We start from the raw sequence: 72,089 nt of genomic DNA, 5'->3' as shown, positions 1-72,089 counted from the left end.
ACCTCGAGCGGTTGTCCACCCCTACTAGCTGGTGTAGACTATAACACAAGATAGTTTGATATCATGTGTTAATCAAAGAATATACTTGCAGTCATTGACATATGAAGTCATCTAGAATGAATCTTGAGATGTAAATATTTTATGCTGCAATAATATCAACAAGTCATGCACTATCACATATATGTTACCAAATAATCTTTGGTTTTAACATTTTAGTTAAACCTGGTGATTCTTGCACTGTAAATCATATTACGCTTCAATGATAATAAGAAGCCGTAGCATATTTTACAAAACAGCCTTTACTTTTTAACTAACCGATGAATCATCATAAATCATGACTGTTTCACTTTTTCATAATAGTAAAGACTCCAATGAAACAGAGATCTTTTGATGAAATGAAAAGTTCGTCACCCTTGCTTCTCAACGACCTTAACATTCTATTTCACATTGTGAAAGTACAAGACCTGTTTTTTTGGGCAACAAAACATCAATTCGCACCCAAGTGAATTAATATAGTACAAATACTCTTATTTGTTTCTTATTTATAAATTTTAAAATTTTAATTTGAAAAGTTGATCAATGATATATATATTCAAATTTTTGAATATTGACGAAAACAGAGAGTTATTGACAAAATATTGAATATTAACAGAAACACGAAGTTACTGATAAATTTTTGAATATTAACAGAAACATTAAGTTTCTGATAATTTTTTTGAATATTAACCGAAACGAATTCAGAATATTAACGGGAACACGAACTTATTGATCAAAATAATGAATATTAACGGGAACACAAAGTTACTGATCAAAATAATGAATATTAACAAGAACATGAAGTTACTGATCAAAATATTAAAAATTAACAGGAATAAATTTGAAATATTAACGGGAATACGAACTTACTTATCAAAATAATGAATATTAGCGGGAACATGAAGTTACTGGTCAAAGTATTTTTCTATTAATTATGTATTTTAAATGAATCATTATTATAAATGGAGTTTGTAGTGGTTTCTCATTGGCCTACAAGAGAGCTGATAGTTCGTAGTTACAATTGAGCCAAAATAATTAATTTTCTCCTTAGCTAGCAAAAAGTAATCGATTCTCCTTAGCTGATAGTTTGAGATTGGGCTAATAGTTTGTAGCTTAATCAATTATATTAAATAGTTATCACTAATTGAATTTTATAATTTGATTGAATATTTCTTGGTTATAATTTGTGAATTTGCGATTTTAGAACTTTTCCTTCATTATAATTTGTCAAATAAAATATTATTATTTTTAGAACTTTTCAATTTTACCCCAAACTTAGTCTTTTAGTGATATCTTTTATTTTTTTCAATCACAATGCGCGAAAACGACGGGTACCCGTGCGAACGCACGGGTAAGACACTAGTTAAATCATAACATAACATAAAGGTGTTACAATTTGCATTAATATTATATTTAAAACATTAATGTAAAGTCAACCTGATTTTGAGTTTTTTAATGGAGCACGGATGAAGTGCTCAAGTAGTCAAGTTGCTTATTGAAAAGCAAAACCAAATTGTGAAATTTTTTATTTAACACTTGATTTAGATTTACATGTCTTGTTGGCAAGGATAAAGACAACGCAGCTTTCAAAATGAGAATATTATATAGGACAAGATTGAACTATAATATTTATGTCTAACCAAATATCGAATTTAAATGTTAATGGTTGGGCTTAATTACATTTGAATCCCTTAACTTTTTTTAGATTATTAAATTATACTTTTGAATTTTTTATTTATTTTAATTCGGTCTAACTTCTTGTGTTATGTTTCTTTAATATATATATATATATATATATATATATATATATATATATATATATATATATATATATATATATATATATATATATATATATATATATATATATATATATATATATCAGAAAATTTAACAGGTCCTTTAAAAAAAATAGAAATTGAAGAGATAACAAGAGAACAATAAAAAAAAGGTACTCAACAAAAGAAATTAAACTCTCCTAGACAATTAGTGATTCAAGAACAATGTTAAATTTGTCATTCACTATAAGAAAATGCAGGAAACAAATGTATTTTTTAACAAGTCAAGATTTTCTCCATTTTATTCCTTTTTCATTTTGTCCATTAACAAAACTTTAAAAATATAAATGTAATAATGTGACATTTGATTAATTAATTTATTTTTTTATATACTTCAAATATCTTTAAAACTATAATAATGAAGAGGAAAAACAGAGAAGAAAAATAGAGAGGATCTTGACTCCTTTTTAATGTACCATTTCCACAACTATAAAATAACTTTGTCTGGTCGTTCTTCTTTGATAAATGTCAAACTTGAAAAGAATAACTTATTTCAAGACTTCTAATGGGCCTGCACTACAAAATGGCATATCAAAGTTAATACATGTCTAACTCTCGACTTGTTCTCAAGAGACCACACTATTTCTAAAAGTAGTTCTAGATTTCCAAACAAAATTACTTTCAACCAAACAACATAAATAAACTATACCAAATAAAAATTGTGACATCATAAGAGACAAAAAGATGGATAACAAACTCGGAATTATCTTGACATATCGCACAAGAAATTTCATTAGGGTCTAAGATGACCCAACTGTCGCGGGCGAAAAATCGTTTTGTTCCTCTTTTTTGTGGGATGAGACACCTGATGCCTTCTTTGGGCTCGAGTGCTCATAAAAATGATTTTTCTTTGTTTCGACCAAACTTTTTATTATTTCCAAAGGAGGAAAAGGAAAAAAGCTGCAATAACCTAAAAGTGGGGGGAGATCTTGGGTAAGAGGATTGGTTATACGAAGGGAAGGTATTAGCACCCAACGTATCTGTAGTACTCTACAGGGTTCTTTATTGTTTTTTTATTCTATGCTATGGTGAAGGTTCTGTTGTGAAATAGGTGGGACCTAAGGTGTTTGTTTGATTATGCTCGCAAAGATCATCGCGATCCTCTGCATACATATCCCTTAAAGGGAATCAGAGCATCTGTAGCTCGGGGTCTACGGGTGCTAAGGTTTGAATGGTTTTTTTTTTTTTTTTTTTTGCTCGCCAAGGATCGACCTTGTGCCTACGTATTCTCAAAGGGATGTTGAGAAAGTCAGAGCAATCGTAGTTCCCACTTATGCTAGTGGAAGCAAAGGAAAATAGACAAATGTCGTCTAAATGCTAGATGTATCTAATCTATATCATCACATACATCTGTTTGATTTTTGTTTGTTTAACCAGCCTTGTGGCAAAAACTTTCAATGAAGTCAGCCTTGTGACAAAAAAGTTTTGATTAATCAGCCAGCCTCGTGGCAAAAGTTTCAATAAAGTCAGCCTTGTGACAAAAACTTTGATTAATCAGCCAGTACGGTGGCAAAACGGTTTGATTGATTAGCCAGCCTTGTGGCAAAAAGAAGTTTGATTGATTAGCCAGCCTTGTGGCAAAAAAGTTTGATTTTGATTGATTGATTGTTTGTGATGATATAGAAGAGATACTCCTAGCATAGAGATGATGAATGTCTAATCTCCTAGGGTATTTGATTTGGATATTGGGGATGCTTATAAGAAGCCCGTGGGTCCTTGTACGAAGCCCAAGAGGAGGCTATCCGAGGGTCCTTGCATTGTAAGCCCAAGAGGAGGCTATGGGAGGGACAATCCAGGGTCCTTGCATTGTAAGCCCAAGAGGAGGCTATGGGAGGGTCACTCGTTTGTACAAAGCCCAAGGGGAGGCATGGTATAGTTGGTTTGAGCTCTTAGAGCGATTTCACCGGGAAACCATACTCTATGTCCTAACCTAAACTAGTGGAGATTCTTTGCACGAAGCCCAATAGGAGGCTATGGGGAACCTAGTGTTGTACTAAGTTGAACAAGCATACATATCACACATATGAACAAACATGAACAAGTATGAACAAACATGAACAAATATGAACAGTTATATATAAGCACATATATATGACAAGGTGTGTGTATATAATGGAGTTTATGAAGGAAATATACCTGTAAGCATGATCCATTTGTATACACAGGGGTTCGGGACTTATACTCGAGGAAAGGTCCACTTGAATTTATTCGAAGCTATGTAAACAGGTATTTACAAAGGGCTTGGGACTTATACCTACATGGAGGCCCATGGTATATTTTTGGGAAGATTTAAAGAAACCTTCATTTTTGATTTGTTATTCAAAGTTAAAAAACAAACCGATCGAGGTATGTAAAAAAAAGTGTATGTACAAAAAAGCGTACAATGAAATACCTAATTTCATGTACTGGAATGGGTATGGACAAAAGGGCTTGGGACTTATACCTACATGGAGGCCCATGGTATATTTACAAAAACATGGTTGATTGTTTATTTACAGACGCGTTGTTTGAAAAACTGTTTGAAAGTTTTTTTTGTTTTGAAAGAGTTTTCTGTACAAAGAAAAACTGTATAAAAGAAAAAAGAGTGGGTCTTATACTCTCTAATATTCGAGAGGCCCCACTGTTTTGAAAATTAATTGATTAGTCAAAAGAATTTAATCAAAAAGAAGTGGTTTATCGTTTGAAAAAGAATCGCGATCGCTTGTTTTAAAACGATTTGAATTTGACAAAAGTCAACTTAATTAAGTTAAAACAAGTTTTAATACTTAATTAAGACCTAAGTGATTAGGGTTTGATCACAAAAAATATTTACAAGTGATTAGGTTAACAAATAATGAAAAAAAACAATATTTAAAGTATTTAAAAATACTTAAAAACATGTCATCTTAAACCTAATTAAAACATATTAAATAAATCTTTTTTTTGTGATTTTTTTTAATGTTGTCAAAATAGGTATATTAAATAAGAAGTGTGTAAAAAATGAATAAAAAATGAGTTAATTTGATTGGTTAAATAACTAGATAAAGTTTGTTAAAAAATGAAGAAAAAAGGTGATAAAAAAATTGGTTTTGTCTCCCAAAGGGTTTGAACCCACGCCCTAGTGCTTACCAACCAAAACACTAACCAGCTGAGCTGCGTGTGCAGCTTGTTTATGATACGCTTTCAACTCATTATATTTTAAAACAAATATTTGAATTCTTTGAACGAAAATCTGGCGCCAAGAACACACCATAACTGAAATTCAAAAATCTTCAAAACTGTGTTGTTTGGATCGATCAAAGGGTCTATCTCACTCGGTTTTTCACAAGGAACATGATGGTGATCTCAGAATTCATTTATTTTCACTCTAAGGGGGTCAATTTTGTGATGAACACGAAGAACCCTAAAACTGAAATTCAATGTGAAATCGTGTATGATCATGATATGATGCAATTGATTGAGGGTTAATGATCAGTGATAGTGCAGAAACAAGATGGTAAACCAGTTTTTCATTTATGATGCATGTATGTTAGAGTTTGAAGTTCATGTTACTTACCTTCAAAAACGGCCAATCTGGAAATTGATTTCTGCAAAAGAGAAGTTCCAGTTGTTGTTTGATGATCTGAACAGCTTCAGTGGACCTTATGGAACATGTTTGAATGCTTGGAATGGATTGAATTCACCTGAGTATATCCATGGAACCCGATCTGCAGTTACTTTGAAGTGAGGATCGATTTTGATGATGGAGGTGTTTCAGGTCATGGATGATGATTGGTATAGCTCATATATGATATATGGAATGTGTTTGGATGATTAACTTGGACAGATATGGGCTGGTGTGAATTTTGGCATGATAAGGCTCTCTTTATGCAAACATGGTGGTTGAAGAGTGATTCTGAGATTTAGGTGTTTTTGGGGTGTGTGGATGGATCAAACACATCACATTTGATGTTTATGAGATGTTAGAACCCTCACTTTGGTCAGAACTTCAAAGGTTTAGAGGTTGAGAATTTCACCTCTTTGAAACTTAAGAAACTTGCATTCTAAGAAAGAAGAGAGAAAACCTATAATTGTGAGGTTTTGGTGTGAATTGAAGAGTGATTTGAACCTCTATTTATAGGCCAAAGTTTCTGAATACAAAGCTCTTGCAAGTTGATCAAGAATGATGACTTGGCTTAAGAGATAAAATGGCATCTTTTGCATTTAATGCATATGGTTAAAAGTAACTAAACCATGGTTAATTTCCAAGCTTCCTATCCTCTTCCATTCTGATCTTCAAATCAGAAAATATCATTCAATCATTGCTTCTATGCATCATTGCTTGGATTATAGGTCATGTAGTCTTGAAACTTAGTGAAAAATGGTGAAAATTCAAGTGAAAAAGTTCACTAATGTCAAAATTCAAAACCATGGCTACACTCCATATTTTTTCATGCTCTTGGACATTTTGGAAAGCTCATATTGCACACTTCAAAACCCTAGTTGAAAGTTTCTTCAAGACCTTTAAGGAAATGGGTGAAAAAGATCCATGAACTTTGAGAAAAATGAAGTTTTAAGTGAAGTTTTCAAAAAGTACCAACTTTGAAGCACCATATCTCTTAAATGGTTGATCTTATGGAAAAAATTTATATGTGTCAAAGTTGTTTATTGGATCAAAATCTACAACTTTCATGTTGGAAGTTTTTTTCAGTTTGTAGGTGAAATTTTGAGAAATTTCCTTCCAAAGTTTGGAAAAAACCATTGAAAAACACTTAGAAAATTTTCTAAGTATGGAAAGTCAAACTTTGACTTTTTGATTCTTGATTGATTTTCTTGATTTTTCTTGATCAAATGACTTCATATATCATATATTGATGATCTAAAACTTCAAAAGTCATGGTTGACCAAAATTCCCCAAAAGTCAATGGTGATCTTGTACAGTTGACTTTTTTCAGACGAATCGCGTTTCTGGAGATTTCAAATGAAACAGGCTATCCTCACCAAATGAATGGTATGAATGGATCACATTGAGGCATTAGAGGATATTGAGCCATGGTTTGAGTTGTGGCACCATGTTCTGATAAAAAGGCAGTTGTTCAGTGAATTAGGTCAAAAAAACCCTAATTGTCGATCTGATGAAATTGATGACTGTGGATCTTGAATTGAGACACAATTTCCATTGGATGTTGTCATAGGGATTATTGGAAGATGATTGAAACCTTTGATTGACTCCCTGGGGATTTTTAGGGTTTCCCAAATGTGATCCCTGATTTCAGTCCCTGATAGTTCAAAACCTTAATCTGATGATTTGAAATTTCACTGTTGATCAATCCTTGTGTAGGAGATGTTATGAGCCAATGGATTAAATCAAAATGATGTACTTGGGATCTTGAGGTCATGTCCCAATTCACTAGGTCAAATCCTGAGCAAAAGTCAAGAGTATGCTGTCTTCAGTCAAAACCCTAATTCAGTCAATCCAAAGCTGCTGAGCTTGTTGACATGAATCTCTGAGGACCAACTATTGATTGTAGATGAATATGATTCTTTGAGATGAAGGGAGAACAAAACCCTAATTGACTGTTATTTGCACTGATGAGTGATTTCCTGATTAAATCCTGCTAAGTCACAAGTAGCAAACACAAGCTATGCAATTTGTTAGAGATGCAGATGATGCATATGCAATGATATGAGGTGGTATCTTAGGTCAAAAATTGGGGTATGACACCAACGCCTAAAAAGATTATTTCTAGTAGAAATTCAATCTCTATGCAGTTGCTAGAAAAAGACAAGTACCTTAGTCGGCTTCTAACTCTTCTAAACAAGAGGTATAACCTACCAATATTGGAAGGATCAATTTTGAGGTATAAAGAAAGGTCAAAAGGAAATTTATAGGCTACTTTAACAGTATAGAGTCAAAACTTGTCATGCGACCAACATCATCTTGTTAGAACAAGATTTGTTCTGATCAATATTCTTAGTTTTGATGATAACAAGGATATGAATTTTGTGTGAGATAATGTGGTACTCTAATACATTGCAATTTCCATTTCAGGAAATATATAAAGAGTATGCACAAATCAGCGCTCAGAAGCTTTGTCTCAGAAGGTTCAGCATGCAACATCAGAACATGGTCTGGCAAGACATCAGAAGATGGTTAAGGCAGAATCAGAACATGGGTCTATGGAAGCATCAGAAGAACTTGAGATCAGAAGCAGTAGCACTGAAGTCCTGATGGTATCACGCTCAGAAGCACTTCAAGGTCAGAAGACAAGAAGATGCTTTGCACCAAGCTGTTTGACTCTGATGATTTTCAAACGTTGTATTCTCAAACATCAGATCGGAAGAAAGTACAAGTGGCAGGCTACGCTGACTGACAAAAGGAACGTTGGAAGCTATTAAAGGCAACGTCAGTAGACACAGCGTGAACAAGGCTCGAGGTAGTTGACAAAAGCGTGAAACATTAAATGCAATGTTGTACGGAATACGCAAAGCATTAAATGCGCCCAACGGTCATCTTCTCAAACGCCTATAAATATGAAGTTCTGATGAGAAGCAAAAACAACAACTCTGAACCAATTCTGAACGAAATAATTCTGAAAGACTTGCTGAAACGCTGTTCAAATTCAAAGCTCAGAAACTTCGTCTTCATCAAAGCTCACTACATTGCTGCTGTAATATATTAGTGAGATTAAGCTTAAACTTTAAGAGAAATATCACTGTTGTGATTATAGCTTTTCAGAAGCATTTGTAATACTCTTAGAATTGATTACATTAATTTGTAAGTAACTAGAGTGATCAAGTGTTGATCAGAATACTCTAGGAAGTCTTAGCTTGTGTCTAAGCAGTTGTATTTAGAGTGATCACGTGGTGGTCAGGATACTCTAAGAAAGTCTTAGCTTGTGTCTAAGCATTTGTTCCTGGAGTGATCAGGTTGTGATCAGGATACTCTAGAAGACTTAGTCGCGGACTAAGTGGAAAACCATTGTAATCTGTTATGATTAGTGGATTAAATCCTCAGGTGAGGTAAATCACTCCGCGGGGGTGGACTGGAGTAGTTTAGTTAACAACGAACCAGGATAAAAATAACTGTGCAATTTATTTTCATCGTTCAAGTTTTTAAGACTACACTTATTCAAACCCCCCCTTTCTAAGTGTTTTTCTATCCTTCAATTGGCATCAGAGCGCCGGTTCTAAGGTGCAAGCACTTAACCGTGTTTAGAAAAGATTCAGGAAGAGAAAAACGATTCAGTAAAAGATGGCTGGTGAAACTCAAACATCTACATCTGGCTCAGCTGAGCAATACTACAATGGTAATGGTAACAATGGTTACACCAGACCACCAATATTCGATGGTGAAAACTTTGAGTATTGGAAAGATAAATTAGAAAGTTACTTTCTTGGTCTGGATGCTGATCTATGGGATCTTCTGTTGGATGGTTACAAACATCCTGTTAAAGCTACTGGTGTAAGGCTCACGAGAAGCGAAATGAATGATGATCAAAAGAAAGATTTCAAGAATCATCACAAATGCAGGACTGTTTTGCTGAATGCTATCTCTCATGCTGAGTATGAGAAGATATCTAACCGAGAAACGGCCCATGACATATATGAGTCCTTGAAGATGACTCATGAAGGAAATGCTCAAGTCAAGGAGACCAAAGCTCTTGCACTAATCCAGAAGTATGAAGCCTTCAAGATGGAGGATGATGAAGACATTGAAAAGATGTTTTCAAGATTTCAAACTCTGACTGCTGGATTGAGAGTTCTCGACAAAGGCTACACCAAGGCTGATCATGTAAAGAAGATCATCAGAAGTTTGCCCAGAAGATGGGGCCCAATGGTGACTGCATTAAAGATTGCGAAGAATCTGAATGAAGTTTCTTTGGAAGAGCTGATCAGTGCCCTGAGGAGTCATGAGATTGAACTTGACGCTAATGAACCTCAGAAGAAAGGTAAGTCTATTGCTTTAAAATCTAATGTTAAAAAATGCACTAACGCTTTTCAGGCTAGAGAAGAAAATCCTGAAGAATCAGAATCTGAAGAAGAAGATGAACTGTCCATGATCTCCAGAAGGGTAAACCAACTCTGGAAGAGCAAGCAAAGGAAGTTCAGAGGCTTCAGAAGTTCAAAGAAATTTGAACGAGGAGAATCTTCTGGTGACAGAAGATCTGACAAGAAGAAGGCTGTCTGCTATGAGTGCAATGAGCCTGGACATTACAAGAATGAGTGTCCGAAACTTCAGAAGGAGAATCCCAAGAAGAAGTTTCATAAGAAGAAAGGTCTTATGGCAACATGGGATGATTCTGAATCAGAATCAGGATCAGACTCTGAAGGAGAGCAGGCAAACTTTGCGCTGATGGCGACAGAAGATGATGGATCAGAATCTACATCAGAATCAGATTCTGAAGAGGTATTTTCTGAACTATCTAGAGAAGAGTTAGTTTCCAGTCTAACAGAGCTTCTTGAATTAAAAGCTCATCTTAGTATCAAATACAAAAAGCTGAAAAAGCAATTTGAATTTGAAACTAAGAAGCTTGAGTTGGAAAATTCTGAATTAAAAGAAAAAGTTTTAAAATTATCCAATAATGTTGGATCTCCTTCTGATTCAGAAAAATCCACTCCCAGTCTGAATCATATTCTGAAAGAATATGATTTAAGTTTCAGGAAGTTCTTATCTAGAAGTATTGGCAGAAGTCAGCTAGCTTCTATGATATATGCTGTGTCTGGGAACAAGAGAGTTGGCATTGGTTATGAGGGTGAAATTCCATACAAGCTTGAATCTGTGGATGATATGAAAATATCATACAAGCCTCTGTATAACCAATTTAAATTTGGCCACTCCCATGATATTAAGCACACATCACATGCACAAAGTTTTCACATAACACACACCAAGAAGCATGTGACACAACCTAAGAAATATCATGGAACTAAGAATAAGAAGTATCATACTGTTCCTCCTGCTAAATATTTTGCTAAACCCAAGTTCAATCAGAACTTGAGGAGAACTAACAAGAAAGGACCCAAGAAAATGTGGGTACCTAAGGAAAAGATTATTCCTATTGCAGATATCCTTGGCTGCAAAGAAGGAAAAGCACAACATGTCATGGTACCTGGACTCTGGATGCTCGCGACACATGACAGGAAGAAGGTCTATGTTCCAAGACCTGGTGCTTAAATATGCTGGAGAAGTGAAATTCGGAGGAGATCAGAAGGGAAAAATTATTGGCTCAGGAACTATAAAGTCTGGTAACTCTCCTTCTATTTCTAATGTTCTTCTAGTAGATGGATTAGCTCATAACTTATTGTCCATAAGTCAATTAAGTGACAATGGTTATGACATAATCTTTAATCAAAAGTCTTGCAAGGCTGTAAGTCAGAAGGATGGCTCAATCCTATTTACAGGCAAGAGAAAGAACAACATTTATAAGACAGATCTTCAGGATCTTAAGAATCAGAAGGTGACTTGTCTTATGTCTGTTTCTGAAGAGCAATGGGTCTGGCACAGAAGATTAGGACATGCTAGTTTGAGAAAGATTTCTCATATTAACAAACTAAATCTGGTCAGAGGACTCCCCAATCTGAAATTCAAATCAGATGCTCTTTGTGAAGCATGTCAGAAGGGCAAGTTCTCCAGACCTGCATTCAAGTCTAAGAATGTTGTTTCTTCCTCAAGGCCGTTAGAACTCTTACACATTGATCTGTTTGGCCCAGTCAAAACAGCATCTGTCAGAGGGAAGAAATATGGATTAGTCATCGTTGATGATTATAGCCGCTGGACGTGGGTAAAGTTCTTGAAACACAAGGATGAGTCTCATTCAGTGTTCTTTGAATTCTGCACTCAGATTCAATCTGAGAAAGAGTGTAAAATCATAAAGGTCAGAAGTGATCATGGTGGCGAATTTGAGAACAGATTCTTTGAGGAGTTCTTCAAAGAAAATGGTATTGCCCATGATTTCTCTTGCCCCAGAACTCCACAGCAAAATGGAGTTGTAGAGCGAAAGAATAGGACTCTACAAGAAATGGCCAGAACCATGATCAATGAAACCAATATGGCTAAGCATTTCTGGGCAGAAGCAATTAACACTGCATGCTATATTCAGAACAGAATCTCTATCAGACCTATTCTAAATAAGACTCCTTATGAATTGTGGAAGAATAGAAAGCCCAACATTTCATATTTCCATCCTTTTGGATGTGTATGTTTTATTCTGAATACTAAGAATCATCTTGGTAAGTTTGATTCCAAAGCACAAAAATGTTTCCTTCTTGGATATTCTGAACGCTCTAAAGGCTACAGAGTATACAATACTGAAACATTGTTTGTAGAAGAATCAATCAATATCAGGTTTGATGATAAGCTTGGTCTTGAAAAACCAAAGCAGTTTGAGAATTTTGCAGATTTTGATATTGATATATCAGAAGTTGAAGAATCAAGAAGCAAAGCTGCAGAAGCTGGCAGTCTCAGAAGCAATGGATCAGAAGATCAAGTTGCTGCATCTTTAGAGAATCTTAGGATTTCTGAAGAACCAACTATCAGAAGATCACCTAGACTTGCCTCAGCTCATTCAGAAGATGTGATCCTTGGAAAGAAAGATGATCCCATCAGAACAAGGACATTCCTTAAGAACAATGCAGAATGTCAATTATGTCTTGTTTCTTTGATCGAGCCAACTTCTGTTGATCAAGCTCTAGAAGATCCAGACTGGATAATTGCCATGCAAGAAGAACTAAATCAGTTTACAAGGAATGATGTATGGGACTTGGTTCCTAGACCAAAAGGATTTAACATCATCGGTACTAAGTGGGTTTTCAGAAACAAGCTAAGTGAGAAAGGTGAAGTGGTAAGAAACAAAGCCAGACTGGTTGCTCAGGGTTATGTTGAAAGAGTATTGTGGTGTACTTTTCGTTATTATCGTATCCACAGGGATTATTGCGATATCACCGCCGTTCTATAGCCTATTTTGTCTTGAGTTAATGTTACTTTAGTTTTAGGTTTGCAAAAGATCATTCAATTCTTTTAGTAGCAAAGAGTAAATTAATGAGAGTTCTAAGTTAAAGAAAATGTATCAAGATTCGATTTCATCGACCTAAATTTGTATGTCTCCTTATAAATATACGTATATGAACATGGTAACGATCAACATAATTACGTATCGACGCCTATATCGTCCGTGTCCGCAACGATATAGTTAGATTTACCGTATTGTTTAACCGACGATTTCTCCACCGTTTAAACAATACAAATAACGTTTTAAAACCGATACTAAGTAAACATCAAACGCTAAATCCATGTCTGCAATTTATAGTTTGATAGATGATAAAGTTAGATCTAGATACAAATATTGATGTCTCAAACACTTATACCAAAGAAAAAGCTTTAATAAACAAACTAAACCATCTATATTGATCATCACTTGTTCATACATAATATATTCACAAGAAAAACATACAAAAAGCTAGGAAGATTACATCTTATCTTGATACAAAAGGGGTTTAGCTATCCATGAAAATGGTAGCTTGCTCAAGAAGTAAAGGATGAAGATCAACAAGCATCAAAGGCGAATAATCGACGATCAAGGCTTCCAATCTTCAATTCTTAGTTTGCTACAGTGATTGGGGTTTTTTTAGCTCTTAAGAAAAAGGTCCACACCCAAAAAATCAGAATTACTCTTTATATAGAAAAAACATTTTCTGTCCAGGGCGCGTCGCGCCCTCCAGCGCGCTTCGCGCCAATACACTTAAGAAATTTAAACCGCCCATGCGCGTGACGCGCGCAACTCTCTGCTTTGAAGCTCCAAAATATCTTGCCCAGGGCGCGACGCGCCCACATCTCCGCGCGACGCGCGCTTACTTCTGCCAGGCACTCTCTTGCAAAGCTCAAAACAAGCTCCAAACTTCCCCAAAATTGGCTAAAACCTACAAAATCATAACTAAAACACATATTAACATAAAATGAAAGCTTAATATTATAAACTATAAATAATTATCTAAAACTTCAGGGAATTGTACGAATATCCGATAAAAACGGTCGAAAGGTGCCATTAATTAAACTAAATATAAACACAATTTGGCACCTAACAACTCTCCCCAACTTAAACTCTTGTTTGTCCTCAAACAAAACAATGATAAATTACCGGGAACACAAAATATCACAAATGAAACAACAAGGTAGAAACAAGAACAATTGAATGGTTCAAATTCCAAAAGTACACAAAGATCAATCCTTACCAGTTTTCATCAAAGTACCATGATAACAATGCTAATCCTATATACAAATTCTATGTCAGAAATTCCACAAAGCAAAAGAAGTTCAAGAATGAATCACACCTACGTATTTCTCTACTGAGAGAACAAAAATGGAGGATCCTAACACTCACCAGACAATGACGCAAACATACCGAATTAATTATAAACTCATCTAAGCATAAGACATATAAAAAGTGTATAAGCATGAATCACTAAGGACTTTCGGGTTGTAGCTTGGCTTGGTTAACAAGGAAGTGTCATATCTCACGGCCATTGAAACGAAAGTGTCAAAACCTAAGAGAGCATTCAAATTCAATTATCACAGCCTAAACAACCAAGTTCACCACATTCTTCATTACTTGCTCAAGGGTCACAGAATTCTTTTCTTTCTTTTTTTTTTTTTTATATAATTATTATTTTTTTTTTATTATATACATAAATATATATACCCCTTGAGCACTATCTTTTGATTTATCCTCACCAATGTACACCTTTATTTTATTCTCCCCAACTTGTATATTACCAAGACATTACTAAGAATGCTCCCTATTCTAAGGCAAAAAGGAATCAATCCTTATCATATCAAATGGAAACAGTTCTAGGTAGAAAGAAAAGAAAGTCATCAAGATTCTATCAAAAATCGGTATAGAGATCTATATACAACATAAGCTTAACCGATAAGAATCTTGGCAAACGGCTCAAAGTGGTTAGCAAAAACTCACACACTCACCGGGTAGGTTACATTTGGATTGGAAGTTTTTCTCATAGTGCAGAACAAAACGCCTTGATCACTTTCATGCTTAACACAATTTAATAATAATGCAAGATTAATCATAATAAAAACGAGTTAAAACGCACATTGCTGGTATCCAGCACAATTTATATATATACACAATGGAAAGTCTCCTCACAACTACAGCTAGGCTAAAGTGATTCACAATTGAACTAATTTTATCCACAGAAATTAATGACAACTAATTTGTACAATTAAAAGCATCAGAATCAAAGGTACTTGATAAATAAAATGATAAAGGATGTACCTTGCGCGTACAGTTTTCAACTTATATCATCACCACTCAAATTGTGTTGCATCATCCAAATTCATCGTGGCAACAAAAATTCGTGTTCCAGCTAATTAATCATCAGGACAACTTATCAAACCATTATTTCTAAAATATAAACACTAAACTAAAATAAACTACTTAAAAATAAATAAATGCAAAAATAAAATAAACTGAACTTATATAAAATAAAAACCACACCAAACAGGTGTTAACTATCCAAAGGCGTAAACTTAGCCTTTCAAAGTACCTCATCCAAAAGGATGGAACAAAACTATAAACATTAAAAACAAAGTAACTAAAAATTGTTCTAACATAAAACTAAAAACAATAAAAATAAAACAGTAAAACAAAACTACTCCTCATCAGAAGTATCCTCATCAGCATCAGCCATCCCCTCCTCAGGATCTGGCCTGCCCTCAGGCCATGAAGCATAAGCAGATAGATCATCCCTGGTACCAACAGGCTGCTGCAGAGAAAGCTGCCGGATAGAATCCTGCAAAAACATAAACGCTCTCTGATGCGCCATATGCATCTGATAGTTCCAATCACTTGCATCACCATACTGTGGACCAGCAGGCGGTGCAGCAGCAACCGGAACAGCTTGAGAAGCATCGGGAAGGTCAGATGCACCAACAGCAACACCAAAAGGACGACCTCCAGGCAAACAGTACCTGTTAGCAAAAATATCATCTATAACACCATCCATGGGAATCCTACCACCAGGTGGAAACCGGACATCAGCCTTCCTGCACAAACCCATTATTAAACCAGGAAAAATCAACCTACATTTCACCCCATCTCCATGAAGAGTCCCATTCAGGGCGACTCTTTTCAGCTCGTTCGCCACAATCCTGGACACATCAATGTTATCACCATTCAAAATACCCTGAACCAAACCTGCCGTATCAATGGTGAGGGAGGAAGTGTGACTCCGTGGCCTAATGTTGTAAAGGACCACCGAAGTCACCAACTGAGCCTCCTCCGTCAACTGACTACGAGTAAAAGTCTTTGGCAGCCCAGCTTTAGTCAGAGTATAGGTGAAACCAGTCCTGCAAATCCTCTCCCTAATACTCTCCACGTCCCAGTTTCCTCTGTTCAACCTGGGATGGTACTGGCATTCTTCTACCAAAGTAAGAGGGTTATCCAGAAAATCAAAAATAGCCTCTTTGCTAAAATCAATGGCCTTACCTCTCACCCATGTTTTAAACGGGTAAGCTTCAGTACCTGACCAACCGCTCGGAGGCAAGGCGTTTGCGTAGAATTCTCTGACAATTTCCACCTGATAGAATTTTGGTGGAGTGAACAACTTATCCCAGCATGTTTCAGACAAAGCAGTCCACGCCCTTTGGAAGAGGCCGTGGTCAATAGGAACCACAGTTCGTTCACTCCACACAACGCGGCTTTCAAGCTCATGGTACCTCGCCTCTTGCTCCGGACCTAGAAACTTCGTCCGATCAAACCTGCCAGCTTGTGAGGAAGATCCCTCACCAGAACCAGTCTTCTTTCTCTTTAAAAAGGGTGCCATTCCTGCACAAATTAAATCAAACAAAACACACAAATTGAAACAAAGTTAGCATAACCTCTATTTTAATAGCCTATATCAATCCACAGTCATCATCAATCACAAAACAGACCCTATCTACACCCTAAACAACATAAAAAAAAAATTTCAAAGATGAACCCAGGGCGCGACGCGCGCTGAACAGGGCGCGACGCGCGCTGAACAGGGCGCGACGCGCGCTCTGCGAAACCCAGAAAAATTCTTCAGAAATCTGCAAAACAGAAGAGGAGACAAGCTTCTCCTCCCTTCCAAAGGTTCCAGAAAGCATAAGATACAGCAAACGATTGTTTTCTACCCTAGTTTTTCAAAATTATTCAAAATATTCCTAAATCTAAAAACCTAACAACTAAAACTTAAATTAATGGAAATAGAGAAGAAGATAGACAAACCTTTGATGATTGATGACAGTGGAGTGACGAAATTAGTGAGGAAATGCAACAAGTGTGTGTTGTGTTTCTTTCTTTTCTTGGAACAAAGAGGAGAAAGGGTGGAATGGAGGCAAAGACCTCCAAAACCCTAGCTAACACACTCTGCCCACGAAACCGGGTCGGGCCCAGCATGAGTGGGCCCAAATCAAAATTATTATTTTTTTCAAAAATATGTACAGCGCGCGACACGCGCAGACTCGGCGCGACGCGCCCGCATCTCTGCCTGGAAGGGGTCCTTGAGTTCACATAGCGCGCGACGCGCGCATATGGGTGCGACGCGCGCTACACCAGAAACAGCAGAAAAACTGCATTGTTTCAGCACGCCCAAAAATACCGGTAGATCGTTTCTGGCTCGACGACAACTCAAAAATCCCACCTGCAAAAAGAACACAAATACAAGTGAATATATACAACTTGGGGTGCCTCCCAAGAGCGCTTTGTTTAACGTCGGTCAGCTCGACGGTCAAAGGCAATCAAGGATCGCCAAACGATAAAACGCAAGTTTCACGATTAAAATCGCTTCCTCGATACACCTTCAACCTCTGACCATTTACTACCCACTCTTGGTTTGATTTTTGGTCCTCTATCACAATAGCCCCTTGGCTTCTCACTTCTTTGACCAAAAACGGTCCGGACCATTTAGACTTCAACTTTCCCGGGAAAAGTCTTAACCGGGAATTGAAGAGTAAAACTAATTGCCCTACCTTAAAGTCCTTCATTCTAACCTTACTATCATGATAGAATTTGGTCTTTTCCTTGTAAATCGAATTGGACTTATAGGCATGCAATCTCATCTCTTCCAACTCATTAAGTTGGATTTTTCTTCTCTCTCCACACAACTTGTGGTCAAAATTCAAAAGCTTCAAGGCCCAATATGCCTTATGCTCTAGTTCTACGGGAAGGTGGCAACTTTTACCATACACCATTTGGAATGGTGTAAGACCGATCGGTGCTTTGAAAGCGGTCCGATACGCCCACAAGGTTTCATCTAACTTCATTGACCAATCCTTCCTAGAGCTAGACACAGTTTTCTCAAGAATTCTCTTAATCTCTCTATTGGTCCTCTCAACTTGCCCATTAGTTTGTGGATGATATGGAGTAGCTACCTTGTGCTTTACTCCATATTGCTCCAACACTTTTTCAAGCGGAGCATTACAAAAATGAGATCCACCATCACTAATTATCACTCTTGGCGAGCCAAACCGCGAAAATATATTTTTCTTCAAAAACTTTATCACGGTCTTACCATCCGCTTTGGGTGAAGCAATCGCTTCCACCCACTTAGACACGTAATCAACAGCTACCAAGATGTATTCATTTGACATTGAGGAAGGGAATGGTCCAACAAAATCAATGCCCCAACAATCGAATACCTCAACTTCTACAATACTTTGGAGGGGCATTTCCTCTCTTTTCCCTATTCCACCAGTTCTTTGACAACTGTCGCATGAGGCAACATGGTGGTAAGCATCTTTGAACAAAGTAGGCCACCAAAATCCCGATTGAAGGACTTTTGTGGCCGTACGCAAACCATTAAAATGACCACCATAAGGCGAATTGTGGCAATGCCACAAAATGCTTTTTGCCTCCTCATCCGCGACACATCTTCTCAAAAGATTGTCACTACTCAACTTAAACAAGTGAGGATCATCCCAAACATAAAAATTAGCATCGTTTAAAAACTTTTTTCTTTGATTCCAAGTTAGATCCTCCGGTATCCAGCCAGATGCTTTATGATTAGCCATATCTGCGAACCAGGGTCTAACTTCTTGTACCATGTACAGTTTTTCATCTGGGAATTCTTCCCTCACCTCTTTTTCATTGTTTATCACCTCGGTATTCACTAACCGAGACAAATGATCCGCAATCAAATTTTCTGTACCTTTCTTATCTTTCACTTCAAGATCAAATTCTTGAAGCAAAAGAATCCACCGAATAAGCCTTTGTTTTGAATCAGGCTTGGTAAGAAGATATTTGATTGCGGCATGATCAGTATAACACACAACTTTAGAACCAATGAGGTAAGAGCGAAACTTTTCCAATGCAAATACAATTGCGAGCAATTCTTTTTCGGTAGTGGCATAGTTAACCTGTGCCTCATTTAAAACTTTGCTCGCATAATGTATAGCATGGAATTGTTTGTTCTTCCTTTGGCCTAAGACCGCACCAACCGCATAGTCACTCGCATCGCACATGAGTTCAAACTCAAGCGACCAATTAGGAGCGACAATTATGGGTGTGGTGGTCAAATTTTCTTTAAGTTCTAGGAAAGCTTTTAGACATGATTCATCAAAATTAAATTCCATACCTTTGTTGAGCAAATTACTCAAAGGCTTTGCGACCTTGGAGAAATCCTTGATGAATCTTCTATAGAACCCAGCATGTCCCAAGAAGCTCCTTATGCCTTTCACATTCACCGGAGGGGGAAGCTTTTCAATAACTTCAATTTTTGCCGGATCGACCTCAAGCCCCTTTGAAGAAACCTTGTGGCCAAGAACAATCCCATCCGTCACCATGAAAGTGCATTTCTCCCAGTTGAGAACCAAATTTGTTTCAATGCATCTCTCCATTACCACATCAAGGTTCTTTAAGCACAAGTCAAATGACGACCCGTACACAGAAAAATCATCCATGAAAACCTCAATGCTTTTCTCGATCAAATCTGAGAAGATAGCTTGCATGCACCTTTGAAATGTTGCAGGAGCATTACATAGTCCAAATGGCATTCTTCGGTATGCGAAAACGCCAAAAGGACAAGTAAAAGCAGTTTTCTCGTGGTCCGCCGGATTCACTGATATTTGATTGTATCCCGAATAACCATCCAAGAAACAATAGAAATTTCTTCCGGCTAACCTCTCTAACATTTGATCCATAAAAGGTAATGGAAAGTGATCTTTTCTTGTTGCTTGGTTCAACCTCCTATAATCAATACACATACGCCACCCGGTCACCGCTCTCGAAGGAATCAACTCGTTCTTCTCATTTCTCACTACCGTCAATCCACCCTTCTTAGGAACCACATGCACCGGGCTCACCCATTCGCTATCGGAGATGGGATAAATCATCCCCGCCTCTAATAACTTCACAACCTCTTTTCTAACAACTTCTTTCATGGTTGGATTCAATCGCCTTTGAGGTTGTGCCACGGGCCGAAAATCATCTTCTAACATAATCTTATGCATACAATAGGCCGGACTAATACCCTTCAAGTCGGATAAAACCCATCCTATTGCTTCTTGATTCTTTGTCAACACTTCCTTCAATCGATGCTCTTCCTTGTTAGACAAACCACTATTAATGATAACCGGCTTAGTAGAATTGTCACCGAGAAACACGTATTTCAAGTGAGACGGTAACACATTCAACTCCACCTTTTTCTCTTCAACTTTAGGTTCATCCTTCAACTCTTCAATTTGAGTTTCAAATGGATTCATCTCCTCACAAGCCTCTAAATTTCTCAAGCAATCTTCAATTTCCTTCTCTTGATCTTTGGTGAGAACTTCGAGAGCTTCCATTAAAGTCTTCTCAAGAGGATTCGACAAGTGCATTTGATTCTCCACTTTCATAATAGCCCTTTCGGTAGCATCGATTCTAAAACAATCATCCTCATCACTAGGATGCTTGATGGCTTCAAAGAGATCAAGACATAATTCTTCATCTTGGTACCTTAATTTCATTAAGCCATCATCAATATCTATCATCATTCGGGCCGTCTTCATAAAAGGCCTTCCTAAGATCAATGGAATCTCAGGATCTTCTTCCATGTCTATGACAATAAAATCAACAGGATACCAAAATTTGTCAACCTTGATAAGCAAGTCTTCCGCAACTCCATGAGGATGAGCTGTGGATTTATCCGCTAATGATAACGTCATCTTTGTCGGCTTCAAATCGTTGATTCCTAATCTTGTCACCATAGACAATGGGATCAAATTAATGCTAGAACCGGTATCTACCAAACCTTTGCCTATGTGAACATTTCCAATAGACACCGGTAAGGTTACCCGCCCAGGATCATTTGATTTTATCGGAGTAGTGCGTTGAATTAACGCATTACAACAAGAGCTCACCGTTACTACCTCCGGATCCAAGAATCTTCTCTTCTTAGTGATGATGTCTTTGATGAATTTTGCATACATCGGCATTTGCTCTAATGCCTCGGAAAAAGGAACATTAATTTGCAACTTGCTAAAAATATCCAAGAACCGAGCATAGTGCTTTGCATCTTCTTTCTTTGACGGACCTGGAGGGTAAGGTAATTTCTTCACTTGTATAGAATCATCCACCTTCTTCTTTCCCTTTTCACTCACACTCAATTTTTTTCTCTCTTTTTCTACAACTTTCTCAAGAGTTTCTTTTTCCACTAATTCTTTCTCTTTCTCATTTTCAACTAAATCACCCTCAACATTTTTTTCTACTTCAATCACCCTATCTTTTTCACTCTCAACAATTTCCTCCTCAACTATTTCTCCTACACCCATATCAATATTTCTACCGCTACGAGTTAGAATTGACTTACAATGCTCACGAGGATTTTCTTGTGTAGTAGCCGGAAAAGGACCTTTGTTTTGATCGGCAAGTTGCTTTGACAATTGCCCGACTTGAGTTTCAAGGTTCTTTATTGCGGCATCCGTACTCTTTTGGCTTGCAATTTGCAATTGCATGAATTGGCTAAGAGTGTCCTCGATTGAAAGCTTTGTTTGTTGAGGTTGTTGATTGTAACCGCCTTGATAAGGATTTTGACGATTCGATGGGCCCGCTTCCGGCCTCCATCCTTGTTGATAACCTTGATTACCTCTTTGTTGGTAACCTTGGTTATTGTTGTAAGGTTGTTGTTGTTGTCTCCCACCATAAACTTGATTAGGATTAGACACATAATTCACCTCTTCACCCGGTGGAGGACAAAAACCTGTTTGATGGTCACCCCTACACAACTCACAACACATCACATGTTGATTTTTAGAAGGGCTCCCATTTATCTCTTTGATTTGTTGAGGGAGTTTTGACATTTGTTGAGTGAGCAATTCTACTTGTTGTGTCAATAACTTGTTTTGAGCAAGTATTGCATCACTAGTATTCAATTCAAGAACTCCCGGTTTTCTTTGCAATGCACTACGGTTGTGTTGCCCTTGATGATCATTCAAAGCCATCCTATCAATGATAGCAATTGCTTCAGCAGCTGTTTTTGACATCAACGAACCACCCGCGGTAGCATCTAAAAGAGTTTTTGGTTGAGGTTGGAGTCCATTCCTAAAGATATGGATTTGAGACAATTCATCAAACCCATGACCTTTGCACTTTCTAACCATGGACTTGAACCTCTCCCATGCTTCATTGAGAGATTCATTCGAACCTTGAGAGAACACCGCAATAGAAGTTTTCGCTTCCATGAACCTATTGTGAGGAAAGAACCGATCCAAGAACTTCTCTTCTAACTCGTTCCAATTTGTCATGACATTATTTGGTTGATCAAGGTACCATTCCTTAGCTTTTCCAATTAAGGAATGAGGAAAAAGTCTCCTGAACACCTGTTCTTCTTGGTCTTCCGGATCACCAATTGTTCCGGCGATCTCGTAGAACTTTGTTAGATGAGTAAATGGATCCTCGTGATCTGCCCCTGTGAACGGATTTTGGTATAATAATTGAAGTAACCCCGTCTTCATCTCGGAGTTTCTTCCATTGGCCTGATCACGAGCAAATTGTGCATTGAGTCGAGGGCTATTAACACAAGGCCCTCGAACTGGAACATTAGGGATCTCTCCTGCCATTTCTCCCTCAACTAAGTTTTCAACCGGAGTTGAAGAAGAAGATGCCTCTTGTTGTTGTCTTCTTTCCCTAGCTAGTTGTCTCCTCCTACGAGTTTTGCTATTCTCTCTACGAGCAGTCCTCTCAATCTCAGGATCAAAAAGGAGTTGATCTGCAGGTACACGTCCTCGCATAAACTGTTATCTGAAAAACTAACCAAGCAAATTAACAAACACAAGGAAAATAAATTTAGAAACAAGATATTAATTATAAGACTCAATTCAAAACAAACTATTGCAATGCTTGCAATATCTAAACAACAATCCCCGGCAACGGCGCCATTTTGTTGAAAGAGTATTGTGGTGTACTTTTCGTTATTATCGTATCCACAGGGATTATTGCGATATCACCGCCGTTCTATAGCCTATTTTGTCTTGAGTTAATGTTACTTTAGTTTTAGGTTTGCAAAAGATCATTCAATTCTTTTAGTAGCAAAGAGTAAATTAATGAGAGTTCTAAGTTAAAGAAAATGTATCAAGATTCGATTTCATCGACCTAAATTTGTATGTCTCCTTATAAATATACGTATATGAACATGGTAACGATCAACATAATTACGTATCGACGCCTATATCGTCCGTGTCCGCAACGATATAGTTAGATTTACCGTATTGTTTAACCGACGATTTCTCCACCGTTTAAACAATACAAATAACGTTTTAAAACCGATACTAAGTAAACATCAAACGCTAAATCCATGTCTGCAATTTATAGTTTGATAGATGATAAAGTTAGATCTAGATACAAATATTGATGTCTCAAACACTTATACCAAAGAAAAAGCTTTAATAAACAAACTAAACCATCTATATTGATCATCACTTGTTCATACATAATATATTCACAAGAAAAACATACAAAAAGCTAGGAAGATTACATCTTATCTTGATACAAAAGGGGTTTAGCTATCCATGAAAATGGTAGCTTGCTCAAGAAGTAAAGGATGAAGATCAACAAGCATCAAAGGCGAATAATCGACGATCAAGGCTTCCAATCTTCAATTCTTAGTTTGCTACAGTGATTGGGGTTTTTTTAGCTCTTAAGAAAAAGGTCCACACCCAAAAAATCAGAATTACTCTTTATATAGAAAAAACATTTTCTGTCCAGGGCGCGTCGCGCCCTCCAGCGCGCTTCGCGCCAATACACTTAAGAAATTTAAACCGCCCATGCGCGTGACGCGCGCAACTCTCTGTTTTGAAGCTCCAAAATATCTTGCCCAGGGCGCGACGCGCCCACATCTCCGCGCGACGCGCGCTTACTTCTGCCAGGCACTCTCTTGCAAAGCTCAAAACAAGCTCCAAACTTCCCCAAAATTGGCTAAAACCTACAAAATCATAACTAAAACACATATTAACATAAAATGAAAGCTTAATATTATAAACTATAAATAATTATCTAAAACTTCAGGGAATTGTACGAATATCCGATAAAAACGGTCGAAAGGTGCCATTAATTAAACTAAATATAAACACAATTTGGCACCTAACAGGTTATAGTCAGCAAGAAGGGATTGATTATACAGAAACCTTTGCACCAGTGGCCAGGTTAGAATCTATTCGTCTATTAATTTCTTTTGCCACTCAACACAACATCACTCTTTATCAGATGGATGTCAAGAGTGCCTTCTTAAATGGTTATATAGATGAAGAAGTTTATGTTCACCAACCTCCTGGTTTTGAAGACTCCATGTCTCCAAATCATGTTTTCAAATTAAAGAAATCATTATACGGATTGAAACAAGCTCCCAGAGCTTGGTATGAACGTTTGAGTTCTTTCCTTCTGGAAAATGATTTCACTAGAGGAAAAGTGGACACTACTCTCTTTTGTAAAACATTTAAAAAGGATATTTTAATTTGTCAAATATATGTTGATGATATTATCTTTGGAACATCTAATGCTACACTTGGAAAGGAGTTTGCTGAGTCTATGCAGGCTGAATTTGAAATGAGCATGATGGGAGAACTCAAGTATTTCCTTGGGATTCAAATCAACCAAATTTCCGATGGAACCTATGTTCATCAAACGATGTATGTGAAAGAACTTCTGAAGAAGTTTAATCTTTCTGAAAGCAAAGAAGCCAAAACTCCTATGCATCCAACATGTGTACTGGGTAAGGATGAGGTAAGTAAGAAGGTAGATCAGAAGTTGTACAGAGGTATGATTGGATCTCTTCTATATCTAACTGCTTCTAGACCTGACATTCTCTTTAGTGTTTGTTTGTGTGCTCGATTCCAATCAGATCCAAGAGAATCTCATTTAACAGCGGTTAAGAGAATTCTAAGGTATCTGAAAGGTACTACTAATGTTGGTTTAGTTTACAGAAGATCTAAAGATTACAACTTAGTAGGATTCTGTAATGCTGACTATGCTGGAGATAGAATAGAAAGAAAGAGCACTTCTGGAAGTTGTCAATTTCTTGGAAGTCATCTGATCTCATGGTACAACAAGAAGCAAGCTACTATTGCCCTCTCAACAACAGAAGCAGAATATGTTGCTGCTGCTGGTTGTAGCACACAAATGCTCTGGATGAGAAGTCAGCTGGAAGATTATCAGATATATGAGAGTAACATTCCTATTTTCTGTGATAATACTTCTGCTATATGTTTATCTAAGAATCCTATTTTACATTCAAAAGCTAAACATATTGAGATTAAACATCATTTCATAAGGGACTATGTTCAGAAGGGTGTTATATCTTTAAACTTTGTGGATACAGACCATCAATGGGCTGATATCTTTACAAAACCCCTTGCTGAAGATAGGTTTAAGTTCATTCTGAAGAATATCAGTATGGATTTATGCCCAGAATGAGAAGATGAGAAGATCTTATGTATGAGTATCTTCTGAAATGAAATTGGATTTTTTTTTATAAGAAGTTCTGATTGAAATCAATTAGAAATTGTGATTCAGTTATTACTAACGTTTCATTGTCTAAGTTGATTCAGAATCTCTTTAAAAGCAAAACAGCTGTAACTGGCTATCCAGATGGTAAACACGTGTTCACTATTTCTGGACAAGCGTGCGTGCAGTTGAGGGGACGTCTACTTAGGTAACTGTGCAAATCTCGTCTTTTGTCATTATTATCTCTCCTCACGTCATGTTACATTAAATGCCATTCATCATTTCTTTTATTGTCCTTCTTTTCTTTTTTATATTCCTCGAACGTTTCCCTCTTCTTTTTCCCTCTATTTATTCCTTCATTTCGTTGCATTTTTTCAATAAGTCTTGGCTCTCTTTCTCTTTCTTTTTCTCTCTTGTCCAACAAAGTTTTTCTTTGGCATAAACCCTAGTTCATTCATCTTCAACCTAGCGTTCATCATGAATCCTTTCAACTCAATGAGAACGGATGGAAGGGTTAATCAGTTACAGGATGTGAAGCATATCTTGGGATGGCTCTCCAAGTCTCTTTCAAGACAGATCTCTTCTTCAATGCTGTTATCAACATTTATCCAAAGGAAGAAGACCTTCTTGAGTCACTGGAGCCCTGTCATACCCCAAAATTTGCCCTCATATATTTGCAAATGTCACATTATTACGAATAAAATTGATGGCGCATTTGGTAAGAGTGTAAGACTTGCGGGTGTAAGGTCCCGGGTTCGAATCCCACTTCTGACGTTTTTCATCTTTTTATTTTGTTACTAACTTTATTATTTTATCACAAAAATGTCTCTTTTTATTAATTAAATTGTATTTTTCGTTTTTTTATTTTAATTAATTTTAAAAAATATTAATTTCCCATTTAAATCTTGATTTCATGCTTTTTTTAGTAAAAAAAAATCCAAAATACAAAAAAATATTTGAATTGATTTCATTCCACTTTTATTTTAGGATAGTTTCTATGACATTGATCAAAATAATCATAATTTAGAAATCAAATCAAATTTAATTGGTTAATTGTCATCAAATCTTATTCTATTTTTTTTAGTTTGCCTAATTTATTTATTTTTTAATATAAATATGGTGCTTTCATTCAGCCAAAGGGGAGAAATCCTAACCTAACAATTTTACACACAGGTCGTAAACCGCATCTCAGAGCAGCGATACTACACCGATCCATCAACACAACCTTTGAAGCTACAACGGACTCACAAACGGACTCATACCACACCTGCAGATTCAAAACATCATCATCATTCGTAACCCCAGCAAGTTGCAAAACCGAACTCGTCAAGCCTTGCAACTTTCAGCAACATTATTCACATTAATGAGAAATACAGAAGGATTGTAAACCAAATCCAAGTGCTTCAATTTTTGAATAAAATTTTCATTATCACTAATCCTTGTGTTTTTCAAGTTATTTGTTGCAGATAGAGAGTTTTTTTGGCTGCTTCAGAGTAGTCTGAATCCTATTCTGAAAAGCAGCATTCGTAGAATTAGAGAAGGAGGCAGGGTATTTGTGAGGACAATTCAAGACCTCCTGAGGATCCAAGAATCTCTCTCGGCATACTCTGAAGCGAACACACTCATCACGAACGACTAAGGCATCAAGAATCATCTTCTCTACGTTCACGGTTTGCATATTCGTTTTAACCTTCGATCTTATTCATAGATGCATCATAAACGTGTTTTGATACATATTCAAGTTCTTGAGGTTCCGTACAATGGTTCTGGGTTGTTTAATTTTTGTCTAAATGCAGGAAACATGATCCACCATAGTTAGGGTTGTGTGGTTTCGATTTGGGGGATACTTAGCCATGGCCGATTCAGACTCAATTGAATGTTCCATTAGACTCGTGAGGTTGCGTACAGGCAATCTGGATTATTGTTGTGCGTTTTCATGATTGATTTGCAGGAGACGGAGAGGTATAGCCATGGATGTCGCGAAGACGGAGAGGAACATTGGGGCGGCGCGCTTCCGTTGATTTTTTTAAAAAGTTTTCAAATTATTTCTTTTGTATATATTGTTTCTTATTTGATTCAATAACAATTGAAGGTCATAGCTCAAAGGGTGAGAAGGCACATATGTAATCCAAAGAACCAGGGATCGATCCCTGGTAAGTCCAAGTATTTTTATTTTTCATCTGATGGTGTTTTGGTTCCAGATTCAGCGCATCCTTCCATCACACGCCCATGATGCTCGCTCGCTTCTCTACCGTTGGATCAATACGATGTCAGATCTAAGGATCCCAGCATGCGGTTTCCATGGTACACCGTCAGAGGGCCAATAACACTGAACCCGAGCTGAGTTTTCCTTTTCTAATTTTTATTTATTTTTAGATTACCTAATTGTTTGTTGTTCTATTTGATCATTTATTTTTTTCAATAAATCTTTTTATATTATTCATTTGTTTTAGATAAAACCCCTTTTTTTTAAAAATAAAATAAAAACAAAAATTTCTTTTTTTCATAAAATTATTTTAATTAAATAATTAATTTAATTAAGTTTTAATAATAATTTTTATGTGATTCAATAATTAAATTAATGTTGTTTAATCATTTAATTAGTTTAATGTTTCTTTTAAATTGATTAGAATACTTATTAGAATTAGGTAATTTAATTGAAAATGTTATCTTTACCGATTTAATTAATTAGGATAAAAAACCAATAATTAATTAATCTGATTTTATTTATTCTATTAACTATAGTTAACTTGCGCCCTAATCGGGGTTTACAAGGATCCTTCCTACACTGAGAATTTTTCTCTTTCTTTGTGCGATATTTCAGGGTTACCATCAGAAATCCTTCGACTACGCGCCATGCCAATCAAGAAGCTAAGTTTCTAACCCTCTTTTTATATGTTATTTTATTTTTTCTTTTTGCCTTACAGACACAAATAGTCAATGAATCATTCATACACTCACCCTTATTTATTTTCCTCTTAATTTGTAGAGTTGATCAAGGATTCGAGGAAAATCAAGGCTCAAGATAATTATTCATCCCTCTTATTTTTTCAGTGTTTTAAACTTCCCCATCCCCACAGGTGTTTTTTGTAATAGCGTAGGATATTTACCTTTCTGCCTTTAATTTCTGTATGATTTTAACTGCGTGGTTAGTAATCTTAGGGAGTGCAAGCCTTTAACAGAACCTAGATCACTAACTCACAAGATAAATAATCGAACTGAATTCACGTGATTGTGCACCCACACACCTTTAGGGTAATCCCTCTGGTTGCCTTGTCGCCTTAATTGTTGCCTGTTGCCTCTAAGTGTATTAAATAGTCAAGTCTCTCGATTCCGAGGATACCTAAAGCAATGTTGCCTGTCGCCTTCCAAGTTATTGAAACTCCCTCGATGTTGCCTTATAAAATGATTGTCCCAAATTGCTAAGGTATCCTCGCATGATGCCTAAATAGATAAAATGACTATTATATCCTTCCCTTAGACTACTTGCCCTCTTTATGGCATGGGACAGTCTTATGGCGAACGATTTCTCGATGACCCTTCACATCCAATTGAAAGGCTTCCTACCCTCTTATGGTACGGATAGACTCTTTCGCCTCGAAAAGCTAAAAAAACAATTTTTCTAACTTAGGGTAGTTGCTATTAATTGCTTGCTCTAAAATTCAAAACTCTTTTCCCACTCTTTCTTGCTCTAAAATTCAAAACTCTTTTCCCACTCTTTTTTAAATCAAATTTAAAAGACTACGCTTATTTACAAGCTAAGGTTCTTTTTTCAAAGTTTTTACTTTTCACACCTCCTTTTCAAACATTTCAAACAATACAAAAGTGAGCTAAGCAATTAAGAGCCCATGGATAACCATGGATGCAAAGGGTGCCTTACACCTTCCCTTTGCATAACTTACCCCCCGAACTCAAAATCTTTTCAAAAGGTCTTTTTCTGTTCTTTTAGCCTTTCTATAAATTGGATAAAATAAAAGTCGGTGGCGACTCTTGCTATCCGCAACATTTTCAAATATTAAAAGTCAGTTCACCGTATTACAGAACTGGCGACTCTGCTGGGGATGCTTTCGAATAAAAGAGGGGTTACCTTAGAGCTAGGATCACTTTAAATTTGTTTGACTTGTTTGCTTTATCTTTAAAGGCTGTTTTGGGTATTCTATTGTGTGAAAGATCCTACACCCGGATCTAGTGTACCTTAGGTATGTGGCATGAGACCAGGGAGGCTGTACGACATGTATCGTTATGGTTGAACTGGTGGCCACCGTTAGTGCGACGCTTTGGTTTGTCCTGATGGCCCTTGAATATGATCGAGGAGACATTTGGCTACCGCGTGGTGTCACAAGCACTAATTCGCCCTTAGAACCTTAGTTGAACTTGACTTTGGCCTATAGGAAGTAGCGAGATAGCTGGCTTTGGATTCCTGACTGAAGCCGGTTGATACTCGATGCTACACTCATTGAGATTGGACTCTAGGGATGCTTTTGGCTGGCCGATCGAGTGCCATGTTGAGACAATGCCCGCGAGAAAGATCAGGGATATGAGCACCATAGAACCCGGTTACTATTCTAGGACAGGTTGAACCAACTTAACTTCAGTGGGAAGGGTACTTACCTACGAACTTCACGCAAGCCTTTAAACCTAAGGACACTTGTGTGACTTGTTTGTGCTTGCTACTAACCCTTTGGTTTTCTTGCAGGTTTTCTTGTGGGACTCACTCGTCCTTACTATCTCACGTTGTGCCTAATGAACTGCATTCGCATAACATTCATGACATCATGACATCATAAGCATAACATGATTTAACTAACCCTTTCAAGGATCTTAGGAATTTAGGGCGCACAAATTCAGGTGCTCTTATCAAGGACTGAATTCTTATCAAGGGGCAAGAGGATTTATTTTCCTCTAGCCATGTACCTTCAAATTCAGAAGTTCCCGAATCAGAGGCTATGACCCACCGGATATGGTGAGCTTGATTCCCATAGAAGAACATCCAAAAAATCAGAGTTCTTCAGACGAAGAAGCGATCGAATCATGTTCCAATGTTGCTAACTAAATTTCCAGAGATCCTTGGAAGTATTGCATCTGCATTCATAACATTGCATCACAGGTTTCCACCACAGGTTTCTTACCACCTCGCTGTTTTTTTCAGCATCATGAATCTCGAGCAATCAGTCAAAGACCTTCAAGCTCAGAACGCCCAGTTTCAAGATCTGATCCTGAACTTGTCCAAGGGGCAAGATGAACTGAAGACACTCCTGACTAGGAAGAAGAAGAAAGGTAAGAAGACTCTGGGGAAAAAGCTTAGACCGATCTTGCAACTCAGGGATGCTGAACCCTCTGAAGACAGTGATGAGGAGGAGCAAGATGATGATACTAGTATCAAAACCGATGCAAAAAGTAACCATGATTCTGCCAAACCCTCTGAAGAAGAAGAGGACTATCACCATGAGGATGAACATCCTGATGACAAATACAAGATGTTAGAAGAGCGTCTGAGAAGCGTGGAAATTCAGAAGGTACCTGGGCTGGATTTTGAAGAGCTTGGACTCGTTCCTGGGGTCGTTATTCCTCCAAAATTCAAAACTCCCGCCTTTGCTAAGTATGATGGAGTCTCCTGTCCTAAACTACACTTGAGGTCTTATGTGAGGAAGATCCAACCTCATACTGGAGACAAAAGACTGTGGATCCACTTCTTCCAAGAGAGTCTGTCTGGGACTCAACTCGAATGGTACTATCAACTGGAGGGTACCAACATCCGTACTTGGGAAGATTTGGTTGTTGCTTTCTACCAGCAATACCAATACAATGCTGACCTCGCACCAACTCGCATGCAACTACAAAGCATGTCTATGGGACCCGAGGAAAGTTTCAAGGAGTATGCTCAAAAATGGAGAGATCTAGCTGGAAGAGTCAAACCCTCCTTGACTGACAAAGAATTGGTCGATATGTTCATGAATACACTGACCGGTCCTTTCTACAGCCATTTACTTGGAAGCTCCTCGTCTGGTTTCACCGACCTCATACTGACTGGAGAACGTGTTGAAAGTGGTATCCGAAGCGGAAAAATTCAGGTGGCTACTTCTTCTGGTACTATTAAAAAACCATACAATGGGAGGAATGAATCCAACGCTGTTGGGGCAGTCTTGGTCCCTAGTCAAGCTCCAACACAACAACAACAAAAGACAGATCGGCGTAAGCAACAAGGTGGCCAACGTACTTGGAAATCCAAACCCAAAAGGTCATTTACCCCACTACACATGCCATTGGCTCAAGCTTTGCAACACTTACTTGATCGGAGTTTGATAACTCTACTGCCTCCATACTCAGCTCCTGCTAATCCCGTCCCTGGGTACAAGCATCATGCAAGATGTGCTTACCATTCAAATAGTCCTGGTCACGATACAGAAGATTGTGGACCATTGAAACATAAAATTCAAGACTTGATTGAAGAAGGGGTCGTCGAATTTGGCCAACCAGAGGAGCCACACAAAGTCTAAAGGATGGCTATTTAGATCATTAATTTACTCGCATTCGCAATTTCTTTCCTGTTTTTTTAAACATTCGTCTTATGTCAGACTCTATTAATTTTATCATAATCATTAATGCATTGCATACGTTTGTCTTGATTTATTTCTCTTCCTATTTCTATATTAAACTTTGTTTTTACTTGGTTTTCTTTATGATATTTAACTCTCGCTAAAGCTGTAAGCCTTTTGAGGGAGGATGACGAAAACGATACCGCAACCTCATACAGTACGCTTTCAAACAGACTATGCTGATGATGTACAGGCATTGTTTCAATTCCTAAACAGTGGAGATATAAGGATGTTAATCCCTCGTCAACCCCTCTGAGCCTAAGAAGTAGAAGTTTTCTTTCTCATACAGATTAAAACCCTTACTCATAACCTGGGGCAGGGTAGTTACTCAGTTAATTCAAACATACCAGGTGCTTTACACAAGTGATGGATCCTCGTAATTCTCAAGTCAGGCAGTCAATATCCATAAAGGAAAAAGAAAACTTTTAAGAAGGAGACTTATCAAAAATCGAAACATCCCGCTGACTGTAATTTCAAAATAAACAGTTCAGGCAAAAGTTAGGGATAATAAAGTAAAAAAAAAAAAAAGAGGTTACTACAAATCCTCGACAAAAGAAAAAATTACAAAAAGGATGACTGCCTTTTCAAATAAACTTCTGGTGCTTCAACCATCATCAAATGTCAACATTACGACTTCAAGACCTGCTATAACTTAAATGCAAAGTTAACTGAGCATAAGATCGAAGAACATCACGAAGATTGGGATGGGTACAAATAAATTTTGAGCCTTTATCCTTTGTTTCTTAAACCGTGAACCAAGCCACGTTACAACCCTTGAAAGTCCTAACTGAAGCATGGTTAGTTCGAAAGCGTACTGTCACAAAAAGGGTATCCTGACTCCTTAAAGTTTACCAAAAATCCTGAGTTGATATCATGTTTTTACAAATATCACGTTCTTACATCTTTTGTTTTACTAAAAATGTTTTTAAACTCCAAGACAGGCATATGCATTGCATTTTTATGGGTGTCATTATAAAACAATTTTGTCTACGTAATTTCAAATGTTTGACATCAGGAAGAAACTGCATGGGGCATAATTAATGACTAAAAGTCCTCCCGACGAATAAATTGCAGAGACGTCTCGTATGCATGACTCGATCAGCTAAAAGCTTGTTTACACAAGGGGCACAATGTATCATTATCCCACCTACTGGGGGAAAGCTGGTCACAATTCATAGAATCTCTCAGAGGCACTGTAAAACCAGAGAAGTTAGTGCATCACTGGGGCATGTCACATAAATCTCAACAAATGCTATTTTCAGATGATGTCAGTATCTATCTCTTCTTTGAAGTTCTAATTCCAAATTCAAGTATCGAGCATACCAAGCTATTGATACCAGGAGCAGGTATACTCTCGCAAGTGTTTTTCAAACAGCAAGTACTCAGAGACAAGGGGCAATAAAAAATTGAAAATCTCTGGGAATCTCCCCCACAGAGCAGTTTTCATAATATATCCCCACATAGCAATCCTCAAGAAGTTATCTCCAAATAATCTCTTCCTAACAGAGACTTGGTTCCCAAACAGATTCTATACCTCCGACATTGCCGGTTTTCCGACACAATCTTCTTCTCTAGCATGGTTTATACTCGCTACTTCCATTAAAGCGGATGCTCAGAAATCTGGTCAGATAGTATGTCAGAAGACCATTCTTCTATCTTGTCCCCAGGATACATCAGGATCAGATCACTCAGGTCAATCTCATCCCCAAGCGAAGATCAAAAATCCCCATATGGATATTATCAAACGAAAGACAGGAATTCTCTTGTCATTATCTCCAACAGCACACAGAGATTTATTTTCTCAACCAGCAGTTGTTATACAAGAGTTATCAATATGCTCCGACTACATAGTTCATCCCTGTATCATTCATAAATACATGCCTAACATACAGTACTATCGTTTATTTCGAGAATCTCAATACATGCATCATGACATTGCATAAAACTAATCTTTCCTTTTCAGGTCATTTCATAATCAAAAGAATATTATCATCCAAGTGCGGTGCAAATACAATCATATCAACGATTCAATCTCAACATTCATTCAAGACAAATACAATTCTGACACTCCATTCCGGGTCTTTCTTCAAAGATAATTCAGAAGCAATCAAAGAACTTCATATCCTTTCTAGGTCGGTCTTGTTTAAGGCATATCACAACCTCTCTAGGTAGTCTTTTCTAAGACATCCATCTTCCTTTCTAGGAACCTTTCTAGGTAATCTTTTCTAAGATGTTTCATATCCTTTCTAGGAACCTTTCTAGGTAATCTTTTCTAAGATGTTTCATATCCTTTCTAGGAACCTTTCTAGGTAATCTTTTCTAAGACGTTTCATATCCTTTCTAGGAACCTTTCTAGGTAATCTTTTCTAAGATGATTCATATCCTTTCTAGGAACCTTTCTAGGCAATCTTTTCTAAGATGTTTCATATCCATTCTAGGAACCTTTCTAGGTAATCTTTTCTAAGATGTTTCATATCCTTTCTAGGAGCCTTTCTAGGTAATCTTTTCTAAGATGTTTCGTATCCTTTCTAGGAGCCTTTCTAGGTAGCCTTGTTTAAGACATTTCACGTCCTCTCTAGGAGTCTCTCTAGATGGTCTCCTCTAAGACATGCCTTACCCTTTTTAGGTTAGTTTTGTTCAAAGACATATCTCAACCTCTCAAAGATAATCTTACCTTAAATAGATATCCAATCTCTTCTAAGACATCTCTTGCCCTTTCAAGGAGCCTCTCAGTTAATCTTCTACAAGACAGTGCTTCCCGAGCATTGGTTAAAGCCTAAACTCCTTTGCATCAGCCAGGGATCCATCCTTTTCAGGAACCTTTCCAGGTAGTCTTCTGTAAGACATTACTTCATCTCTCCTTCAGATACAATCAATGCATATGATCCAGTCTGAAAAGCATCTGCTTTAGACAAACAACTCTTCAAACGTTTGATGGCATCTTCAAATCAGATGGCATCTTTAAGCCTGTCTCCGGCAAAAGTCCCTGCTTCAGCTAGGGCATATTCTTGGGTATTCTAGTGTTCAATCCTCTTCTACCTTCAGACTCCGACAGGCACACAGGCCAATCTACATCTTCAGGTTTAAGAAAATTGAACAGGGGCAGCTGTCATACCCCAAAATTTGCCCTCATATATTTGCAAATGTCACATTATTACGAATAAAATTGATGGCGCATTTGGTAAGAGTGTAAGACTTGCGGGTGTAAGGTCCCGGGTTCGAATCCCACTTCTGACGTTTTTCATCTTTTTATTTTGTTACTAACTTTATTATTTTATCACAAAAATGTCTCTTTTTATTAATTAAATTGTATTTTTCGTTTTTTTATTTTAATTAATTTTAAAAAATATTAATTTCCCATTTAAATCTTGATTTCATGCTTTTTTTAGTAAAAAAAAATCCAAAATACAAAAAAATATTTGAATTGATTTCATTCCACTTTTATTTTAGGATAGTTTCTATGACATTGATCAAAATAATCATAATTTAGAAATCAAATCAAATTTAATTGGTTAATTGTCATCAAATCTTATTCTATTTTTTTTAGTTTGCCTAATTTATTTATTTTTTAATATAAATATGGTGCTTTCATTCAGCCAAAGGGGAGAAATCCTAACCTAACAATTTTACACACAGGTCGTAAACCGCATCTCAGAGCAGCGATACTACACCGATCCATCAACACAACCTTTGAAGCTACAACGGACTCACAAACGGACTCATACCACACCTGCAGATTCAAAACATCATCATCATTCGTAACCCCAGCAAGTTGCAAAACCGAACTCGTCAAGCCTTGCAACTTTCAGCAACATTATTCACATTAATGAGAAATACAGAAGGATTGTAAACCAAATCCAAGTGCTTCAATTTTTGAATAAAATTTTCATTATCACTAATCCTTGTGTTTTTCAAGTTATTTGTTGCAGATAGAGAGTTTTTTTGGCTGCTTCAGAGTAGTCTGAATCCTATTCTGAAAAGCAGCATTCGTAGAATTAGAGAAGGAGGCAGGGTATTTGTGAGGACAATTCAAGACCTCCTGAGGATCCAAGAATCTCTCTCGGCATACTCTGAAGCGAACACACTCATCACGAACGACTAAGGCATCAAGAATCATCTTCTCTACGTTCACGGTTTGCATATTCGTTTTAACCTTCGATCTTATTCATAGATGCATCATAAACGTGTTTTGATACATATTCAAGTTCTTGAGGTTCCGTACAATGGTTCTGGGTTGTTTAATTTTTGTCTAAATGCAGGAAACATGATCCACCATAGTTAGGGTTGTGTGGTTTCGATTTGGGGGATACTTAGCCATGGCCGATTCAGACTCAATTGAATGTTCCATTAGACTCGTGAGGTTGCGTACAGGCAATCTGGATTATTGTTGTGCGTTTTCATGATTGATTTGCAGGAGACGGAGAGGTATAGCCATGGATGTCGCGAAGACGGAGAGGAACATTGGGGCGGCGCGCTTCCGTTGATTTTTTTAAAAAGTTTTCAAATTATTTCTTTTGTATATATTGTTTCTTATTTGATTCAATAACAATTGAAGGTCATAGCTCAAAGGGTGAGAAGGCACATATGTAATCCAAAGAACCAGGGATCGATCCCTGGTAAGTCCAAGTATTTTTATTTTTCATCTGATGGTGTTTTGGTTCCAGATTCAGCGCATCCTTCCATCACACGCCCATGATGCTCGCTCGCTTCTCTACCGTTGGATCAATACGATGTCAGATCTAAGGATCCCAGCATGCGGTTTCCATGGTACACCGTCAGAGGGCCAATAACACTGAACCCGAGCTGAGTTTTCCTTTTCTAATTTTTATTTATTTTTAGATTACCTAATTGTTTGTTGTTCTATTTGATCATTTATTTTTTTCAATAAATCTTTTTATATTATTCATTTGTTTTAGATAAAACCCCTTTTTTTTAAAAATAAAATAAAAACAAAAATTTCTTTTTTTCATAAAATTATTTTAATTAAATAATTAATTTAATTAAGTTTTAATAATAATTTTTATGTGATTCAATAATTAAATTAATGTTGTTTAATCATTTAATTAGTTTAATGTTTCTTTTAAATTGATTAGAATACTTATTAGAATTAGGTAATTTAATTGAAAATGTTATCTTTACCGATTTAATTAATTAGGATAAAAAACCAATAATTAATTAATCTGATTTTATTTATTCTATTAACTATAGTTAACTTGCGCCCTAATCGGGGTTTACAAGGATCCTTCCTACACTGAGAATTTTTCTCTTTCTTTGTGCGATATTTCAGGGTTACCATCAGAAATCCTTCGACTACGCGCCATGCCAATCAAGAAGCTAAGTTTCTAACCCTCTTTTTATATGTTATTTTATTTTTTCTTTTTGCCTTACAGACACAAATAGTCAATGAATCATTCATACACTCACCCTTATTTATTTTCCTCTTAATTTGTAGAGTTGATCAAGGATTCGAGGAAAATCAAGGCTCAAGATAATTATTCATCCCTCTTATTTTTTCAGTGTTTTAAACTTCCCCATCCCCACAGGTGTTTTTTGTAATAGCGTAGGATATTTACCTTTCTGCCTTTAATTTCTGTATGATTTTAACTGCGTGGTTAGTAATCTTAGGGAGTGCAAGCCTTTAACAGAACCTAGATCAATAATCGAACTGAATTCACGTGATTGTGCACCCACACACCTTTAGGGTAATCCCTCTGGTTGCCTTGTCGCCTTAATTGTTGCCTGTTGCCTCTAAGTGTATTAAATAGTCAAGTCCCTCGATTCCGAGGATACCTAAAGCAATGTTGCCTGTCGCCTTCCAAGTTATTGAAACTCCCTCGATGTTGCCTTATAAAATGATTGTCCCAAATTGCTAAGGTATCCTCGCATGATGCCTAAATAGATAAAATGACTATTATATCCTTCCCTTAGACTACTTGCCCTCTTTATGGCATGGGACAGTCTTATGGCGAACGATTTCTCGATGACCCTTCACATCCAATTGAAAGGCTTCCTACCCTCTTATGGTACGGATAGACTCTTTCGCCTCGAAAAGCTAAAAAAACAATTTTTCTAACTTAGGGTAGTTGCTATTAATTGCTTGCTCTAAAATTCAAAACTCTTTTCCCACTCTTTCTTGCTCTAAAATTCAAAACTCTTTTCCCACTCTTTTTTAAATCAAATTTAAAAGACTACGCTTATTTACAAGCTAAGGTTCTTTTTTCAAAGTTTTTACTTTTCACACCTCCTTTTCAAACATTTCAAACAATACAAAAGTGAGCTAAGCAATTAAGAGCCCATGGATAACCATGGATGCAAAGGGTGCCTTACACCTTCCCTTTGCATAACTTACCCCCCGAACTCAAAATCTTTTCAAAAGGTCTTTTTCTGTTCTTTTAGCCTTTCTATAAATTGGATAAAATAAAAGTCGGTGGCGACTCTTGCTATCCGCAACATTTTCAAATATTAAAAGTCAGTTCACCGTATTACAAGCCCGTTTGCAACATTAGCTCCCTGTCTATGAACTGTCCCTCACTTCCTCTTTGGTCTCTTGGATCTCTCCTACAGTGGAGGTTCTAATCTGGACAGGCATGAAGAGTTTTCAAGCTTTCATGGCTGAACAAACTGAAGACCAGAGGGTTCTTGAGTTGTTTACGCAGTCTTTGCGTAGGATAGTGTCTTAGGCTTTAAGTCTTTGTAGTTTTCTTTCCTTGTTGCATTTGTTTTCTGCATACACCTTTTGTAATCCTTCTTGTTGAAATCAATGAAAAGTTATTTATGTTACTTTCCTTTTGTCTCTTGCTTTACATCTGAATCTTTTATGCTTTTTGATGTTATGACAAAAAGGGGGAGAAAATATATGATAAATGATCTGATTAATATTATCAGTTACCGAGTAAAAAGGCTCCACATTTACTAACAGAACTTGCAAAGTTCTATGTTTTTAAGTTGTGTTGTTGCAGGAATCAAAGATTCAAGATCAACATAAGAAGCAACAAAATGAATCAAGCTCTTGGATTCTTGAAGCAAGCTGAGTGCTAGGAAGCTTCAGAATCAGAAGCAAGAAGGAAGAATGATCAGAAATTCTGATAATAGAATATGATCCAAATCATTGTCTATTTGCTCTAATACATTGTCTATTGGATCTGATATATTTTATATGGCTTATATGGCTCTGATACATATTTTGTGTTCTGATACACATTTTATGTTCTAACTCATTCATGCTGACTTTTGTCGTTTAGTTTTGTTCTGTAACATTTCAGGATGTAGAGATGCTCTGATGATGCTCTGGTACATTCAACAATGTTCTGATACAATCTAGCATGAAGTGATGTAAGAAGAAATTCAAAGCTCTGAAGCTATCCGAGGGAAGCAGAAATCAGAAGCTGTGAATGTTCTAAAGATCCAGAAAACTCAAGTTCTGAAGCTGTCTTAAATGGAAGCATGAATCAGAAGCTGTGAATGTTCTGAAGATCAAAGAAATTCAAGTTCTGAAGCTGTCCTAAATGGAAGCAGGAATCAGAAGCTGTGAATGTTCTGAAGATCAAAGAAATTCAAGTTCTGTAGCTGTCCTAAATGGAAGCAGGAATCAGAAGCTGTGAGTGTTCTAGGGATCTAAAGAAATTCAAGTTCTGAAGCTGTCCAATGGAAGCAGAAGTCAGAAGCTATGAATTATCAGAAGACAGAAGCTTATGTGATCGTCTCTACCGAAATAATCAGGGAAGTCTTTTATCATTAAAGTTCTTCGAGTATTTATTTCAGGGGGAGATTATTCATCTCAGGGGGAGATTGTTAATCTCAGGGGGAGACATATTCACATGCTTATGCTATAGCTGTGTAATTTGTCTTTAGCCGTCTGCTTTTTCTGATCGCAAATTCATATCATTTATATATGTTTTTGTCATCATCAAAAAGGGGGAGATTGTTAGAACAAGATTTGTTCTGATCAATATTCTTAGTTTTGATGATAACAAGGATATGAATTTTGTGTGAGATAATGTGGTACTCTAATACATTGCAATTTCCATTTCAGGAAATATATAAAGAGTATGCACAAATCAGCGCTCAGAAGCTTTGTCTCAGAAGGTTCAGCATGCAACATCAGAACATGGTCTGGCAAGACATCAGAAGATGGTCAAGGCAGAATCAGAACATGGGTCTATGGAAGCATCAGAAGAACTTGAGATCAGAAGCAGTAGCACTGAAGTCCTGATGGTATCACGCTCAGAAGCACTTCAAGGTCAGAAGACAAGAAGATGCTTTGCACCAAACTGTTTGACTCTGATGATTTTCAAACGTTGTATTCTCAAACATCAGATCAGAAGAAAGTACAAGTGGCAGGCTACACTGACTGACAAAAGGAACGTTGGAAGCTATTAAAGGCAACGTCAGTAGACACAGCGTGAACAAGGCTCGAGGTAGTTGACAAAAGCGTGAAACATTAAATGCAATGCTGTACGGAATACGCAAAGCATTAAATGCGCCCAACGGTCATCTTCTCAAACGCCTATAAATATGAAGTTCTGATGAGAAGCAAGAACAACAACTCTGAACCAATTCTAAACGAAATTATTCTGAAAGACTTGCTGAAACGCTGTTCAAATTCAAAGCTCAGAAACTTCATCTTCATCAAAGCTCACTACATTGCTGCTGTAATATATTAGTGACATTAAGCTTAAACTTTAAGAGAAATATCACTGTTGTGATTATAGCTTTTCAGAAGCATTTGTAATACTCTTAGAATTGATTACATTAATTTGTAAGTAACTAGAGTGATCAAGTGTTGATCAGAATACTCTAGGAAGTCTTAGCTTGTGTCTAAGCAGTTGTATTTAGAGTGATCACGTGGTGGTCAGGATACTCTAAGAAAGTCTTAGCTTGTGTCTAAGCATTTGTTCCTGGAGTGATCAGGTTGTGACCAGGATACTCTAGAAGACTTAGTCGCGGACTAAGTGGAAAACCATTGTAATCTGTTACGATTAGTGGATTAAATCCTCAGGTGAGGTAAATCACTCCGCGGGGGTGGACTGGAGTAGTTTAGTTAACAACGAACCAGGATAAAAATAACTGTGCAATTTATTTTTATCGTTCAAGTTTTTAAGACTACACTTATTCAAACCCCCCCTTTCTAAGTGTTTTTCTATCCTTCACATCTATCGACATAAGTGGTACATCTAGAATCCTCAATAATTTTTACAGAGTTGACAACAAGATCAAGCTCCCCCAAAAAATATCTTGTCCCTCTAAGAACCTAGTTCCAACCACCATTAACAAATTTACCTAATTCCTTCATTCTCCTATTGTATTGAATCAAAACTCGATAAAGCATTGGGAAGACAACTCTAAGGGGTGGGAACAATTATGGAATTACTTTGTCGATAACAATGAAATTTCTTAGTGTTTTAATGTTTTTGTCGTATTTTAGATATTGTTGATTTATCGTTTTATCATTTTATCGTAGGAAATGCATCTCTCAGTTATCCTTAGTTCACTCTTAAGTTGAAACCTTTTCCAATAATTTTCTCTAAGCAATTGATCAAAAGTCAAAGTCAACAATATATGACTTGAGTCATAGGTTAGAAGTATTAAGACAATGTGTTTTTTAAGCTTGATTCAAATCAAAACTTTGGTTGGTTCTAATTAAGAGTAAAATTAAAATTTAGAATTTGGCACAAATCAACGTTTTGTATGATTCGAATCAAAGACGCCTTGATGCGAATCACAATTATGGTTGATCGAATTATACATTAATGATTTTTTTTTGTGCAAATTACCTCTAGCTTTGTGATTCGAATCAAATAGTTGTTTGACTCGAATGACATGATTTAAATCTTGATCTGAATCAAACAATTGTCAAACCATATTTTATCATCTTGACTCAAGTTACTTTTTCACTTGATTCAAATCATAAAATTAGGTCATGACTCAAATCATATTGTTAGTTTTTCACCTATTTTGTGCCCAATCTCTAACACATAAATTCATTTTTATGTCTCTCTCTAGTATATATAACTGTATAGACTTGTAATGTTAGATTGCATGTTCGATTAATAAAATTTTATTTAAACATATCATGTAAATTGAATCCGGTTAATTGATGGATTAGTCATTTAGAGATCATCTTAGTGTATCAAAAGAATCAACATGAGAATGCTCAGAAGCTGTTTGATAAAATGTCCGAGAGAGCTTCCATCTGATGAAGGAAAAGCAAGAAAGATAAAAAAATAGACTTCCAAATACACATGTTCTCGAGAAAATTGTACATAATAGGGACAATTACTCCCATTATATGATGCATGGGAAAAGACGAAACCACCCTAGTACTAGCGGAAGTGCACAAGGGAGCTTGCAACATTCACATTGGCGGAAATGCCCTCGTTCATAAGGTATTAAAAGTAGGATATTAATAGACCACTCTAATGAAAGACAATATCACCTTCGTCAAGAAGTGCAATAAATGCTAGAGACATGTTGACCTTCACCACGCCCTGACAAACTCCTTCAATCGATGACCTCGCCTTGACCTTTCTACTAATAAGGCGTGGACATCCTGGGCCCGTTCCCCTTGGCGGTGGTTCAATTGAAAATCCTAATAGTAGGAGTAGATTAGTTCACCAAATGGATAGAAGCAGATGTAGTAGCAAAGATTACAACGAAGAGAGTATGTTGTTTCTACTGTAAAAAGATTATGTGCCGATATAGACTTCATGGAGCAATTATCTATGACAATAGGACCTAGTTTTTTAGCTAATTGGTCACTAAATTTTGTAAATACTTGGGTGTGCAAATGAAATTTGTGTCCATGGTGCACCCTCTAGCTAATGTTTAAGCTGAGTTGGTGAACAAAGTAATTCTTAAGGGACTCAAGAAGAAACTTGACAACCCGTGAGATGTTTGATTCTTCTTCATTCTTCTTTGTGTATTTCTATTTTGTTGGGTTTTGTTTGTAAGTTTACTCTCAACCTATGTATATTTGTTACTCTATTGTTGTATAAATTTTGCTTTACAAATCTTTTTCGGTGTTTCCTTGATCTTTTTGCTTAAATGCTTTGGATTTGTGTTGTTGTAGAAATAGACATCACAAGTCTTGATTAGGGAGATATCTGTTAGCTTTAGATTCTAGAGATAGAATTGGGGTTAACATCCACATAATATCAAAGTTTAATGCCTCTATATTGTTTGATTGGTTGAGACATCATCGAAAGAGCAATATGGTTGAACTCTCGCCGGTGTTCCAGAAATGGACATTGATGTGAGAGGTATGTGGTGATTCTGTCGAGTATTGTAAGTTGAGTGCAACGGAGTGATAAGTTTAAGTTTGCGAGGAGTGAGTGTACTTACGTGCCTGATAAGTTATTTCTTTCCAAAGAATGTATTTTTTTTATGTTCATATGATCTATTTTTCGTTTTTACTTAAAACCCATTTAACCTGAACTGAAGAACTAAGAAATTGTCGAACGGCAATTCAATATCACTAATCCCTTTGGACACGATAAATTCCCGGATAAATATTTCCAAAAATTTTGTTGCTTGCCGCTATTCCGCTTCAACAACTACGTATTACTGCATATGAGGAACTTAAACTCCTCAGGCTAACTAAACTCTCTCCCGAGGGACTTTGTGTCCCTTTGTGTGGGATCATATATGGTAAATCACGCCTAAGAGGCACGACCAATATCCATCTTCTAAGACTTGATCACCAATCTTGCTTAAGGGTTTGATAGAAGTCCCACATGTGATGTCAAACGCCTCTCCTGGGGGACTTAGTGTCCAATGAGCTAGGCTACATATTACCGTGTCTAAGGAATTTAGACTCCTTAGGCTAACTAAACTCTGGACCAAGGGACTTAGTGTCCCATTGGGCGGGATCATATGCGGTAAATCACGCCTAAGAGGCGCAACCAATATCCAACCCAAGAGACTTGATCATTAGTCTTGCTTGAGGGTTCAATTGAAGTCTTGCTTGAAAAGTGAAACGCCTCGCTTAAGGGACATAGTGTCTTATCAGCCAAACTACATATTATTGCTTCTGAGAAACTTAGACTCCTCAAGCTAACTAAACTATCGCTTGAGGGGCCTAGTATCCTCTTTGGAGGGATCATATCCAATAAATCATTCCTATGAGGCCTGACTAATATCCGACTTGAATGACTGGGTTACAAGACTTGTCTCAGGTTTTAACAAGAACTCCCATCCGAAAAGTATGGCGTCTCACCTGAGGGACTTCGTATCTCATCAGTTGGGCCACACATCAGGGTGCCTAAAGGATATGGAATTCCAAAGCCCACTAAATTCCTATAAGAGGAAACTACAACGGGTTACGACGTACTATGATTGACGATTTAGGTTTCCCAAAGAGGGCAAAAAACTCACGAGAGGAAATATAGGTTCTTGGGATACTCCCACGAACCGTGATTTAAAACATTGCATCTTCTACTGAAGGCCTTATACTTGAGGGACGATGTAGTGTTATAATTGCAAAAGACCTTGCTTAGAACGATGCCTTTATACCGTCCAAAAAAAGACAACGATTGAATGTCTCCCAAAGGGAGGTATCACCTCGGCCCATTAATTTCATATCAACCCGTTTTAGAAAATGTGAGGTAAGACGTTTCTTGGATAGAGAGAAAGTCTAGATCATTAGTTGACCCACATCGCCCTTAAAAATAAGTATTCAATGGTTCACCATTAATTGAGTGGGTAGCGTCCATTTCCAAGAAAGCATAGACCTAAGGGTTTCTAATAATATCCTTTCTCCTACAAAAAAGAGGACAAACTCTAAGTCACACACATTCTCTACAACCTAAATAGCACCATACTCATTACAGTCTTAACACACGACTAACTAACATAATCACAGACGTACTACCAAGCATCGTCGGTCAAAAGACACCAAGGTATCAAAGTTTAACTTGACACCACAACCGTTAAAATAATTAATTAAACGATCATATTAAATAAAAAAAATATATAGCCTATTTTTCCCTAAAAATAGACTATATATATATATATATATATATATATATATATATATATATATATATATATAAATTATTTTTCCCTAATATCTCCACAATTTATTTTAAAATCGAAGGATTCAGATTCATTCTCACATTCTCATGTAACTTAACCATTCTCATTAGATATGCCCTCATATATAGGGTATATCATATGAGAATGCATTTTTTATATGAGAATGTGAGAATGAATCTGAACCATTAGATTTTAAAATAAATGGTGGAGATTATGTGTGAATTTTTTTTCTCTCCTACATCATTAAAATAAATGATGGAGGAGAGAGAACAAAAATAGTGACATATAATCTCCACCATTTATTTTAAAATCGAAGGGTTCAGATTCATTATCACATTCTCATTTAACTTACCCATTCTCATTAGATATGCCCTCATATATAGGGTATATCATATGAGCATGTCTTTTTTAATATGAGAATGTGAGAATGAATCTAAACCATTAGATTTTAAAATAAATGGTGAATGTGAATCTTTTTTTCTCTCTCCTACGTCATTCAAATAAATGATGGAGGAGAGAGAACAAAAATAGTGACATATAATCTCTACCATTTATTTTAAAATTCAAGGGTTCAGATTCATTATCACATTATATATATATATATATATATATATATATATATATATATATATATATATATATATATATATATATATATATATATATATATATATATATATATAATATATTTATATATTTATATATGAGAGAGGGATATATTTATATATATAATTAGTTTATAAATATTTATTGAGAAATGCTAGCTAGTGTTTTAAAAACATTGATTAAGAGTTTAAAAAATATATCTTTTATTAAAAATATTTATATTCAATGTATTAAAAATAAAAATAAAAACTTTTAAAAAATATTTTATTAAAAATATTTATATTTAATGCATTAAAAATTAAAATATTTATTTATTTAATGAATGTTTTCTTTATTTAAAAACATTAAAATGTTCATGGAAAAATCCTTAACATGATCCATATTCATTTATATCTTTTAAAGTTATTGGTTTACAACTATTTGATACGAGTAAAATCCGAACTAACAGCTGGCTATCAATTTAGCCTAACTAATAAATATAATTTGATTATCCACCTCTTTTATCCTTAATAGTAATTAAAATTTGATTTTTTTCCTTAGCCAAAATTGGAATGTTTTTATGGAGTATCAATTTGTCAAACTAATTCCTTGGAATACATTGAGATCAATTTGTTTAAATTGTTTCCTTTTTGGTTTTAAACCAATTAATTCCCATTATTAATATTATACGCGCATAAAAAAAACTTTAAGCCCAATTTGTTAAATTAATTTCTATTATTATATCATTATTACGTGTGAAAACAAATTTACCAACAATTCTCATTTAAAAATGTTAATTAATTATTATTATAATAATCATTATAATTATTATTAATTATCAATTAATTAACTTAAAAAGCCTTGAGATTAGTACGTTAATACTAGTAGTTAACATCGGAAAATTCTCAACAAACTTTAGGCTTAGAGAAGTATTAATATCCCATAACCACTCATCTACCTCTCTCTCTCTCTCTCCATAATCTCTCTGTTTCTCTTCTTTTTCGAATCTCTCTTCTGTGACTATTTTTGTGGGCCATAAATAAACGTCGTCGTTTTCTGAAGAACCCTTTTCCGATCAAAAATGGATTCCAAATGGCGAAAACTCAAACTCGCTCTCGGCCTCAACTCTTGTCTCCATCTTCCCAAAACGACGGATCATCCTTCTCCCTCTCTAACTAACCTTTCCGGCCGTGTTTCCAATTCCGGCGATCTCTCCGGTCACCGTCCCTCCACTCCGACTCCCTCCTCCTCCGGTCTCCGTGTCTCCACATCCTCGTCATCATCATTATCCTCCTCCAACAAGGTTTGCATTTTGAGATTCATCGATTTCTCATTCAAGGTTTTCGTTACTTAGGTTAATTTTATTGCGTTAATTTTATAATCTGGTGTTATTATGAAGATAATGATGAATTAGTGACTAAATGTGCGTGATTGTTGATTTATTAGGTTGTGAAATTGTAATCACGGGTGGATTTTTAGTTTTGTGATGTTGTTTTCAACTTGAGAGTGTGATGTGATGTGATGTTTTTGTTGTGTTGGTTTTGTTATTCATTTCATGGCGGTGGTGGAAATGTCACTTTCATTGCCATTACTGTAGGGTTCAGCTTATGGGAAAAGTGGTTGAAATTGCACTGCATTTGTTTTTTCATTTTTTTTAGAAGGTCTTTCTTCACTTTTTGTACTTTACAGTTAAATGGGTTCTGTTGCATTCTCCTTTTTTATCTACTGTTTATGCTTTTTGGGTAATTGCTAAGTGATATGCAGCAAAGCACGAATACCCCTGACAAACACCGACACGGAGACACCGATAATAATTTTAAAAAATAAATAAATTAAGAATAATCACATCACATGCGTATGTAAGTGATATATGGTAACTCTAAACCCAGAGTCAAAACAAATTTTAGGTACAATAATGAAAAATTTGGAATTTTATATGTAGTTATGTTATGTTTGATATATGTAAATGTAATCAGGAGTTGAATGGAATGGATTATGAGGAAATGTAATAGAAGGGGTCAGATTGGGATGGAGTAAACTTGTTGATTTGGGTATTTGGAATGAGTTATGAGTGTAAATGAAGGAATCATCTTTGATTTCTCCTTCTCTTGATGATATTTTTATTTATTGATAATATATTTTTCTAATTTATCGAAAGTTTCAAAGGTATAATTAATGTTGGAGTTGCGTATCACTTTTGCTTTTCTAAATATTGTGGGCTGATTGTTGTCATTTTTTCCTTTATGTCTTCACTGTGTATGACCATCTAACGTTGACTTTTTCTTTTTTTGAATAAAGTTAATACTTAAGTTGTATATTTGTCAGGGAATCCTCTAGTTGAGGTAATTAGGTTTGTAAATAGTGATTGGCGTTTTTGGTAAAGATAGCATTCTATTTCAACTTTTTTATGCACTGGTTTTTGTGGTGGACCTGCATCAAGACAAGAGGGGGGTCAGTTTTAGACAAAATAATCTAATAGTGACTTTTGTATTTATCTATGGATACATAATTGTTCACATTCATGGATTTTGAAAACAGATGTATAACATACAATATTTGACATTTTAAATATTTAACTTTTTAAATATTATTTTAAAATAATCAATAATTAAATTGATTTAAGAAACTATTTTTTAATCTTGAATTTAAAATTGTTGTGTTTTATATGATGCTTGTTTTTTTTAATTTTTTGGGTCAAGAGCAGCCTAGTGATTGGAATTCACCCTTTAAAGGTGAACAAATAAAATGTCATGGGTTCGAACCTGCGTTCCTGCATTTGATGTTCTTGCACGACTATCAACCGAGCTGGTTTAACGGAACTTGCATTTGATGTTCCTGCGCAGCTACCAAAGCTGGCTTAAGGGAACTTATATGATACTTGTTTACTGAATAAGATTGTCCCCTTCCCCCTCTTTTTCAGTCATGACCAGCCATTAAGCTTTAGTAACACATATCATTGTTGTCTAAATTACATTCAAAGTCTACAAGAAAACTTCTTGATAAAATTTTATATATCTGTAAATCAGTTGTCCTTAATGTTAGCACTCTGGGTTTTATTTTTCTCACATTTTCTTCTTCTATTACATTTGCAGGGAGTGTGTGCAATATGCTTGAACGCAATGAAACCAGGGCAGGGGCAGGCCATTTTTACTGCAGAATGTTCTCACTCTTTCCATTTCCAATGCATCACATCTAATGTGAGACATGGGAATCAGATTTGCCCTGTTTGCAGATCAAAATGGAAAGAAGTTCCTTTTCCGAATACTGCATCTAATGTCTCCCATGACGCCTCTCAACCAAGAGCTGACACTTGGTCAGGTATACTACGGAGACTTTCTTCCTCGCGACAAAATGGTACAGTTCGGCCAAGTTCGCCACGTCATAGTCATAATATAACGGAACCAGCTATCTTTGATGATGATGATGAACTCTTGGATCAACAAACTTTAGTTACTCCCCATGTTAATGATGTTGATCATAGCATTGAAAATACAATGGAGATCACAACATATCCTGAAGTTTCAGCTGTTTCAAAATCAGACTCTCATGAAAACTTTACTGTATTGGTTCACCTTAAGGCCCCCCCTCATCCCCACAAAGACAACAGTGACAGGAGCAACGTTGAATCTTCAGTTGAGACCTCTCGTGCTCCAGTTGATCTTGTTACAGTTCTTGACGTAAGTGGTAGCATGACAGGTTCAAAGATTGCGTTGCTAAAACAAGCTATGAGTTTTGTCATACAGAATCTAAGTTCCTCAGACCGTCTTTCTATCGTTGTGTTTGCCTCTACAGCCCGCCGCATTTTCCCTCTACGACGGATGAATGACGCTGGACGCGAGCAGGCATTGCGTGTAGTTAACACTTTGGCTCCAACTGGTGGAACAGATATTGCTGCAGGATTGGAGAAAGGGGTCAAGGTATTTGTTGACCGTCGTTGGAAGAATCCAGTGTGCGGTATCATGTTACTAACTGATGGACAAGATACCCATAATATATGTGTCCCGACTCGTAGTGGAGAAGGTTATCAGTCACTTGTTCCGAATTCCATTCATCGTAATAACGGTGAAGGTTTGAACATACCAGTGCATGCATTTGGTTTTGGTGTTGATCATGATGCTACTTTGATGCATTCCATCTCAGAGATTTCTGGGGGCACATTTTCCTTTATTGAAGCTGAGGAAGTGATTCAGGATGCGTTCGCTCAGTGTATTGGGGGACTATTGAGTGTGGTGGTTCAAGACCTACATGTAGAAGTTCGGTGCGCTCAGTCTCGTTTGCAACTTAACTCGGTAAAAACAGGAAGTTACGAAAGTACATTAACTAACAATGCAGGAATGGCTTCTATAAAGGTAGGAGATTTGTATGCTGAAGAAGAAAGAGACTTTTTAGTGACACTCAATATTCCAGTTGAGGAATCTAGTGATGTGATGTCATTGTTGACCGTTACATGTCTCTATAGTAACCCTATCACAAAAGTGGAGGGTTTGGATGTAACAAGTGAAGTGAAGATTCAGAGACCTAATGAGGCTAGAGATCCAGTTGTATCAATAGAAGTAGATAGGCAAAGGAATAGACTAAATGCCGCCGAGGCAATGGCTGAGGCTAGAGTCAAAGCTGAGTGCGGTGATTTGACTACGGCCATTTCTGTCCTTGAAACATGTCACAGGGAATTATCTCAAACTCTTTCTGCTCAAGCTGGAGATCCGTTATGTGTTTCTCTATCTGCTGAACTAAAGGAGATGCAGGAGAGAATGGCAAATCAACATGTTTATGAACATTCTGGAAGAGCTTATGTATTATCAGGGATGAGCTGTCATTTAGGGCAAAGAGCAACTGCAAGAGGTGATTCCACAGACTCCAACAGCTTTGTGCAATCATACCAAACTTCTGTCATGGCTGACATGGTTACTCGTTCCCAAACCTTTCTTGTTGGGGCTCCACAATCTGAAAACATTCTACGACCGAGGACTCAACAATCTGAAAATATTCTACGATCTACTAAATCTTCTAATGGCAGGAAGCAAAGAAAATAATAATGAGAATTTTACTGTTCTGTAGAGATTTAGTTCTCTTCTTTTATCCTAATTTTAAAGTTAGATAGATAGTAGGAAGGAAAGGAAATTATTTTAGGCATTCTAAATTGTAAATGCTCAATGAGATATTCTTCTGATTCTTTTTTATTAGTGGTGCTCTTCCTTTTGTTAACTATGTACCTTGGTGTTTGCTGGTTTTACAAATACAATAGTCTTTTGTTTCAGGTGATTTGTTTGTTCCATTCCAGTAGCATACATTAATGTATGTTCTTTTATTAGTTGATTCGATACAAAAAGCAGTTCTGGATTCTAATTGGATACAATGATATCAAAATGTTCATTTTAACATGGCATGATTGCTATTGTCATATCCTTTAGTGTATGGCATTGCAATCTTATTATTCTATGTTGTCAATAATAGCTGCTAAAGCGTTTGGTGCGACACTTTTGCCTGCTAGCTGATATCAACTAGCGGCCACTTATTGCGACTCCAAACCACTGTCGTGTCTGATCTTGCGTCCTCTATTAGAATTTTGGGGATAAGTTATGCAAATTTATTGTTTAAGATTATAAATTTCAAACCAAATCCTTTTAAGAGTAATGTTATGTTGTTCGCAAACAATCATTCTTATCTTCTTCCTATTTTTAGTTCAATTATGTTTTGTTCTCTATTCGAGTATTTATGTTCATTTTATAGACTGGTTTTTAATCTTTGCAATAACAGCTATTCTGCTATACCCCTATAGCATTTTAGGGGGTTAGTACTATGCAAACACAATGCGAGATTAAACATGGTTATCATTGCACAATTTACTATTTTAGCATCTCCTTTTGTTCCTTTTGGATCAGTGGACTTAGAGCACAGTATCCACTGGGATTGAGACTAGAAATTCTTCGGATCACTCCTCTTGTTTCCCTTACATTTTACACATTTCACTGGAAAGTTCCTCATATTTTCAATTTTGAATTCTTGCTTCTGCACCTAAAATCCGAACTTGCCAGCAAGTATGCAGGGTATTTTTTGTAATTGACAAAAAAGCAAAAGAAATCAATCTACTGCTGATTTAACTTATCTGGAAGGTGTTAAAGGGCCCTTTTCAGCAAGCCAAGTGACTGCTTTCAGAAAGGTGGTAACTTGAATGGTCATTTCCTCTTTGGTGTGGTTAAGGTTCTAAAGGATATTACCTGTTATATAGAGTTTAGCCATGCTAGTTCTTCTCCATTTTATTTTCTTATCTGTTAACCAACATTGATGTATAAGGAATTCATATTTAACTGTGAAAGAGAATGAAAGGATATGTTATGTGTACGTGATTACAACATGCAGGAGGGTGAAGATGACTTCCCTCCCATAACTTTAAATTTTCTCTGTTTTTCTGCTATATTTCACTTCAGTTAAATGAACCAGTTTCTTAATACTTCTTTCCAAAACAAGGAAAGCAGTAAGAAAACAAAATTTTCTTTTGCTTTCTAAGAGATGCTAATCATTTTGCTCTCTTATAATTTTCACTACTTCTGCTAAAACAACTTCAAATTCTAGCATTTGTCGCGACACTTTCAGTGAAACTCCTCATTGTCAAGAGTTTGCAGAGGGAAACGAAGATGTATTCTTTTGGTAGTTGTTAATTTCATTCTTCCATTCCTATGCTTTGGAGTATATGGAAGCTGATTGTCAACCAGTCCGTAAAGGAAGTTCTACACTTCTAACAGCTCATTACCTATATTTATTGTCGAGGAATTTGAATGTACGTGTTCTCCTTCTATTGAACCTTTAATGTTTAAGCTCTAAACTCATGACACTGTCACTTGTGCATTGGTGTTAGTTTAAGGGTCCATTCCATACAGTGTTTATAGGCTAAACATTCATTTCTTCCTTCTTATCCTATTTCCTTATTTACATTCACAAATCACAAAGTTGTGGTCAGATAAAAAGAAGATCCTATCTCCTTATTCAGTATGAAATGACTAACATTTTTTTCTCTGCTTTGCGCTAGTACTCTTTCTGCATAACTTGAATTTGAAGGCTTACTCGGTCCCCTTAACAGGTTCACCATATGCCTCTTCCTTTATTTTTTGCCAATATTAATGATGGTCTTTACTACTACTACAAGACAAGGATGCGTTTGAGTTTTTCTCGGCATCATGTTAAAGAGCTCATTATATGTGGATTGGTAGTATTTATTTAAATATTGAAACTTGTGTTGCTCTTGTTTATTCACACTTTAAACACATTGAAGCCATTAATAGGTCAAGTATCTTTCTCTCTGACATATCTGCATGCATGGTACTTGTCATCTATCTGCTTGTGAATTTGTTTTGAAGAATCACCTAAGAGATTTCGTGGTGACGTAGGAAAATTGCTTCCCTTAGATTTATGTAGAGCTAAATTTTCCTTTTCTTTTTTTTGCTTGTAGTGTATGGGTTGCAATAAATGAAGCATCAACTCAAAGTTTCTTTTGCTCTTATTATTAGCTTTCTATGGTTTCAGCAATCATTTTGTGGTTAGTACCACCATTAATATTTTTTCAGTGCATACCGAAAATCTCATCTGATGTGGCTCTTTATAGTGGTCATTGCATGATGTTGTTTTAGTAGTTTTAAGTCCATACAGGTTCTGGTGTACACGTTTCTCCTCAGTCACACGTATAATCCAAAATTAGCCATAGATAGTACTCTCTAGTTTTTTACTTTTTGCTCGTTTTAACAGCAAATGAACCTTCTGATACTGGTCTAAACAAGTGGGAATGTAGATGTTCTTTCCGAGGGAATCAAAGATACTCTATTGCAAATTGTTCCAAGTCATGTGATTGTCATTCAGGTATACCAGTAATTATTTTTTGTGCTGAGAAATTTGCCACCTCCACTTGTTCACCATTTTTAGGTGAATACTGGATCATATTTTGAATACTGTTGTTGTGTTTGCTACTTTTTATTTATTTTTTGTTTCATGCACATGCTGAAGAGAGTGCTTCCATATGGACATGTATTTGTGATTCAAATGGGTTTCCGGAAGTGGCAACAGATATCGATAATCCTAACTGCTTTATTGCCTGCAACTGCATCTGGGGTATCTTTCCTTCTTTCCCTTTTTCTTTCATCTTGAAAGTTCACTATTTGATACTTCCCAAAAACCGATATTTTTCATTCTAAATCACTTTTTATTGTGAAGAAGTTAATTTTTAGGTTTTGAGTGTCCTGCAGGAACTGCTAAGATGTCATTAGGTTCAAAGTCACATATTTCAAGCAAAATTGTAATCATCATTCTAGTGATGTCTATTACGAGCACAACTATTGCATTTCTTGCCTTATTTTTATGTTATGCTCGTCGAAGGAAGAGGCCTCATCCTATTCAATCACCAATGAACTCATCATCAGATAAGGAAACAAGTTATAATAATACTAGCAACTTCATTAGTCGCAAAACTTCTTTTGTGCGAGAAACAAAAGGCGTTATGAATTCTCCTATTAGTCATATTACAAGTAAGATGGATTTTGAGTTCAGTATCTCTAATTTTTTAGTTAAAAGGTATTTGGTTATAAGATGTTTAGTTTTATACCCTTTTTTTCTGTTTTTTTTCTTCTTTAGGATGCTTTCGAAAAGCTTCTGTTTTGCTTGGGAGTCAGAGAGAAACATTTCATGGAAATATTATTCAATTCTCATTTGCTGAACTGGAAAATGCCACTGAAAACTTTTCAGCTTCCAATCTTATTGGATTAGGTGGAAGTAGTTATGTATACCGTGGTCGACTGAAAAACGGTAGTAATGTGGCAGTCAAGCGGCTTAAAGTTCAAGGAGGACCTGAAGCAGATACTGAGTTTTTCACCGAGGTTGCACCTATTCTTAACAATATTCAGTTATTTTTGGATAATCATGCTATGTAATAACTTAATGTCCCTTAGTATTTAGATTAAAAAACGAGCTTGGATTATCTTCTTTTCTTTCTATATCATTAATTTTGGCTAACATATTTTTGTCTTTTCAGATTGAACTATTGTCTAGACTTCATCATTGTCATCTGGTGCCATTGATTGGATACTGCTCAGAATTAAAAGGAAAAAATGTTCAGAGATTACTAGTGTTTGACTACATGAGTAATGGAAATTTGAGGGACCGTTTAGATGGAATTTTTGGAAAAAATATGGATTGGTCTACTCGCGTTACAATTGCCTTAGGAGCTGCAAGGGGCTTGGAGTATCTTCATGAGGCAGCTGCTCCAAGAATTCTCCACAGAGATGTCAAATCAACAAACATTCTTCTCGATAAAAATTGGCAAGCAAAAGTATGAGTCTTGACTTTTCTATATTCTAATTCTAATGTCAATGGATACACATAGGAATATGACTGAGGGAAGGTTGCCTACGAGTGTAACAACATCCTTATGAAAATATGCAGAAATTTCCTTACACAAATTTTTAACTGATCGATTTGCAGATAACTGATCTTGGTCTGGCTAAAGATTTGAGATCTGATGACCTCCGTAGTTGTTCAGATTCTTCCGAAAGAATGAAAGGGACATTTGGCTATTTTGCACCTGAGTATGCAATTGTTGGGAGAGCCTCTATTGAGTCTGATGTCTTCAGTTTTGGCGTGGTTCTTCTTGAGCTTATCACTGGTCGCCAACCTATCCTTAGATCTGCAGGCAAAGAAGAAAGCCTTGTTGTATGGGTATTGTAAATCAACTTATCAAATACTGACACAGACACACCGGACACAATACCGACACTAACATGTAGACACTAATATTAATATGAACAATAGATGATTAAATGTAACCACCTATGTGAGATGTGTCACTGTTGTACAAGTGTTGGACACTCGGACACCCTTTCAACTTGAAGTGTCAGTGCTGCCTAGAAATCAACTTATACTGAATTAAGATGAATATGATAGTTACTACTTTATTTTGAACATTGCATATAGCCTGTTTAATGAGTTTTTACTAAGAAATAGATTATGGACACTCGTTGTACTGATATAGCTTGCCTAACTTGTTTTGTTTTAGGCTACTCCTCTCTTACGGGATAGTAGGCGAGTAATGACAGAGTTGGCTGATCCACAATTGAAAGGAAACTTCCCAGAAGATGAAGTGCATATAATGGCAAACCTAGCAAAGGAATGCTTACTGTTGGATCCTGATAATAGACCAACTATGAGTGAAGTTGTTCTAATTCTATCAAGTATTTCCCGAACCAGATCTAGAAGAAGAAGATACATTCAATTGTGCCTTTTTCAGGTGAGCACACTCGCCATGGTGTCCTATGTTATTAAGTACAGTATTCTAGTTTTTATCATATGATTTCACTCTCCTTTAAAAATCTTTCTAACACCGTATCCTCACCTTTTTCTTTCTTGTGATATAAAGGAACCAGAGGAAGAAGAGAAGCCAAGACAAGCTTCATGGAGAAGATTTCCACATCATAATTCATTGCCACGTGGTACTGACTACAATCTTCGTGTTGAAAACGAAGATAAAAATGTAGATACAATTTCAACCGAGTATATGAAGAGTTTGATCCTCTTGACTTCAAAAGGTGAGAGTTGGCATGCATCAGAAGAAGACATGGTAGACCTATCGGAGCCTCGGTTGGAATCATTTTCCATGACAAACATCAATTTCCCTTGATAATATACACCTTCCATTATGCATCAACACTACTACAGCCATGTTATACTATGTACATATACTAATGTGATTTTTAGAGTGTTACTGTTTTAGATAAACAGGTTGTTTGTTCTACTTGTACAGATGAAAAGCATACATGATTCCGGCTCTAGTTTATTTGGAAAAGAATCGGATGCGATACATGTAAAAAAGCATTGTAAATTTGCAAATATATTTACAGATAGATATATCACACATGGAATTGTATATCTACACATTCTTTATCCCCTAAAATATTTAGTGAGTACTACCATTTTATTGTTTGCTTTACAAGGTTTCTATGTTAGTTGAACATTGAATTATCAGCCTTTGAATGGTAGATGAAAAGTTTGACTTGTGTGGAAAGGAAGTTATTGAACTTTTACATATTTATTTAGTAGAAATGTAAAAGCAACCATTGTAAGTAGGTGATGATGGATCCTCCCCCTCCTCCGAGCACACCGTTGTTAGGTCCTGCTCCCCCTATCGGAGGATTCTTGGATTCTTGGTAAGCTGCTTCTGTGTTTGAATTCTGCAAGTACATATATACTTTTTTAACCATGTTTTCGGTACGTGGCAGTGACAAAACGACGAAACTAATTGACATGTCTTTGTTCTTTTGGTTTTATGTCTTCCAGCTTATGGTTTCTATGCTGCTGTGGTCTATTTAGTTGCTGCTTTCCTCCGCTTTACGAACCAAGGCCGCCTCCTCCTCTCTAATGCTTTCTGCATTGTTCTGTCAAACCTGTTTAAGTTAAGTATTTCCTTATTGTATGAGTCACTCACTACAAGGAAACTGGAGAAAAATAGTTGTTGAATAACATATACTTTTCAATGCATCAATAATACTTATTACTTGTTTGTATGTAGATGTAACCTTGATCATTTGTCATACATAGGAAAGTTAATCATTTGATGCATGTAACATATGTTATTCTAATGAGAAAATGGTTTGGTTGTTGCTTGCACACAAATTCGGTTCGGCTCAAGTTCGGGCCCAAACCTGTGAACTGAACCAACCCTCAAATTTAATAAAGGGATTCAAATTCCCACCGGTTTAGATATTAGTTTCCGGGTTCGGGTTGATACGGGTTCGAGTATTAAAACCAGTTTAATTGGCATTAGAATAACGATTAGGCCAATACAAAATTATATCCAAATATATTTAGCATAAATCATGGCCAAATTGATATGGTCATCAAACTGATATGCAAGACTGAATTGTTATTTATTCAAAATCTAAAACTGATTGAATGTGTTAATCATGGCTTCATAATTACGAGTTATTCATAACTAAAAAATACTATTCAAAAAGTAGCTACAAATATAACAGAAAAAATTAAACAAAATAAGGATACATATTTTATTTAACAAAAATATTCGAACAAAATACAAATAATTAAAATTTTAATTTGTTTCAAACACATCTAGAAGGAGAAGGAGGCTGTGATCGAGTCTAAGAGGAAGAATGTGCTTCTTTTCTATCTTAAGTCTTGGTCAATTCTATAATACATTTTAAAAAAAATAGCCAACAATGGATTACAAAACAAATTTAAAATTATCGTAAAAGCCATTTTATAAAATTTGAAAAGAGATATTATAATACCTGTTGTGAGGAATACATTTAAAAAAAAAATAGCCAACAATGGATTACAAAACAAATTTAAAATTATCGTAAAAGCCATTTTATAACATTTGAAAAGAGATATTATAATACCGGTTGTGAAGAAGATGGTTTGTATGTATGCTGGTTTCCATAACGGGTTTATGATTGTGATGATAATAGGTAGCGCGTTATTTATCACAACAATTATAATAAACAACTATTGTGATATATGTAATAGTTTATTTGAAATATAATTAAAATTTCACCACGGTTACATAAGATAATCGTTGTGGAATGTACATTGAATTTAGGAAATTTCTTTACCCACCTCCCTACTTTCTTGGTCACCTCTGGTGAAAAACCCAAAATACCTCTTACTTCGAAAATGCATTTCTGAAACGCATTTTTTTCCAAAATTTGTCTTATTTCGGAAATGCACTTCCGAAAACACGAAATGCATCTCCGAAAGCGCTTTTTTTTTGAAAAAATTGTCTTATTTCGAAAGTTCATTTCCGAAAACAGCATTTCGGAAGTTCATTTCCGAAATACTGCGCGTTTTGCAGATTAAGCAAACCAGCCCCCTCCCCCATTCACTTTACCCTAATTCAACATCAAACACAACCCCAAAGAAATTTTGTGCAAACACTTCAAAGGCTACATCAAAGGATCTAATAAGCTTCCTACACTACATTCAAAAGCCCTCCAATCTCATCAATCGGTAAGCATTTTGAGTTTTAGATCTATGATTAAAACTCATATTATGGTGTTTACAATCAGCAAAAAATGTATTAGGTTAGGTTGGTACTGATATTTAGGTTGTTTAGAATGTGTAAACATAGTTTTGAACTTTGTTTAGGGGGTCTGCCATGGAAGTTGCAGAAAACTTCTGGCACGGGTGTTTCGGAAGTTCATTTCCGAAAACACCTCCATTTCCAGTTTCAGAAATGAACTTCCGAATTGTATCAGAAGTGCAATTTTTTTTTGTTCTTTATGTTGTCTCGCATATTAATCGATTTCAATTGTTTTCAGGAACATGTCAGACAACCTAGCACGCATCAAACAGGGTAGAGAGACCCAGATTGCGTCGGCTAGACGTGAGCGGGCGGCGGCGCAGCTGGCGTCTACACAGGGATGGGGGCAGGGCCGGGGACGACGTGTGCGAGTTCCTGTGGAGATGGACGAGGGTACCTCTACATCTGGATCGAGGAGTCGTCTGGCTTGGGTATCTTCTTCCCGCCAGCGAGAGGAGGAGGAGGAGGTGGCAGTGCCATACCACGAGGCGGAGGAGGTACCGGATGTTGACCCTCCACTCGGGGAGGAGGATGAGCAGGAGGAGGGCTTCCCGGGAGGGCCCAGTGACACTTCAGTGCTGCTTACCTACCGCGATCACGTCGCTCGGCGTATCTGGGAGGGAGAGGTATTTTTTATAATTTGCCCGACTGCATTATTTAACCATTTATAATTTAGACGTTTATTCAATATTTTATTAACCGTTCTATTTAACCGGTCTATTTAACATACTTTTTTATTTGTTTTTTTGTAACAGGAGAGAGAGCCGTTGAAAATGGTGAACCATGCCCGGAATATTTTCAGTCTGTTTAAACCGACTGCCGAGTGGTTTAACGACGCGGTGAGAGCTTCAGGGCTTAGTGGGCTCTGCATGACGGGGTATTCCATCATCAGCCACGGCATGCAGGGGGCCTTTATGGAGCGGTGGCACAAGGAGACGTCTTCTTTCCACTTACCGGTTGGGGAGATGACGATCATCTTGCATGATGTGCAGTGTCTTCTCCACCTGCCGATCAGGGGGGCGCTGTTGACCCACTTCCGGATCTAGAGGATCGAAGCCACAGAGTGGATGGCGCTATATTTGGGTATGGAGCCCGAAGTTGCTGACTATGAGTGCATCACGACATTTGGGCCTCATATCCGGTTCACCATACTGAGCCGCTATTTCGAGAACCACCCGGTGGCGGCGGCCAAGGCCGAGGATGCGGGTGACGAGCTATTTACACATTATCACCGTGGCTGCGCTCTCCGGTGCTGGTACATGCATGTGGTAGGCGTTGCGATCTTTGTGGACAAGAGTGCGAGGTACGTCGACGTGACCTACCTCCACTACTTCATGGACTTGACCACCGTTCACCAGTGGAACTGAGGAGCAGCTACTCTGGCATACCTATACCAGAAGCTGAATGAGGCCTCCAACGGGAGGACGAGGCAGTTGACCAGATCCTACACACTACGCACGGTACGTTTCATTTTAATTGTTCCGTATTTATTTATGTTTCGTATTTATGTTTCGTATTTACTTATATTTCGTATTTATTTATGTTTCGTATTTACTTACGGTACGTTACATTATCATTTTTGTGTTTCAGAGCTGGATCATCTCTTACTTCTCCCGGATCCACGACTTTCACATTGATCCTCAGTACGTTGACGCCATGCCCAGGGCCGCCAGATACGTTCTCCAGAGAGGGAACAATGCGGTGGGACCATATCGTGGGTACCTAGACCGCACGATGCACGATGACGTCACCTGGAGGCCATTTAGCGACTACACTCAGGTTGTCCCCTTTGACGGCATATCTTTATATTCTGGCTGGTTGGCATGCGGGACCAGCATCATGGTTCCTTATCTCCCTGAGCAGTGCATGCGGCAGTTCGGATTTGTGCAGATAATACCCAGGTCACCTTTTGAGGCTGCTCCCGACACAGTGACCAGAGTGCAGCTCACTGCCATATTTGAGGATTGGGAGCATCATGTGGTACCGGAGGAGTATCGTCGCATTCGGGTCACCCAGGACTGGCACAGTGTGGAGGGGTACGTCACATGGTTCTACCGGGTGTCACATCCTCTGCTGACACCCGACGCTCCCGGCGCTCCTAGGCCAACACACGAGGAGATCCTGGAGAACCAGCAGGCCGAGGATGACCATGTTATTGATCTCCTGCCGATCTGCCAACGGATAGAGATTCTTGGGCAGGACGCGTTGGATCGAGGTGTCGTTCATCAGGGCGGTCCAGAGGCAGTCGCTGTGATGGAGATGATCGTCACTGATGCGGGCCGTGTGGCGACATACAGGCGTCAGAGGAGGTCCCAGGGAGAGAGGGTTAGGCATACCTAGTAATGGTCGGGTTTATTTTTTTTTTGTTTTCGGATTGTATCTTTCGTACAGTATTATTATTTGGATTTGGATCGGATCGGTTTGTATATATTACTATTCTTATCATATTAGTATATTAGTATTTTCTGTTTATATATCGCTTATTTTATTTGCCGTCTTCCTTTAATTAAAAATACGAGGCTGTTTCCAAAAACATAAAAAAAACACAGTTTCTGCATAATTCGGAAGTTCATTTATGAAACCCCCCAAAATCTGAAAAAAGGTGTTTTCGGAAGTGCATCTCCGAAAACACCCCCCATTTGGTATTTTCGGAGATGAACTTCCGAAGTCTGAGAAAATTAAAAAAATAAACTTCGGAAGTTCATTTCCGAAGCAGGGGTAAACTGGGGTTTTCGCTGGGGGTGACCCCCATAGGAAGGTGGGTAAAGAAAAAACCTTGAATTTATTATAAAATATGTGAATGACTTGTTTTTTCCTACATTTCACTAAATATATACAACCATTAAATTTGATGTTGAAGACAATAGTTTGAAAAATTAAATTATTCTTGAAAAACAACTTAAACAAATCATTGTTTTTCAAATTGCATACATCTCGTAATACATCTATTGCTATTTATCACATAGAATTTGGTTCAATATCCCGAATTCTTCAAAGCAACAGTTCATTCTCTCATAATTTATTTAGCAAAGCATCAATATGTTGACTACTAATTCTTAATCATCATCATGGCTATCATTATAATTATTTTAATTGATGATGTTGGTTATTGTGATGACAACGGTGGAGATGATTCATAATTTCTCAACAAATTTGATGTTTTGCAATATTAACTAAAAGAGAACGAATCGTTGCTTTGAAGAATTTGGGATATTGAACCAAATTCTACGTGTTAAAGAGCGATAGATGAATTACGAGACAAATTCAATTCGAAAAATATTGATTGATCTAAGTTGATTTTCAAAATTACTTAATTTTTAAATTATTATTTTTTAAATCAATTTAAATGAATGCATGTTTCAGTGAAGTGTTAGTGAAACAAATAATCTACATACGGTATAATAAACTCAACTGGATCTTTTAAGAAACATTTATCAACAACAACATACATCAACATTTATAAACAAAACAACAAAAATATGCCTTTTATTGACAAGATTCGTGGAATGATATGAAGTTGATCAACTTTGTATTGCTATGAAGAAAAAATATAAGGCGGATGAAGCTTCTAAAATAGCTTCATACTTCTTATATTGTTTCTGCATAGCAACACAAACTATTTATGAACCACACCTAATATATGCACTTTCTTGAACCCTATTTCAAAATATAAATATCTTTCAGAATGTTAATTTGTTTTGGAAACATAAATAATTATTAACTGCATCTTAACATAAACGAAAACATAACCAAAAAAGAAGTAAATCATGCCAAATAAAAAATCTCTTTTTAAGAACTAGTGTCATACATGGAACATATATGAAAAATGAAAGAAAGCTAATGGAGAAGAAATAGAAAAGTGAAGCGTATGAACTTAATTACCTTTTAGTTTGAGGCAGGTTATCAAGACGAGTTTGCTGCATTGGAAAATAGATATGTTAGGGTTTTGTTTTAAGAAAAAGGGAAGAAAACATATGAATAACATTGAAGAAAACTTATGAAGAAGAAGACGAAAGAGAAAGATGATGAACTTGATTACATTTAAGTTTGAAGATGCTTATGAGGACGAGTTCTCTGCATGTGGAAGAGAGCGTTGTCAGGGGGTGCGTTTTAAGTCTGACCAGCAATTTAGGGGTGTGTGAATAGCAACTGGACTGGCCCAAACAAACTCAAGGTCTATTTGGATTGCGTGTGGCCAGGTCTACCAACTTACGGTGTATCCCTAAGATCACATATATTCGCTTTGGATCCAATGACTCTCAAAATAGAGATCTGAGAGCGTAGATCTAAAGTACATTGATCTAATGGTCTGCATGCGAGTTTGACCGAAGGAGTATGGTAAGGTGTATACATCGAATCAAAGTTCAGGTGTAAGCCATGTGGCCATCAGGAGGCCACATGACATTGATCCAACAGCCGCAGAGGGGTACAATCTCCCATCCCCTTTATTCTCATTTCATTTTTCATTTCCATCTCTCTCTCTCTCTTTGCTCTCTCTCACTCGGTCTCCCTCTCTCACCTTCACACAAACTCAGAAAACCCCCATGAGCAACACTGCAAACCGCCCCTCAAACCAACTCCAAACCCAGTTTCCGGTTGAATGTTCAACTGTGAAACTCATACCTTCAAGCCCCCTTCAACCTAGAAACCCATAAACGATGAAGATCTTCATGATCTTCATCATCCCCCAAACCCAAAAATGTGAATAATCAGGAACCCTAACCCTAACCCTTAGAAATTTATGAACCCTAACCCTATATTTTTCTAGAAACACAATCAATCATTCAAATACGCGAGCAAGCAACATGGAATCCTAAGTTGAGTTCAATGATTCATACCTCTTTCGCTTTAATTTCATTCTGATCTCCTCGATTTCGTTTCTGAGCCCTCTCTTTCTTCTCTCTTCGCAGGTACAAGGCAGATGAGGCTTAGCTCGAAGGTATTTGGGTTCTGATGATGAACCCTAGCCTTCTTTTGATGAAGAGCTTTAAGTGAGGGTTCGGATTCGCGGAAAGGGTTTCTGTGACTTTTCTTTTTTCGTCCCTCTTCTGTAGCTTTTAGATTTTGTTTTATAGTTAGGGTTAGATTTTAGATTAGGAAATAATTTTAAAAGTCTTGATTCAGAGTTAGTCCTAGGATTTGATTTAGTTTTTTAAGTTATTTTGAATTGATTCGATTTGTTGTAAGTTAATTCAGATTTTTGTTGTTGTTATTTCAACGTATTTGGACACTTATATGTAATGATTCACGAATTAATATCAATAAAGATTTGATTTTGTTTCTGATTCAATTTTCTAGACTTGGGCTTGATAGAGAATTAGGGTTTGTGTTAGTTGGAACTTGGGCGGCGCCGTGAGGAAGGAGAAGGTGAACATGATTCTCTCAAAAACCCTAGTTGACTTCGGTCAACTCTAATTAGTTAAAATATAATTAATAATAATACTAAAATATATTCATTTAATAAATAGTAATATTATAAATATAATAAGTAATAATTGTATAAATAATTAATAATAAAAAAATGGAAAATGATTATTTATATAGTTTAAATAAAAACATGATTATCATTATAAAATGAACATTATTTAATTATTTAATGGATGATTAAAAAATCGAAAAATGCATTAGAATATAACAATTTTAAGCCAATATTATGATAATATCACTATTTCTAATGGGCCTAAGTTCCCAATTTGACCAAAGTCACTTTTCTTTAAGAAAAAGAAATACACCCATTAATTATCCTTTAAATGAGATGACTTAGAGAATGGGCTTAACAATCACAATGTTAAGCCTTTTTTACACCTCCTATAAGTTAAATTCAAAAACAAACGAGAATAATAATAATAATAATAATAATAATAATAATAATAATAATAATAATAATAATAATAATAATAATAATAATAATAATAATAATAATAATAATAATAATAATAATAATAATAATAATAATAGGGTAAAATTTGGGGTATGACAACACACTTAATTATCCCATCGATTATGACAAAAACCGAGGTGAATAAGCTTTTTTTAAAAATTTACATTATTTACACGGAAAAATACATTGATTACAACAAATCCTGATTCATTATCGTCGCTAATATTCTTGGAGAACAACTAATCTGTGCTGTAATCCAAAACAAGAAAGAGAACAAGATATATAGTGGTGAATGTAGATAGTTTGTTGTGGATTGATGTCTTGACAATATCTTGAGCGTTGTTCCTTTATGAATGTAGGATAGAGATTCGTTGTTATAGCTGTGTAACAAAACTCATCGGTTTTGTTAAAAAAATGAAGGGAAAAATATTTTTTTAAATAGAAAAATAAAATAAAATGAGGAAACCCCTCGGTTTTAGAAAAAAACGAGGTAATAAGTTTCAAGAAAAAAATGGTGAATGAATTACACCATGTTTAAGAATAAATTTCTCAATGTTGTCAACCAAGGAAAATATTGTTACTTTCTTTTATTGACAACATAGGAAGGTTATTCCAAAAATACAACAACAACCTCAACAACATTATGTGAGATAGATTGCAAGGGCAAAAAACGTGTTTGGTTCAAGATAGAAGAACACAAAATATTGAATGTTTTTTTTGTTTTGCAATCCATCCCAAAGAATGATGCATACGAGTTTGGACTGACTACATATAAGTTAGGATTAGGGTAAAATACGTTTAACAAGTATTTTTATAGTAAAATCTGATTATTTTATCTCTCGGTTGTTACAGAAACCTAAGGGATAGACCATTTAGTTTACAAATAAAAATAAAATAAAAATAAATGTTTCACTTATAAAGAAATAAAAAAAGTAAACTGTATTAGTTGAGATTCGAAGTATGTCTTAAATTTTTTTTCCATTCGGTTATGTTGAAAACTAAGAGAAATGAGTTTTTTTTGTAAAACAAATAAAACATGACGCGCCTTGACATTATACCTCGATTTTTTGTTTGGTGAGGAGAAATCTTTGTCATGAAATATATTATTTGTAGTAGTGCCATTCTCTTTAAAAACACATACCAAGATTTAAAAATAAATTTTTGGGTATGTATTCGTTCGATCTAAGTATGTCTTCGTAGGATCAGGCACTTTTGTGTCCAAGCTCATGGAATGTCTTATCCTATTTTAGCCCTAAGTTATCTAATATTTTGTAAATACAGAAATTGGAAGACGAGGACAAAATATAATGAGAATAAAATAAAAGGAATTTAAGAAAATATATACGAGAACATTCAACACTTCCAGATTTTCCAAAAATCAGGAAAACCAAAATATGCGAGTGCACGAACGCTCGAAAGTCAATAGAGCCGCCATCGAAGTTTATTTTTAAAAGGAAAACATCGATAAAATCTATAAAAAAAAACAAAAACAAGGTCATCACAACCAAATTCAAGTTCGAGAGTTGATTGTGCGATGAGAAGTATTAACATCCTTCACATCTATTGTACTCAACGGAAACCGTTTAATTAATTTTGCGAATAAGAGTGGTAGCTTATGTTATTTGATTTCTTCTAATTATTGTGGGATATTTATAAAAGAAAAGAAATGAGAAATTTTTAGGATTTTTATTAAGGTGAAAAAATAAGTTTTTTTATTAGAGTGCTTCACGAGACGTTGAATCTCGTTTTTACGTATTAAAAGGTGGTTCAACGCGATAAACTACCTTGAATATGTGGAAATATCACAATAGAAAAAATAGAAAGGATCTCAAGACAAAAAATAAAAGAAAAAATGTGTTTAAAAAGAGGGTGAAAAAGAGAGGTGAAATTATGAATACGTATAGTTTTTCATTGTCCTATAAATCTATCTTTTGAATTTAACGACATATGATATGGATTAAGATCGAGGAAGAAGCAGTGAAAGATAAAAAAATTTGGTAGAAAAATGAAGAGAAAGAATTAATCACTTCTCATGAAATCTATACATTAATTTTTTTAATAATAAAAATAATAGCAATTATACAAAAGGACTATAATGGTATGAAAATTAACAGGTGACACAGAAAGTCGATCTAATAATTAAGTAATTTTCATGGCTTGAAAGCAATTATATACCGTCTTCTTGTTCTTGTATTCTATAATATGCAAACATGCCCCCAATTAGGGCATAATTAAAAATAAAGTATTTTTTCATTCACTATAATTAAAATATTTTATTTTTAAGATATATTTTAATATATTTTATGACTAAATTTTTTGTTGTTTTCTATGAAACCAACTTTAAAGTCGATAGTTAAATATTTATATTTTTATCAAGATTGAATTATTCCTCAAAATAAAATATTTTAAAAATTGAATGTGAGATTCTCCTTAGTTAATTTAAAATCTTTAATTTATTTATTTAAGTCTTTAATATTCGCAAGAGGAACACAAGAAAATTTAATTTTACAAAATTAAAAACAATAATTATTTAAATAATTAATAAAATTTATCATTATCAATATTTTTAATTATATTAAAGTTATGAATTTAATATAATTTTAATTCATATAAAATATTTATGTTTTCATTTTTATGTAAGATAAGGATTGTAAAATATTAAAGTTAAAAATATATTTCATTTTAAAATTTTATATTAAGTTGATATCATGTTTATATATATATATATATATATATATATATATATATATATATATATATATATATATATATATATATATATATATATATATATATATATATATATATATATAAAACAAAATTTACTTAACTGTTCATGTATTCAAATTACTTCTATAATTAATAAAGAAATATTTTGACCTTTAAATAAAATATCAATGTTTTAAAAAAAATATTTTAGTGATATTGTAATTGTAAGAAGACTTAAAATTGAAGACAATTTGTTTTTTTATATAAAATAATTTTTAGTTAATGTAAAATATAGTATATAATTATGAATTACTTTTTTATGGATGAATTATATTTAAAAATAAACAATAATAATTTTAGAAATTGTTAATAAACTATTTGTATTCTTCCATTTAAATCCAAATTCAAATTCTTATCCATATATATATATATATATATATATATATATATATATATATATATATATATGGGGACGACTCAAGTGAGAACACTTGGTTATTATGAGAAATGAGAACAATAAATCACGACCATTAAATTTGATTTTAATGGACTGTATTGGTTTCTCTTTCTAAGATTCAGTCCATTAAATATTAAAGATCTTAGAAAGAGAAATCAATCCAGTCCATTAAAATCAAATTTAATGGTCGTGATTCATTGTTCTCATTTCTCATAATAACCAAGTGTTCTCACTTGAGTCGTCTCCTATATATATCTATATATATATATATATATATATATATATATATATATATATATATATAGCATTTTATTATGAGAGATGAGAGGAATAAATATCAACCATTGAATTCATCAAGAGAGAATGTTAATACATTAATGTGGCTATTAATTTTTCTCCCTTGATAAATTCAATGATTGATATTTGTTTCTCTCATCTCTCGTTATAAAATGTTCTCACTCGATATGCTTCATATATATATATATATATATATATATATATATATATATATATATATATATATATATATATATATATATATATATATATATATATATATATATATATATATATATATACACGTCCCTATATATGAGGACTTACCAAATGAAAACTGAAATTTTTTAATAATAACCGTAGGATTTAAAATCAATGCTTAGATGTGCAATGTCTGCTTTAATTTCTCTCAATTTTTTAATAGCAACATCTTAATTTATGCTATTTATCATATATTTTAAATGAATAATAAGTTTCTTTTGTCTATTTGAATTCTCACAATTTTTTGAATTGCAACCTACCAATCCATACGGTTGTTACACATATATTGGATGAGAAATTTACAATTTCGCATTTGGATTTTCAATTTCATTGCAGACATTGCACAAATGTGTTCTAGATGACGAATGTAATTTTTTCATCTCCAATTGCAATGTCTCAACTGTTAATATTAAATGAATGATTAATTGCATTAGTGAACCAAAATATATTAAGGAAAATGATTAAAATTATTTTCTTGGCCTCTCATATTTACCTCGTTTTTTATATTGCTCTCTTAACTAAGTAAATTTATATTGGTGATGCTCCACTTTAATTATTTTGTCTATTAAGAAATAAAAAATGAATCTTAAAATAAATTTAAAGGACAAAACATGAAATCAATTTTTTATTTATTAATGGACTCAAATGAATCCCGATTTAAACTTAAAGTGACTAGAAAAAGCTAACATAATTTTGTAGTCATTTGAAGAAAATGAATGCAGAGGACTAAAGTGAGCACTTTATGAATGTTAAGAGACAAATATGTATATTTGTTTAGTTAGAAATTTCAATATAAACTTTCAATGATTGATCTTTTAACTAATTAACTTTTAAAGGATCATCTTTTAACGACTTAATCAGTAAAAATATTTGTCCCACGTAGAATTAATCGAGAGAAAAAGTAATTGTCTAACAAATATAATAAGTATCAAATATGGAAGTCTTAGGTCCAAACAAAAAATTTAATATTTATACTAACTGATATAACCAAGTAAATATACCACAGAGAATTTCTACTTGCTCTTGTTAAATAAAAAAATTAGTACATAGAAATATTGAACACTTTTTACTTTTTATTTTGAAAATAAATAAAAATAAAAGCGTAGGACATGATCTTACAAAATGAACTTGTTTTATATATGTTAGATCCTAAGGGAGATTAAGATATTTAAAATAGGGTTTTTTTTCTTCATTTTTTTCTTTGTGTAGGGTATATCATAGATGAATGAGATATTTAAATTAGGTTTTTTTTTTACCTAAAAGGCTAAAACAATGTTTTTTTAGGTAAATGTACATCGCAATAACGATTCCTAAGTCTAGAGAGCTTAGGAAGTCTCTAGGATTCGACTCATCCTGCTCAAAAAGCTATTCTCAAGCAATGTGATTCGAATCACATTAGTAGGGGGTTTTGATTTCCTAGAATCGAGAATGTTCATAGTCTTGCTTAAATCGACTTAAATCCTCATTTCATACAGGAATCTACACATTTTATAAAGTTTTCTAGATTTTCATGAAATTTATAGTTTAGAATGATTATAAAAGACTGCAAGCTTATATCAGTTGATTCTAAATTTACAAACCACCCTTGCGATTAGGGTGTTTTGTTGCTTTGGTTAATTGTTGTTTTTAATATATGAACATATGTTTCCCAGAAGACAGATGTCGCACGCGATGCCCTAACAACTGATTTGATAAGTTAAACCAGAATCGCTACAACTAAATGGTATAGTGATGGAGGAGAAAAGAAATAAATAACACAATTAATTGGTAACTTAGTTTGATGCAATCTGCACCTACGTCTAGAGGGTTGACTTTCAACCCATAAAAGAAAATTCATTATTAGTAGCTTTGTACAATTAGTGTTACAAGCAACAACAAACCATATGTTATTCAGTGTCTTTTCCTAACACTACCCAATGACTTTTTATTTAGGACTCCTCCTAAATAAGAGATACCCTTCTCACTTTCTATCAAACAGTAACCCATAGTGTTTGGATTTCAACCACTATACTCTAGTGATCAACATCAATCAACCAGTAAACCCTAATGATCAACTTCAATACAAAAAGTCCATATGATGTCATTAGCATGGAATAATTAGATTCAATAGTTAGATTAAAAAAGTCCATATGAGGTACTATGACAATAGTTAGATTCAAAACTAATCCTAATGATGTCATTAGCGTGGAATACATGAAATAAAAGACTCATAAACCCTAGGCACTTAGATTTAATATTGCGCACAAAACTCATCCTTAAACATGAGAATTGATTCTCCTTATATAGGAATTCTTCTAGGATTTTTATCCTTGGATATTTGTCCAGAATAATAGCAAATATTGCTGGATTTGATTTTCTCCATAAAAATCTCTAACAAAAAATAGGATTTGTTATATTTCAAATTCAAATTTAAATCTTCATTTAAATCTAATTTGATCTTCAATGGTTGTCAAACAACTCACACAAACATTGCTAAATGAATCTGATTGAATCCCAATTAGAAATTTAGCACCAAGTAACATCCATCATGGCCTGCTGTCTAGGGCCAGCTGTTGGGCAACACACATGCTAGAACATCGTGTTCCACATGTTGCACTAGTACATCAAAATAAACTCTTCTCCTTGAATTCTATATCTTATATAGTGAATCATGGATAGAATAAATTAGAACCAATATTGCAATATCATCTGTCTATTGCATGAGACTAGATGTTGCAACATACATGTTGGAACACCGTGTTCCACACGTGTCCCTTCTGCACTAGCAACAACTTGAACAAACTCCATATTATTTTTCATAATACAACCAATCCAAAAGGACCAATAATCCCTCCTTTGGAAAATTTTGGCAAAACAAATCTTCAAGCAGAAAACAACTGAGTACCAAGAATTCCCATACTAATAACACATCAGTAGCATTAGAAGTACAAATATTAAAGCATTCATCAGCAGCACAAGCTGTAACACCTTAAAAACCTCGACACACATGTTTATATAATTACTTGCAAAATCAATTTAATTCATCAACAAGGTGTCACACCTTCCTCATAAAAACACGTCCCAAATTAAAACAAAGCAGCATAATTTCAAATTAAAATTTCAACTTAAATATCTCATGCTTTCTCAAAACAAATAACTAGATCTCAGCATAAGGAAATTAACCCACAATCCCCGGGAAAATATAAAACAACTGAGAAACTTGTCCCGATGTTATATTATCAGAGTGACACTGCATAAATACTAAATAAAACTCAAAGAGATAAAATAAAGAAGTAGGCATCTATGTTAATCCTTCTATACAACATTAGCTAATGCTCCTCTACCTGAATAACAACACCAGTGACATAACTAACAAAACAACAAAACAAAAAGGGGGTGAGAAATATGTTTATAATGTTCATGGTGTATGTAAACATCAAGGATAGTTTCCATAATAATAT

General features: G+C 35.5%; 3 protein-coding genes across 3 annotated transcripts; all 3 read left to right on the top strand.

The window, feature by feature from the left end:
* The first annotated feature begins 46,899 nt into the window (after positions 1-46,899).
* On the top strand, positions 46,900-51,250 carry LOC131653849 (E3 ubiquitin-protein ligase WAV3-like). Its single transcript, XM_058924156.1, has 2 exons — positions 46,900-47,296; positions 49,086-51,250. The coding sequence occupies exons 1-2, from the start codon at positions 47,075-47,077 to the stop codon at positions 51,024-51,026; spliced, it is 2,163 nt and encodes a 720-aa protein (XP_058780139.1). The 5' UTR covers positions 46,900-47,074; the 3' UTR covers positions 51,027-51,250.
* A 1,181-nt stretch (positions 51,251-52,431) lies between these two features.
* On the top strand, positions 52,432-57,930 carry LOC131648216 (receptor-like serine/threonine-protein kinase NCRK). Its single transcript, XM_058917995.1, has 11 exons — positions 52,432-52,771; positions 53,441-53,524; positions 53,734-53,844; positions 53,989-54,093; positions 54,228-54,506; positions 54,613-54,854; positions 55,010-55,306; positions 55,459-55,692; positions 56,030-56,260; positions 56,390-57,176; positions 57,307-57,930. Exons 2-10 carry the CDS (start codon positions 53,458-53,460, stop codon positions 56,648-56,650), a joined length of 1,827 nt encoding a protein of 608 aa, XP_058773978.1. The 5' UTR covers positions 52,432-52,771; positions 53,441-53,457; the 3' UTR covers positions 56,651-57,176; positions 57,307-57,930.
* A 1,493-nt stretch (positions 57,931-59,423) lies between these two features.
* Positions 59,424-60,502, top strand: LOC131648215 (protein MAIN-LIKE 1-like). The gene is made up of 2 exons (XM_058917994.1): positions 59,424-59,691; positions 59,821-60,502. The coding sequence occupies exons 1-2, from the start codon at positions 59,449-59,451 to the stop codon at positions 60,109-60,111; spliced, it is 534 nt and encodes a 177-aa protein (XP_058773977.1). The 5' UTR covers positions 59,424-59,448; the 3' UTR covers positions 60,112-60,502.
* The last annotated feature ends 11,587 nt before the right edge of the window (positions 60,503-72,089 follow it).

Source organism: Vicia villosa, linkage group LG2 (genome assembly GCF_029867415.1).
Source record: "Vicia villosa cultivar HV-30 ecotype Madison, WI linkage group LG2, Vvil1.0, whole genome shotgun sequence".
Lineage (NCBI taxonomy): Eukaryota > Viridiplantae > Streptophyta > Magnoliopsida > Fabales > Fabaceae > Vicia > Vicia villosa.
This window is presented reverse-complemented; position numbering and strand designations above follow the sequence as displayed.

Coding starts and splice junctions, on each gene's coding strand:
- LOC131653849 (XM_058924156.1), top strand. CDS start 47,075: ATGGATTCCAAATGGCGAAAACTCAAACTCGCTCTCGGCCTCAACTCT. Junction 47,297..49,085: donor CATTATCCTCCTCCAACAAG/GTTTGCATTTTG, acceptor TTACATTTGCAG/GGAGTGTGTGCAATATGCTT.
- LOC131648216 (XM_058917995.1), top strand. CDS start 53,458: ATGAAGCATCAACTCAAAGTTTCTTTTGCTCTTATTATTAGCTTTCTA. Junction 53,845..53,988: donor GTCATGTGATTGTCATTCAG/GTATACCAGTAA, acceptor CACATGCTGAAG/AGAGTGCTTCCATATGGACA. Junction 56,261..56,389: donor TTCAATTGTGCCTTTTTCAG/GTGAGCACACTC, acceptor TGTGATATAAAG/GAACCAGAGGAAGAAGAGAA.
- LOC131648215 (XM_058917994.1), top strand. CDS start 59,449: ATGGACGAGGGTACCTCTACATCTGGATCGAGGAGTCGTCTGGCTTGG. Junction 59,692..59,820: donor GGCGTATCTGGGAGGGAGAG/GTATTTTTTATA, acceptor TTTTTGTAACAG/GAGAGAGAGCCGTTGAAAAT.